Raw genomic sequence first — 70,509 nt, 5'->3', positions numbered from 1 at the left:
CCTGAAAGGCGAAAGCATTGGCCTCGAACGCAGGCCTCAGGAACGCTTTCCCCCATGGAGACCTGGGACCCCTTCTCCTTCTGAAGGGACCTCCGAGGTGGAAGCCAGGGTGGATCAGTCCCTGGACCTTGGAGGCGATTCCAAGTGCTACGTTCCACAAACTTCCCCTCAATAATGAGTGGCTGAATATTCAATTTACATTTCCTAAGTCCACAATAATCTCTTTTGTTTTCCTGCACCACTTCCCCAGCTGCTCAACATCCTTCCTATAGGCCGCCTCCCCCTCTCCAGCCGTGATTAAACCAACCACCGTTTTATCATGTTGTTTAGTTGTTTAGTCGTGTCCGCCTCTTTGTGACCCCCTGGACCAGAGCATGCCAGGTCCTTCTGTCTTCCACAGCCTCCCGCAGTTTGGTCAAACTCATGCTGGTAGCTTTGAGAACACTATCCAACAATCTCCTCTGTCGTCCCCTTCTCCTTGTGCCCTCCATCTTTCCCAACATGAGGGTTTTTTCCAGGGAGTCTTCTCTTCTCATGAGGTGGCTAAAGTCTTGGAGCCTCAGCTTCAGGATCTGTCCTTCCAGTGAGCACTCAGGGCTGATTTCCTTCAGAATGGAGAGGTTTGATCTTCTTGCAGTCCATGGGACTCTCAAGTGTCTCCTCCAGCACCAGAATTCAAAAGCATCAATTCTTTGGCGATCAGCCTTCTTTATGGTCTAGCTCTCACTCCCATACATCACTACTGGGAACTATACAGACCTTTGTTGGCAAGGTGATGTCTCTGCTTTTTAAGATGCTGTCTAGGTTTGTCATTGCTTTTCTCCCAAGAAACAGGCGTCTTTTAATTTCGTGGCTGCCGTCACCATCTGCAGTGATCGTGGAGTTCAAGAAAGTCAAATCTCTCACTGCCTCCATTTCTTCCGTTTCCATTTGCCAGGTGATGGGACCAGTGGCCATGTATCATATGCAAACTTAATGATCTTATTACTAGAGTTTTGGGGGGCACAGTCAGCTGTATAGACTGTATATAAAAGTGGTCTCAACATCCACTCCTGTGGAATCCCCATATTCATGATGAGATCCGCAGAGACACGGGAACCCATCTTGACCCGTTGGGAACGGTTTGATAGAAAATTTAATATCCACCTGCACAAACACGGTGGAAGTCCCAGGTCTAATAGTTTGGGCACCAATCTATGCAGAAGAATAGTATTAAATGCAGAAAGTCTACAAATAACAATCTCACGTAGTTCCCTTTCTTCTCCAAATGAGTCAGGACAGGATGTAAAGCCATTGCCACAGCATCCTCCGTGGATCTCTTTGCCTTGTACGCAAACTGGTAAGGGTCAAGTCCTACTGGCAGACAAGGTATGATATGGTTCTTTACCCACTTTTGCTTTCCTGATACCCCTCTTCAAGTTCGCTCTTTCTATACCATATGGTACCCGGTCCCCAGTTCTAAAAGCAGAGTTTCTGGCCTTCAAGAATCTCCTAACCTCTCCCGTCATCCAGGGCTTCCTATTCGGATACAACTTAACATACCTTTCCCTGGTGCATTTCTTGTGCCGAATCTAATATAATCCAGGACCATTGATGTAGAAGTTTCTAGATCTTGATGGTCGAACATATTCCAATCGGTCTCCTGGAAACAGTCCTGCAACTGCTGAGAGGCTCCCTCAGGCCACAGAGTAACCATCCGTGTTTATAGCTGGCCTTGTTTCCCGAGGGGTGTGTACACTGGTGTCAGAAGCAGGGACACATGATCTGAACCACCGAGGTGCGCCTCATATTCCCGGCTGATGTTCGTATACACCTTGTCAAGAGTATTTTCTCCCCTTATTGCACACTCTATGTGCTGATGGGATTTTGGGAGTACTGCCCTCACATCTGTGTGAGTCAATCAATAGATTTTATTGCATTAGCCGTGTGGCCATAGCATGATATACATAGAAGTAACAACATAAAATGGGGGTGGGGAGGTAAAGGTAGATATCGTCCTGGGCAAATACTTACAGGGAGGAGAAAAAAAAAGAGAGATAACAGAAGCGACAAGGGATTTAAAACATCGAGTGACCGATAATACAAAAACAAAAAGACAAAAAACTGCTGAGGGTGGAGGAGGATCGTTAAAGGGGTCCTTCAGCTCCTCAGATTTGTCCTAGCTCCATTGACCTTGTACAATAAAGCTACTTGGAACTTCGTTCGATTGTGCAGCGTAACGACTGCAGCTGTGGTGTTAAAAAGAAGTTAGTGCCGCTTTCCTCTTCATCACACTGAGCAGGAAGTTAGCTGTCATCTCGGTAATCCAACAATCAGAATCCTGCAAAAAAAGGGACACTATCCAAGGCTGGATTGGGAGATGAAGCTTGTTCATGAGAGGAGTTAAAAACCGAGATCTTTCATCTGTCCAGTTGGGACAGAAGAACATTACATGTTCCATAGTCTCCAGAGCCGTGTCATTACAGGTGCATGTTCTGTTTGCGATGGGGACTCTGGAATAACGACCCGACAGAATTGCTGTAGGAAAACAGTTGAGACGGGCACAGGTAAAGGCCCTTCGCTTAGCCTCCGAAGAAATTGTGAAGCAGTATAGAGGGATCCCTTCAGGGGGAGGAATAGCTAGGGCTAGGCCTGAACACGGCCCTCTTGCATCGGCAGCTGTGTTAGAGAAGTCAAGTTGCTGTAGCTTCTTTTTAATTGAAGGTAGGGCCGCCGGACTGATACACTCTAATTTAAGAACAGTTTTGCAATTCAGATTGAAAAGAGAGCGGAGTTTGAGGTTAATTGTAGTTTTCCAAGGGGAATTATGAATATCTCTTAGGATCAGATTGGAAAAACCACCTCTAATTCGAGCATCCGATGCTAGTAGATGGGAGCTATAGGAAATGGCTCGACTCCATGCTCGTTTTACAATTGAGGGCTGGGCGAACTCAAGTCGTAGGGCTGCACCTGAGACGCATCTCGGGACACCGGAAAGAGATCTCAGGAACATATGAAGTGGGCGATCCAAGTTACCTGATATTGCTGTAGTCCATACTTCACAGCCATATAATAATTTAGGAACAACTTTGGCATTGAATATTTGAATTGCTGCTGGAAGGTGTTTGCCGCCCTTCTGGTGGTAAAATCGGACAATGGCATTGGAGGTCGTGGTTGCGGCGAGAAAGGCAGATTGTAGATGGGTGGTCCAGGAGAGATTATAAGTGAATATTAAGCCTAGATATTTAAAGGCTTTTACCTTTTCTAAGTAGCCATCTGTGATCTTAAGCGGCTCCAGCTTGAGTTTGCGGGAACGAGTGAAGTGAAGGACTTTTGATTTTTTATAATTAATATTAAGAGCTTCCGCCTTACAATAGGCGATAAATGCATTAACTGCATTTGCCAGGTCCGCAGCTGTTCTGGATAAGATGACGGCATCATCTGCATAGAAAAGGGAGGCAACGGGGTGACCTGCTAAGTGAGGAGGATACTTAGTTGCTAGCTTCAAAGGGGAAATTGCATCATGAAGATAGAGATTAAACAGTAAAGGGGCCAAGAGACAACCTTGTCGGACGCCCTTGGCCGTTGGGAATGGAGTGGTAAGGGAGCCGTTGGGACCACTTCGGACGCAAGCTGTGGTGTTTGAATAAAGGGAAATAATTAGGGAGAGGAGGTGCGGATCAATTCCCAGATGGGCAAGTTTGGACCATAATCTCTGCCTAGGAATGGAATCAAAGGCGGCCTCCAGGTCCATGAAAGCGGCGAATAGGTGGCCTTGCCTTGGTGCGGAGTATTTACTGGCAAGGTGATAAGGAGTTAGACAGTGGTCCATGGTTGATGCTGACTTTCGGAAGCCATTCTAGCGGTAGAATGTTCCTCTCCTGGACCCATGAAAGAAGTTCTTCCAGTAAAACAGCGGCAAATATTTTCCCCGGGATAGATAATAAACTGATGGGGCGATAGTTCCTAGGGATGTTTGGCTGGCCGCCTTTGAAGATCGGAACTATTATAGCTTCTCTCCAGGAGTCGGGGATGTCTAGGGCGGAGGAGATAGCGGTGAATACAGGAGTCAGCTGTTCGCTCCACCAAAGAGGATCAGTCAGGAAAAGGTCCAACGGGACCATGTCTGGGCCGGGGGCCTTATTCCTTCGCATGGACATTATGATGTTGAAGATGCGAGTTGGGGTAAAGTTTATTGAAGAAGTGGGACTAAGAGAACAGGAACAGAAGTCCGACGGGGGGTGAAGGAGATCCGTAAGATGATTTGGAGAAGCGAAACTGGTTGAATAGTAGGCAATCCATTCATCAGCGGAAATCTGGGTAGCTGAATTGAGTGGTGCCGAAGGTCTAACTAAGCGCCAGAAGGAGCGGGAGTCATGCCTCTCTACAGCCGAACGAAGAGTGGACCAAGCCTCAAGGATGTGCTGCTGTTTCTTACAATGAATCATGTTTCTGTATGTCCTTTTAATATCTATGAGCTTTGCACGGGTTTGGGGGTCGTTGGAAAATTTGATGATTCTGACCATTTTCCTAATTCGCCTTCTTAGGGCTTTACATTCCTTGTCAAACCAAGGTGATTCAGAGAAGAGGCGTTGGTGGGTAGGCGAGGTGGTGGTTGTGTAAGTTGTTGAGAAAGCATCAATTAATTTCCGATATTGGTCAGCGGGCAGAATTGGGTCAGAAGGAACTACAGACATATCACATGATTTTTGTATGTCCAGGGCAAGAGAGGAACTGAGGCTTGTCCATTTCTTTGTTTTGTATACAGGGTGGCTTTGTGCCGTGAAACTATGGTTTGAGGGGGCTGAAAATGGCTCTATTAGGTTTAACAATAGAGTCAATGGAAGGTGGTCACCACCAAAATATTCAGCCACTTCCATTTTTGTAGAAATTGAGAATAGCTCCGGCGTCAATAAAATGTAGTCAACAACACTGGTTCCCTGGGAAGTGATGCATGTTAACTGCTGCGAGGACACGGGAGTGATGTTACCATTCGCGATGCACAGATCGTTTTCCATGGCCAATTGGGCCATCAGCCTCCCCGACGCATTTGTTATAGGATCAAGAGAGCATCTGTTTCCCCAGGGGGGCTGCAGGGGATTGTCCAAGAGTGCTGCGAGAGATAATATATCATCGTCGTTGGGACCTATTCTTGCATTAAAGTCGCCTAAGAGGATTTGGGGAAGTCCTGGGTTAGTTGTTTGAAGATCATGGAGCCAAGACGAAAGTTCAGACCACCTTTCATTGCGGTCGAAATCATTGATTACTGGGGGCAGATATACTGTAGTTATCAACCATGGGCTTTTGGTCTTTGGAAGATGGATCTTTATAGTGAGAAAGTAAGGGGAAGATTTAATTTCCTTGCAAATAGTGAGGGATAAGTTGGTTGAAATAAGACAGGTGAGGCCAACTTGGGGGCGACCCCTGTTGGTTAGTTTACGAGCACAGGAGCTAAAGGAGCAATAATTAGGGAGAGCGATACTTTGTTGGGACCAGGTCTCTTGAAGGCACACAATATCAAAAGAAGAGATGAAGTTTATTGCCTCAGGATCCATTTGCTTTGTCGCCCAGCCGTTAACATTCCAGGAGACAATTTTAAGGCTCTGGGATGGATTGGATGCGTCTTTCAAGGAAAGAGCTGCTTTTGCTTGATTTGTGAGTGAAGATTGAGTCTGTTTATACCTAATGATGTCGAATTTCCGCGGAGATAGGGAGCCGGCTGGTGTTTGCCTCTGGTCTGATCTTTGTCAATTATTTCCCAAGGTGCTTTTAGGGATTACTCTTTTATGAGCCGGCCCATTGCTCTCCATACATGGCAAACTAGCCAAGTGTTCTATAGTTTCGGCTGTTAAGTGTTGAATACTAACATTAGTGGTCACCGGGCCTTTGAAGTGAGTTATCTCTTTCTGTAGGTATTCTTCCGGTACCTGATTATGGCCTAATTCTGCCTCGTCTAGGTACCTCAGCTTGTCCCAAGAGCCTGGTGAGTTCACCTTAGGGGTGGTTCTCCTTGTTGGAGGTGGTGTAGTGTTCTCTTCAGTGTGCTGGGCTTCCATGATTGGAGGTAGGTTAATCTCAGCCATTGTCTGAAAGTAACGTGGCCGACAGGCCGCTGGGTTTTGTTCTTGTATAGGGTTCGAATTATAGGAAGTCTGGTCCTTATTGTGGGCGTCCACATTAATTTCCTTATTTATATCTCTCCCAGCCAGCTTAACTCTTAGCAAATCTAGTCTTTCTAATATTTCAGTTTGTATTGGAGATGGAAAATGGCAAAATTGCCTAATTAAGGTGTTTTCTTCCACGGAGAAAAGGTCCTCATCTTCATTCTCTTGAAATTGCAGGTCTTGCAGGTGAGCATCTTCCCTTTTTAGTTTTTGAGGCTCTTGTTTCTGGAGACCAGGCCAGATTCTGGGAGGTTTTTTCTCCTTACTAGGGTTTGCATGCTTAACTTCCAGAAGGGGATTCGGTGGAGCCTTGTTTTCAAAAAATCTGAGAATTTTTATCTGGGCCTTAAAGAATATATATCTTGATCTGTAGATAAACTTGGCCAGTTTCTGATCTCTAAATGTGATCATTGCTCTCATTGAACAACCATCGTGATGCAAATACTCTACAGAAGTAATGTCATATGGCTTTACTGCTCCTGGCAATATATCATTCAGAATGTTCAAGGAGCTCATTCTTCGATCTGTCCCTGAGAGGAAGCCCTTTGATTTTGGGAAGTTTGTAAATACCAATTTTTGGGGATTTAAAATCAAGTTCCAACATCTTGCCTGAGTAAAGGCTTGCCCATCTTGTATAATGTTGTCATCACGATTGGGCATTACATCGTCCCCATTTCCCGGTTTGCTAAGCGGTTTGCTGCCTTCATTGTTAGGCACCACTTCTCCCCCAGATTCTAGCTCACTGAGTGAACTGTTACCAGAACTCTGGGACATTGCTTCCATCCTCCCATTTAGTTCTGAACTATGGTTCGGAGATGCCACCTTAGCCATTAGCTGTGGCGATGACTTCTTTTTCCCCTTCCTGCCTTTCTCTTTTTTATCTCGTGCAGCAGATTTATTTGAGTCCGATGGGAGTAGATTAAATAATTTCTGCCATTGTTTATGTCGGCTTATCTTTATTTTCCTTGTTGTTTTAATGTTCTTAGTTTTCTTTTCCCTGGCTTTTGGTCTATTTTTTTTGCAATTTCTTAGTTGTTACTGCTTGTCTCATCTTCACAGGTTCATCTGGGTTATGCACTAGTTCATCTGGTTTATGCACTTGGGGTGCATCAGTTGTTGTTGTCTCCTTTGGTCGGGGAATAAAATTTTCCACAAGGGTCAGCAATAACCCATTTGTTATTGTCAAGTAACTTTTTATGTTGGAAAGGTCTGTATTTATATCTTGGAGGTGGGCCTGAAAATGGCCATCACTCGGTTCAGTTTGAGTGTATTTAGAAGTGGGCGCCTGGTCTTGGTGGCATGTTGTTAATTCTGCCAGGGGCCGCTGATTATAGGTGACAGGAATATTTTCCTCAAATTTCTCCACTAGAACTAGCTCTTGCGGCAAGCTTCTTGGGGAATTTGTATTTCCAGAGTTTTGTTGAAGCTCTTTGAAGTAATGTGACCGTTCAAGATAAGTAAGGGGGGGAGGAGTGACTTCGTCAATAATTAGTTCAATTTGTTCGCTCATGCATTCCTCCCTCTTAGGGAAATAATTTATAATTTTACTTTGTCTCTTTCCGGGTCCCGGAGGGCTAAGTGGCGTATCTGGCAAGATACCCAACTCCTTACATATCTTTCTGGTGAGGACCATGTTGGGTGGTTGTCTTCCAATTAGAAAGCCAGTTGTCCCCAAGTGTTTCTACCTAGTTTGCAGGACCGATGGATGAATGTGGGTGTATCTGCAGCTTTCTCCTGCTTAGCTCATCAGCAAGCACTGATTCTCAATATGTTTCTTTGGTGGAGCTGGAAAAGGGAGGAAGGGAGGAAGGTTTGAGAGCTCTTCCGTCAGCTCCCAGTGTCCTTTTGCTGATAAAAGCTGTTAGAAGCTGGGGGTTAATTGATATGAGGTGAAGGATGGTAATTATTTTCCAAACCGAGCCTCTTTATCAGCCTGCTTTGCTGAAGACGGTCTTACTCACACAGGCGGGACTCGAAGGGGACTTACTTCAACCCTTTTTCGGTGTTTCCGATCACCCACCTTGAGTTTTTTCCTTTCCAGTGACGGGGGATCCCTTCACGGCAGGGGAGTCAGGCCAGACCTCTTCTCTTCACCACTCACTCGTTTCAGGGGATTACTCAGCTCCACAGCACCAAATGCACAGCGGGGGGTGCGGCAAGGCAACAAGGCTGAAGCTCGAATCGGGTGGTAAAGCAATAAAGCAATAAAAGCCCAGAGGGGTTTAAAAAACTACTTAAAACTGCTTGAAGCTTAATCTAAAACAATAAAACAATAAAAAGCCCAGCGGGGGTTAAAGAAAAAACTAATTAAAACTACTTAAAACTTAATCTAAAAGCGGACAAAGTTAACTAGGCTACAGCCTTCGTCGCCATACCAGCCCATCTGTGTGAGTGAAGTCCCCCACAATAATCCGCTCTGCCTCAGGGTATCTGCTCAATGTAGCATTGATGTTTTCATGCATACTACTCATGGCCCTGCAGGCATTTGCAGTTGGTGCTACATAAAAAAAGCTGCAGAGATAGTGCAGGGTAGTGCGCACCCCGGAAATGATCTCTTTCAGCTTCTGCCTTCTGGAAGAAGGTACAGGGTTATAAAGACTAGGACTAGCCACCTGAGAAACAGTTTCTATCCAAATGTGATTTTGGTTTTAGATGCAGTGTAAGGTAGTCTCTGGGACGCGGGTGGCGCTGTGGGTAAAAGCCTCAGCGCCAAGGGCTTGCCGATCGAAAGGTCGGCAGTTCGAATCCCCGCGGCGGGGTGCGCTTCCGCTGCTCGGTCCCAGCGCCTGCCAACCTAGCAGTTCGAAAGCACCCCCGGTGCAAGTAGATAAATAGGGACCGCTTACCAGCGGGAAGGTAAACGGCGTTCCGTGTGCTGCGCTGGCTCGCCAGATGCAGCTTGTCACGCTGGCCACGTGACCCGGAAGTGTCTGTGGACAGCGCTGGCTCCCGGCCTATAGAGTGAGATGGGCGCACAACCCCAGAGTCTGGCAAGACTGGCCCGTACGGGCAGGGGTACCTTTACCTTTACCTTTAAGGTAGTCTCTATGAGAGTATATTGTATTTAATTATGGGGTATCAGAGTTTTTAGGGGGCTGACCAGGTTGGGATAGGAGGCTTGTTGGTTTTTGAATGTCTGGTGTACATTTTTTCAATTTCATTGTTCTGTATGGGGCAATGACAATAAAGATTATCGTATTGTATTGAGACTCATCAGGAAAGTGCCATATCATGTTCCTTTCCCCACTTGCCAGGAGTCTGAGCTCCATTTGGGGTTCCTCCTTCCGCACCCCAAGGTTCCCCCAAAGCCTTGGGGAAGGAAACTGAGGCAGGCTCTGCTTGCTCCCCAGGGCCCTGCAGGGGAATCCGGGTGGGGGCCCTGTCTCTTCCTCTGGCCATGGCACCCCGCAGGAAGCCTTGGAAGAAAGGCAGGAGACCCTCAGCAGAGAACAGCCAAGTTTCCCGCCCTTTTCCGAAATAAGCGGGAACGCCATTTTGTTTGTTCCAGAGGCCCCAGCCGCTCCCAGAGACGCCATGGCTCTCTGCAATGGCTTCCTCTTCTGAGAGCTCCCTCTCTTTCTTGTCTGGGCTGGACTGGGAGGACCCCAGTTCAGCCAGTTCCCTAGAGCCCCCCCACTGCCTCCTGAGACCTGCAGGGATCAGGAGTGAGAGCGACTTCTCCTGTTCAACTACTGCCTGAGGGGGAGGAACAGATGTCTTGGCCCATTTGGGGGGCAGGTGAGGGCCATCCAGAAAGGGCTCCTGGGACCCCAAGGGGCCAGAAGGGGAGTCTCCAGCCTCGTCTAGGCAAGAGCCCCCTTTCCCCTAGGCCTGCAGGCCCTTCTCCTAGCGCTGACTCTTGGGGTGACCAAGGATGCTGCTCCGGGGTCAAACTCCCCTGAGGGGAACCCTCCACCTTTGAGGGGGATAAAGCTCTTACTACTACTACTACTGTTATTCTCCTCCTCCTTGGGCCTCCGAGACAGAGAGGGGCTTTCCCTCCTGGCCCCCTTTGCAGAACCTGGTGGATCCCCCAAGGCCGCTTGCCTGGCGTCTCCCAACGGAGAGGCCTCCTCCGTGGTGCCAACATGGCGAGGAGAGAGGCTGCCCTGTGGAGGCCAAGCCATCATGGCAGGAAGGCGGCTGAGGACCAAAGCTGCCGCCCTCCTTGAACCGGAAGGAGAGACCCCGAGAGCGTGGGACCCCCGAGGCCCACAGGGGAGCCATGGCGTCTCTGGGAGCGCTTGGGGCCTCTGGAACAAACAAAATGGCGTTCCCGCTTATTTCGGAAAAGGGCGGGAAACGCCTTCTGGCCCTGCCGCATCCCTGGGCTCCTCCTGGGCCTGGGGGGGGGGGATCCAGCTGCCCCCAAACAATGAGGGGAAAGAGGAACAGGAAGAGAAGGAAGGAGAAATGAAGGATAACCTGGGAGGGGGAGCAGCCATGAGGGAAACTCAAGGGGAAAACTCCCTCAGGAAAGCGGGCGAAGGAGAGGAGGAGGCCCAGGGGAATCTGAAAGGGGATTGGCCAGCTGTCCACTGGAGAGGCTTCTGATTGGTCCAGCCCTGCTCTGGGGTGGGAAATGGGGTCTCCTGCCTCCATGTGGTTCTGGGAGCCCAGTAGAAACTGGTTTTCTGGCAGGAAACGGAGGGAAAGGATGGCAGGGGTCCCTCTTTTTCTTTGAACTGGGAAGAGTCCCAGAGGGAGGGGCCACCCCCCTGAGCAACATGCGCCCCCCACCTGCCCCCCCCCCAAGATCGCAGGTGCGTTTCATTCCTCGCCTGGGACACTTCCTCCTCCGTCTCTTTTCCTGGAATGAAAAGCGGCTGCAGAAGCAGAAAAATCCACTTGAGGGCGGGGATTATTTTCGGGAGGGGAGGGGTCTCCCGGCTGGGAAGCCCCCCCTCCATCTACCCCCCGCTGAGCTGGAGGGTGTTTTTTGGAGGGGGGTCTTGAGGGAGCCATTTCTGAGCCCAAGGCTCCTCCCGCCACTAGGCAGCCCTTCGCCTCTTCTCCCTCCCAGCCTTTCCTTGGCATCCAGGAGCCTCTATGTTGGGGGAGAGCCAAGGTAACCCCCCATGGACCCCCCCCGTCTCCCTTGCAGTTAGTCTGCTTGGATGTGGGCTCCGTGGGGCAGAGTCCTTGACCCGGAGGGAGAAAGGGAGGGAAGGGGGGGCAGCCCTTAGAGCGCATGTGCAGAAGCAGGAAAACTGAAGGGAGGGAGAGGGAGGGGCGCGCTAGGCTTTGTAAGGGTTAAATGGAGCTGAGCTGGATTCCTAGAGAGGACGGGAAGTGAAGGGGGAGGGGGCAAGGTCCTCCAGAGCAGAAGCCCCTCCCCCCCCGCTTTCTTCCCTCTCCTTCGCAAAAGCTTCCTTGGTGCCCCTCCTGGAATCCGGTGAGTCTCCTCTCTCTTCCCCCTGAGGGTGCAGTGGGGAGAAGGGGGTCCCAGGGGTGCAGGGAGGGGGCATGGAGGTCCCTTTTCAGATCATGCATGGTGAGGAGAGACCCCCAAGTCAGGGAGCAGAGGGTCCTCCCTTGTCCTCTGCCAAGCCAGGGAGGGGCTACCTCGCACGAGGTCTGCTGCCCTGTTCTTCCTTGGGATCCAGATGCTGCCTTCCTTTTGGGGGAGGGGACTTTGGGTCAAGAAGATAAACCCCCTTCAGATGGAGGGAAAAGTCACATTTGTGAACAGAGGCTGCAGCCAGACGGGAACATTTGCACATGGGGGGAGCACAGGGAGAAGAAAAGCCCTTCTGCATCTGCAGCAGCACAACCGGACCACTTCCTCTGTCCCAGATGCAACAACACATGTCTCTCCCCCAGATCTCACTCCCAAAGACACACTCTTCCATGGTCTCCTAAGACAGACGGATGCCAACCAACCAACATTCCCTCCCCTCCCCCTCCTGGTGCCCCTTGAAGTTGGCTTGAGGGCATTGGGAGGGTCCACCCCACCAGATGAAGAGAGAGGAGGTCTTTCCATCTGGAAAATGGGAATGCTTGCAAAGATTTACTTGAAAATGAGTGCCATATAGATAATAAAATTATTATTTTATGGAATTGCCCCACTTACACAAAGATTAATACCCATCATTTAAATACACAAGAAAATTGTTGCAGAAATGAACAGAGCAATGTGTAGATGATCACGCTCCCTTTTTCTCTTAGGGTCCAGTGTGCTTTGAAGAGGTAGCTGTTCCTTTCACAGAGGAGGACTGGGCTTTGCTGGATCCTGACCAGAGAGCTCTGCAGAAGGAATTCAAGGAGGAGAATCGTGGGATCGTGGCCTCTCTGGTAAGGCTCCCTGCTGGATCATAAGATCAGTTTTGAAATTCCATACAGATCTCTGAAGGACAAACCTCCTCTATTTTGAGGGAGCCCAATAGCGCCACCTACAGCATCTGAGATGGTAACACACCCACAACTCTCCTGGAATGGAAAACTCTCAATAGGAGATGTATTTCCTGTTCTTTCTGGGAATATTTTTCCACCAGTCCTGCCTTTTCAAACCATGATGAGGCTGTTCTGAGCTGCCCAGGCCTTCTTCAATGTAGGCTTCAGAGATCTTAGGGACGTGGAGGTACATCCTGTCAATTTTCTCTTTCCCTTTCTGCATCTCTCTGTTTTTGGTTGAGCAAAGAAATGACTGAGCTTGTAGTTGGAGTGGATTCCATGACTGAGCCAAATTAAATCCATCCCTGGAAAGAGCCAGGCTTTTTGAATCTCCAGTTCCCATAAATAAGTTAGCTAATACCAGCCAAAAAAGGCAGTAACTCCCTTCCCTTCTTCCTCTGTCACAAGTATTTATTTTCATTGTTCAGTCATTTCAGGCTCAATTTCTTCCTCAGGCTAGGATTATTATTATTATTAATGATAATACTGCCATATGACAGCAGATTGTAGGTAGTGAATTGGAAAGGAAGAAGAAAGGAGACAACAAGATAATCCACACAATGGAGAACCCATATAAATATTCAGAGTGGGGAGAGAACTTTAGTTAGAGCTCCCAGTACACTTCCCATCAAGGAAAGCTCTTCATTCAGAAGGAGAGCCTCACTTCACAAGAAAGAACTAAGGGAGGAAAGAAATTAGTGCTTGAAATGTGGAAAGCTTCCTTCGCAGCTCCACCCACAATTCCCATGAGATACTTCATACAGGGGAGTGTTTGGAAAAAGCTTCATACAGGTCAGAAACCATATCAGTGCTTGGAATGTAGAAAGAGCTTCATTCAGTTGGTGAATCTAATTTTCCATGAAATATTTCCTGCAGGGGACTGTTTAGAATGTGGAAAAAGCTTCACCTAGGAAACCAGTCTCAATTTCCATTAAATAAAACACAGCAGGGATAATCATAGAATTTTAGAAAATGGTATAAGGCATATGGTATAACTGGTTTTAGGAAACTTCATGAAGAATTAAGGGGAAAGATAGCGTTGACCTGGAGTAGTTACAAAATTTATGGTCTCTCCCCGAGTGCCAGGGACCCTCCTCCAAAAAGAGCTTTTTTTTGTTGGAATTATTTCTTTTTTTCCAATTTTTGGCAATTAATTGGCAATTAATGTTCTCACTGCCACTGTGGCGTAAAGAAATGCTTCCTTATGTTCTTTTGGTATATCTGCATCCAATATTCCCAATAAAAAGGCTTCTGTTTTGGGGGCAAAATTTTGTTCAAATGTTTTCTTTAGTTCTTCATACACCGTATCCCAGAAGCCCTTGATTTTATCACATAGCCACCACATATGCAGAAGTGTCCCCTCTACTTGGTTACACCTCCAACATAATTTTGATTTTCTTTTATACATTTTACATATCTTGGTTGGTGTTAAATACCATCTATAAAACATCTTTATCAAATTTTCTATTATTGCCTCACAAGCCGTAAAATTCCAACTTTCCTTCCATAATTTTTCCCATGATGTTAATTGAATAGGTTTACCTAAATCCATATCCCATTTGATCATTACCGCCTTTACCTGTTCATTCACATCCTCCCACTCCAATAAGGTTCCATACATTTTAGAAACTACTTTTGTTTTGCATTGTAATAATTCTTTATCCAATACTGAAATTGCAAAACCCTTTTTCTTGTCAGCTTTGAAGACCTCATTTATTTGGTGATACTGGACCCACCCTGTTAGGTGGTGTTTATTTCCACCCTCAGTTTGGTCAGACTCATGCTGGTAGCTTCGAGAACACTGTCCCACAATCTCGTCCTCTGTCGCCCCTTCTCCTTGTGCCCTCCATCTTTCCCAACATCAGGGTCTTCTCCAGGGAATCTTCTCTTCTCCTGAGGTGGCCAAAGTCTTGGAGCCTCAGCTTCAGGAGCTGTCCTTCCAGTGAGCACTCAGGGCTGATTTCCTTCAGAATGGAGAGGTTTGATCTTCTTGCAGTCCATGGGACTCTCAAGAGTCTCCTCCAGCACCAGAATTCAAAAGCATCAATTCTTCGGCGATCAGCCTTCTTTATGGTCCAGCTCTCACTTCCATACATCACTACTGGGAAAACCATAGCTTTAACTATACGGACCTTTGTTGGCAAGGTGATGTCTGCTTTTTAAGATGCTGTCTAGGTTTGTCATTGCCTTTCTCCCAAGGAGCAGGCGTCTTTTAATTCCGTGACTGCTGTCACCATCTGCAGTGATCAGGGAGCCCAAGAAAGTAAATTGTCTCACTGCCTCCATTTCTTCCCCTTCTATTTGCCAGGAGGTGATGGGCCCAGTGGCCATGATCTTCGTTTTTTTGATGTTGAGCTTCAGACCATATTTTGCGCTCTCCTCTTTCACCCTCATTAAAAGGTTCTTTAATTCCTCCTCACTTTCTGCCATCAAGGTTGTGATATTTCTTCCGGCAATCTTAATTCTGGCTTGGGATTCATCCAGCCCAGCCTTTCGCATGATGAATTCTGCATATAAGTTAAATAAACAGGGAGACAATATACAGCCTTGTCGTACTCCTTTCCCAATTTTAAACTAATCAATACTTCCATATCCAGTTCTAACTGTAGCTTCTTGTCCCACATAGAGATTTCTCAGGGGACAGATGAGGTGATCAGGCACTCCCATTTCTTTAAGAACTTGCCATAGTTTGCTGTGGTCGACACAATCAAATGCTTTTGCAAAGTCAATGAAGCAGAAGTAGATGTTTTTCTGGAACTCTCTAGCTTTCTCCACAATCCAGCGCATGTTTGCAATTTGGTCTCTGGTTCCTCTGCCCCTTCAAAATCCGGCTTGCACTTCTGGGAGTTTTCAGTCTACATACTACTCAAGCCTGCCTTGTAGAATTTTAAGCATAACCTTGCTAGCGTGTGAAATGAGCGCAATTGTGCGGTAGTTGGAGTATTCTTTGGCACTGCACTTCTTTGGGATTCGGATGTAGACTGATTTTCTCCAATCCTCTGGCCACTGCTGAGTTTTCCAAACTTCCTGGCATATTGAGTGTAGCACCTTAACAGCATCATCTTTTAAAAGTTTAAATAGTTCAGCTGGAATACCATCACTTTCACTGGCCTTGTTATTTGCAGTGCTTTCTAAGGCCCATTTGACTTCACTCTCCAGGATGTCTGGCTCAAGGTCAGCAACCACACTACCTGGGGTGTACGAGACATCCATATCTTTCTGGTATAATTCCTCTGTATTCTTGTCACCTCTTCTTGATGTCTTCTGCTTCTGTTAGGTCCTTTCCACTTTTGGCCTTTATTATGGTAATCTTTGTACGATCTTTCGTGTCTCCAATTTTATTGAACAGATCTTGGTTTTTCCCATTCTATTGTTTTCCTCTATTTCTTTTCATTGCTCATTTAAGAAGGCTATTCTTTGGAAATCTGTATTCAATTTCTTGTAGGTCTGCCTTGGATTCATATCAAGATCATTCTATCATTTTTGAGATTGCATCCTAGTACAGCTTTTGCCACTCTTTTCTTGACTATGAGGGCCACTCCGTTTCTTTTACGGGATTCTTGCCCGCAGTAGTAGTTATGATGGTCATCTGAACTGATTTTGCCCATCCCTGTCCAGTTTAGTTCACTGATGCCCAGGATGTCAATATTTATTCTTGCCATCTCATTTTTGACCACATGCAGCTTACCTTTCAGCTTTGGCCCAGCCGCTTCATCAGCTCTGAATCTACTTGGGTGTAATCCTTGACGCCTCCCTTTCCATGGAGGCGCAAGTTACAGTAACAGCCAAGGCGACATTTTTCCACCTTCGCCGCATCAAGCAGTTGGTCCCTTACCTTTCCTGCCCCAATCTGGCAACAGTGATCCATGCGATGGTCACCTCCAGGCTTGACTACTGTAATTTGCTCTACGCGAGGCTGCCTTTGAAGCTGTCCCAGAAACTCCAGCGGGTGCGGAATGCTGCAGTGAGGCTCCTCAAGGGGTCTCTGCCATGGGAGCATATTCACCCTGTGCTTTTCAAGCTGCACTGGCTCCCGGTGGAGTACAGGGTCAGATTTAAGGTGCTGCTTTTGACCTTTAAAGCCCTTCACGGCCTAGGACCCTCGTACCTATGGGACCGCCTCTCCCGGTATGCCCCTCGGAGAGCCTCAAGGTCCATAAATAGCAACACACTAGAGGTCCTGGGCCCTAAGGAAGTTAGATTAGCTTCAACCAGAGCCAGGGCCTTTTCAACTCTGGCTCCGGCCTGGTGGAATGCTCTGCCTCATGAGACCAGGGCCCTGCGGGATCTGATTTCTTTCCGCAGGGCCTGTAAGACAGAGTTGTTCCGCCTGGCCTTTGGCTTGGAGCCAATTTGATTCCCTCCCTCTCTTTCTTTTTTCTTTTCCTTCTCCTCCTGCGATGAGGCTACATTTTAATATTTTAATGTTTCAATATTTTAATGTTGTATTTTAATTTTGTTTTTAAGTTGTAATCATTCAACTTGTTTTTTATTATTGCTTGTAAGCCGCCCTGAGCCCGGCCTTGGCTGGGGAGGGCGGGGTATAAATAAAAATTATTATTATTATTATTATTACTTGTACTTGTCCTCCGCTCTTCTTCAGTAGCATGTTGGACGCCTTCCGACCTGAGGGGCTCATCTTCCAGCGTCATAACTTTTATATGCCTGTTGTCTTTGTCCATGGAGTTTTCTTGGCAGGGATACTGGAGTGGCTTGCCGGTTCCTGTTCCAGGTGGATCACGTTTAGTCAAAACTCTCCACTATGACCTGTCCGTCTTGGGTGGCCCTGCACAGCTTAGCTCATAGCGTCTCTGAGTTATTCAAGCCCCTTCGTCACAACAAGGCAGTGAAAGTGGCCCAATTCAATTCCATATTTTTCTTTTCCCCAGTTATTGCTTCCTGAGGTGAAATCCACCAGGGGGTTTTGAGTTCTAACACCACTTTTATGTTTTTCCCATACTCTATATATCAATTTTCTTATTATATGATTAAAAATTGATTTCTTTCCATGTTTTAATATAATTGTCTTTAAATAGGTTGGTGTTTTCATTTGTCAGCCAGATTCCCAAATACTTGGTTTTATTTACTATTTCCAATCCTGATATTTTCTTTAGTCCTTCTTTTTCCTGTGTTGACATATTTTTTGCTAGCATACTAGTCTTATTTTTATTTAATTTAAATCCTGCCACTTCCAAATTCAAGGATTTTCCTTATTACTTTTGGTATGCTTTCCTCCAGATTTTCAGTAGTTAGAATTAAATTGTCTGCAAAGGCCTTCATCTTGTGCGACGTCTTCCCCATTCTTAGACCTTTTATGCCTTGGTCACTCCTTGTTGTCATTGCTAAGAATTCTAGTACCGTAATAAAAAGTAGAGGCGAAAGGCGGCAGCCTTGCCTGGTCCCCTTACTTATTTTAAATTCTTTTCTTATTTCACTATTTAGTATCAATTTGGCTCTCTGATTTCAATATATTGCCTCAACACCACTAATAATATTTTCTCCAAGTCCTGTTTTTTCTGTAGTTTTTTTCATGGAGCTCCAAGAGATGTCAAAGACCTTTTCCGTGTCTATTAGCTTCAAAATGGCTTTTTTATCTGATCTTGCTTCTAAATATTCTAAAATATCAATTATGTTTCTCATTTTATTGTGCATGTGTCTGCCTGGTAAGAAGCCAGCCTGATCTCTGTGTATTATTTCATTCAATACTTTTTTTTTAATCTCTTGGCTAGGATGTTGGCAAATATTTTATAATCATTATTGAACAATGATATAGGTCTATAATTTTTGATTAGTGTCGGAACTGCTCTTTGTTTGGGTATCAGTGTGATAAATGCTTCTTCCCATGATTTTGGTATTCTTCCTTCTTTTAAAATTCCGTTCAGTACTGTTTCATTGGTTCTGATAGTATATCTTCTAACTTCTTATAAAATGCCGCCGATAATCCATCCGTACCTGGGGACTTTCCTATCTTTGCTTTTGAGATTGATTGCTGCACCTCCATCATCGCTGTTGGTACATTTAGTTGTTCTATTTTCCAATCTGCTATTGTCGGGAGTCTATTTTGTGCTATGTATCATTCCATTTCCTCTTGGTCTTCTTCTTCTGCATGGTAAAATTTCCTATAGTAATTTAATTTTTCTTTGCATATTTCTTTAGGATCTTCAGTTATTTTTCATTTCTCTATTACTCTCTCTTTTTTTCTTTTTCTTCAATTGCCATGCAAGTAGCCTACCTGATTTATTGGAACCACTGGAGAGGTATAGAAATGGGGCTTTTGTTCGGAAGGGGCCGCCCCATTTGTGCTTCTCCAGGGGCAGGATAATATCTAGGGCAGGAGAATCCCTGCAGGGCCTCTGAGGCTTCCTTTCCTTCTTCCTCTCTCCCAGGACCCTGCAGCTTCTTTTGGCTCCTTGACTCCTCAGGAAGGATGAAAGACACAGATCCTGCAAACCTAGTGAGGATGGAAGGGGGAAGATGGACGGTTGACCTGGTCAGGTTGTCTCCTGCATCGCTCCCCACAACTTCTGAGCGTTCCCTCCCAGGGACCTCCGAGAAATCTGGTGAGTTCCAAGAGAGTGGAGATGGGGACCTGGATGGATGGAGCCAGAGAGGTATAGGGGCTTGCTCAGCTAGGGGGTGGGGGAAGGCAGGCAGGCGAATGGAGATGGAGAAGGGGAGCACCTTTTCGGGCTCCCCCATCTGCCTGCCTGCCTGCCTGCCTGCCTGCTCCTTGGTCATCTGCAGGCAATTTGAGCTAGGAATAGGTCACAGCTCCCCGGCCACCACCGCTCAAAAGGTCTAAAACCAGTTCTGTGATCTGAATGCCCTGCCAATGTCAGACAACTCACTGATCCCGCTTTGCAGTTTGAATGCAGATGGGGCCTCTGTGTGTTGTCTTTTTCCTTTTGGAATAACTTTTTATTTGCTTTTAAAAACAAGGAACATAGGACTAATAAATGATACAAATACGTAGACTAAGTCTTCGCATGCCATTTGCATATCAAAAATAGCGGAATAATTTTGCTGGAATATCTATAGCATATGGTTCATCATTAGTGGTCGGTGTATTAGTTCTGGGTTCATGAATTGGTTTGAACTGAGTTATAGGCACTTTTCCTCTTCTGTTGCTAATGAAACAATACAGAGTTGGTCTCCTCATGGACATGGGAGGGGGCTTCAAAGAGAAGAAAGCGATTTACGTATAAATTTAAATTTAGATCAACCAGATTGAGGCAACAGCTGACGGGGAGTGTTCAGGTGAAGATGTTGCTGTTTGTTTCACAGACAAGGTGTCGATGTTCCATACATACCTGTATGTAATGAACTTCAACTCTTTGGCTGGAGACCAACAGCATCTGGGATTCTAACATCCCCCACCGTGAACCCAGAATGGAGGGATATCAACTGTTTCCTCTGTGAATGTTCTTCGTCTAGTCATACCTTTTAAAACAGTGACCAGGATTCTCTGAACCACCCAGGCCTTCTTAAATGCCGGCTTCAGAGTTTTTAGGGAAGTTGATGTAAATTCTGTCAGGCTTGTTGTTTTTGCTTCTGTTTGCATTTGATTGACCAAAGAGATGACTGACTTTGGAGATGGAGTGGATTCCAGGATTGAGCCAGAACAAGATCCATTCCAGATAAAGCCAAGCAATATGTCAGTAAATACCAGCCAACAAAGGCAGTGAAAACTATAGAAAGGCCCCACATCTAACTATTTTTAGTTCTTCCTCTATCACAAGCATTCATTAACTTTGTTCAATGATCTGGAGGTCCATTTCTTCTTGAGGCTCTAATTCACTTCTCTCTTCATTGCAGATGGTGATGAATTGGAAGGGAAGAACAAGGGGGAGCACAACAGAATCCACATAGTGGAGAAGTCATATAAATATTCAGAGTGTGGAGAGAACATCCGTCAGAGCTCCCAGTCCACCTCCTGTCAAAGAAAGAGCTTCGTTCAGAGGGATGGCCTTACTTCACATGAAAGAGCACAGAGTAAGGAGAAACCCTATCAGTGCTTAGAATGTAGGAAGAGCTTTAATCAAAGCGCACATCTCACTTCCCATCAAAGAATTCATACCGGGGAGAAACCCTATCAGTGCTTGGAATGTGGGAAGAGCTTTTGTCAGAAAGGTGATCTTGCTTTGCATAGAAGAATTCATACAGGGGAGAAACCCTATCAGTGCTTGGAATGTGGAAAGAGCTTTAGTCGAAGTGCACATCTCACTTCCCATCGAAGAATCCATACAGGAGAGAAACCCTATCAGTGCTTTGAATGTGGAAAGTACTTCCGGGAGCGGACGCAGCTCACTTTGCATCAAAGAATTCATACAGGGGAGAAACCCTATCACTGCTTGGAATGTGGAAAGAGCTTTCGTCTGAGTGGTGAACTCACTTCCCATCGCAGAATTCATACAGGAGAGAAACCCTATCACTGCTTGGAATGTGGAAAGAGCTTTCGTCTGAGTTGTGAACTCACTTCCCATCAAAGAACTCATACAGGAGAGAAACCCTATCAGTGCTTGCAGTGTGGGAAGAGCTTCAGTCAGAGCCACAGTCTCACTTCCCATCAAAGAATACATACAGGAGAGAAACCCTATCAGTGCTTCGAATGTGGAAAGAACTTCCGGGACCGGACGCAGCTCACTTTGCATCAAAGAATTCATACCGGGAAGAAACCCTATCACTGCTTGGAATGTGGAAAGAGGTACACTAAGAACTCCCATCTCACTTCCCATCGCAGAATTCATACAGGGGAGAAACCCTATCAGTGCTTAGAATGTAGGAAGAGCTTTAATCAAAGCGCACATCTCACTTCCCATCAAAGAATTCATACCGGGGAGAAACCCTATCAGTGCTTGGAATGTGGGAAGAGCTTTCGTCAGAAAGGTGGTCTTGCTTTGCATAGAAGAATGCATACAGGGGAGAAACCCTATCAGTGCTTGGAATGTGGAAAGAGCTTTAGTCAAAGTACACAACTCACTTCCCATCGAAGAATCCATATAGGAGAGAAATCCTACCAGTGCTTGCAGTGTGGGAAGAGCTTCAGTCAGAGGCAAAGTCTCACTTCCCATCAAAGAATCCATACAGGAGAGAAACCCTATCAGTGCTTCGAATGTGGAAAGTACTTCCGGGAGCGGACGCAGCTCACTTTGCATCAAAAAACTCATACAGGGGAGAAACCCTATCAGTGCTTGGAATGTGGAAAGAGCTTTCGTCTGAGTGGTGAACTCACTTCCCATCGCAGAATTCATACAGGAGAGAAACCCTATCACTGCTTGGAATGTGGAAAGAGCTTTCGTCTGAGTGGTGAACTCACTTCCCATCAAAGAATTCATACAGGAGAGAAACCCTATCAGTGCTTGCAGTGTGGGAAGAGCTTCAGTCAGAGCCACAGTCTCACTTCCCATCAAAGAATACATACAGGAGAGAAACCCTATCAGTGCTTCGAATGTGGAAAGAACTTCCGGGCGCGGGCGCAGCTCACTTTGCATCAAAAAACTCATACAGGGGAGAAACCCTATCACTGCTTGGAATGTGGAAAGAGGTTCACTAATAGCTCTCATCTCACTTCCCATCGCAGAATTCATACAGGGGAGAGACCCTATCAGTGCTTGGAATGTGGAAAGAGCTTCAGTAAGATGGTGAACTTCACTTCCCATCGCAAAATTCATACAGGGGAGAAACCCAATCAGTGCTTGGAATGTGGAAAGAGCTTCACTGATAGCTCCAATCTCACTTGCCATCGCAGAATTCATACAGGGGAGAAACCCTATCAGTGCTTGGAATGTGGAAAGAGCTTCACTAATAGCTCCGATCTCACTTGCCATCACAGAATTCATACAGGGGAGAAACCCTATCAGTGCTTGAAATGTGGAAAGACCTTCAGAAGGAGCTCCGATCTCACTTGCCATCAAAGAATTCATACAGTGGGGAAACCAAAAAAGAGAAATAAAAGAAAAAATATTAAACAACCCTTACAAAATACAATTGTATAGAAAAGAGAAAGGGGGGGATATAAACTAAAAATACTGTTTATGACATTTGTATGATATATATCATATCATTCGTCAGCACATAGATAGGCAGGCTCCCCCACTTCTCCCCTGCGTGACCCCCTCTTCTCGCCGTATCCCACCCAGAGAGATCCTTCCCTGCGTTCCTTGCACGTCCCTCGGACCTCCAACTGTCCTCTTCCTATGTGTGTCCTCCTAAATTCAAAATAAAGGAATCTTAATATAAAATATTAAAAATACTAAAAAATAGATGATGATGATCATTTATTGATACCCTTCCCACCTGGCTGGGTTTCCCCAGTCACTCTGGGCAGCTTCCAACAAAATATTAAAATACAGTAATCCATCAAATATTAAAAGCTTCCCTAAACAAGGCTGCCTTCAGATGTCTTCTTAAAAGTCTGGTAGTTGTTTCTTCCTTTGACATCTACTGGGAGGGTGTTCCACAGGGCAGGCACCGAAAAGGAAACACCCATCTCCGTCTGAAAATCATTTGTAGCAACAATTATTCATAATTTGCAATCCAGAATAAACCCAGCTGTATTTCGTATACAGTGGTGTAGTGCTTAAGAGCGATAGATTCGTAATCTGGAGAACCGGGTTCGCGTCTCTGCTCCTCCACATGCAGCTGCTGGGTGACCTTGGGCTAGTCACACTGCTTTGAAGTCTCTCAGCCCCACTCACCTCACAGAGTGTCTGTTGTGGGGGAGGAAGGGAAAGGAGAATGTTAGCCGCTTTGAGACTCCTTCGGGTAGTGATAAAGCGGGATATCAAATCCAAACTCTTCTTATCCTCTTCACCAAGATGACACTTTCCCTTCATTTCCCCCCCACCAGCCCAGCTTTCAAATCTTAATCAACTCAGACAGTGCAATATGACTCTTATAAGGATCGTCTAATAATCCAAATTAGTATTTCTCCAGTTTTCAGGTCCAGTTTCTATAAAGCCTTTTAAAAACTGTTCCAACAAATCTCAGCCAAGTCACAATGGAAAATTTTGGTCTCTTATAATGTTCATCCAATCCTGCTTCCTCTTCTTTCTTCTTTCCCTAATCTTTGGACATTTCAATCCACTGGGGATGGGGAAGAAGGCATCTTAATTCCTTTTCCCCAAATGAGATCATAGCTTGCCTTGTTCACCGTTTCAGGAGTTGCTTTGCATCCTCTTTTGTTGGCTGTACATTTTCCTCTGCCACTCATTCCCACACCAGCTCAGCCCAAATTCGTCTTTCCCTTGGGCTCTTTCTGTCCCCTCCTGCTCTTCCCTCGCCTGCTCAACACAACCTTCTGCCTCTCCCAGCGACTCCTTTCCAACGACTCCCAGTTTATGACCCACACATTCCCCTCCATCTCTTTTTCTGCGTCTTCAGTCCCAAGGTGCTCCATGTCTGCATGGAGAGCAGAGCTGCAGAAGCTTCTTTGGAGTGGATGCATCTGGTTCTCCTTAAATCACGCAGAGGCAAAGTTCATTGGCAAAAGAAGAACTTTCGACTAAAGGTTTCTCAGCTTTTTCAAGGGATCCTTATTAAACTTGGGAATGTCTGCATGTGATCCCATCTCTACAGCTCACAAAAACACCAGAGAGAAGGTGGGCTGGAGCCTGAAAGGCGAAAGCATTGGCCTCGAACGCAGGCCTCAGGAACGCTTTCCCCCATGGAGACCTGGGACCCCTTCTCCTTCTGAAGGGACCTCCGAGGTGGAAGCCAGGGTGGATCAGTCCCTGGACCTTGGAGGCGATTCCAAGTGCTACGTTCCACAAACTTCCCCTCAATAATGAGTGGCTGAATATTCAATTTACATTTCCTAAGTCCACAATAATCTCTTTTGTTTTCCTGCACCACTTCCCCAGCTGCTCAACATCCTTCCTATAGGCCGCCTCCCCCTCTCCAGCCGTGATTAAACCAACCACCGTTTTATCATGTTGTTTAGTTGTTTAGTCGTGTCCGCCTCTTTGTGACCCCCTGGACCAGAGCATGCCAGGTCCTTCTGTCTTCCACAGCCTCCCGCAGTTTGGTCAAACTCATGCTGGTAGCTTTGAGAACACTATCCAACAATCTCCTCTGTCGTCCCCTTCTCCTTGTGCCCTCCATCTTTCCCAACATGAGGGTTTTTTCCAGGGAGTCTTCTCTTCTCATGAGGTGGCTAAAGTCTTGGAGCCTCAGCTTCAGGATCTGTCCTTCCAGTGAGCACTCAGGGCTGATTTCCTTCAGAATGGAGAGGTTTGATCTTCTTGCAGTCCATGGGACTCTCAAGTGTCTCCTCCAGCACCAGAATTCAAAAGCATCAATTCTTTGGCGATCAGCCTTCTTTATGGTCTAGCTCTCACTCCCATACATCACTACTGGGAACTATACAGACCTTTGTTGGCAAGGTGATGTCTCTGCTTTTTAAGATGCTGTCTAGGTTTGTCATTGCTTTTCTCCCAAGAAACAGGCGTCTTTTAATTTCGTGGCTGCCGTCACCATCTGCAGTGATCGTGGAGTTCAAGAAAGTCAAATCTCTCACTGCCTCCATTTCTTCCGTTTCCATTTGCCAGGTGATGGGACCAGTGGCCATGTATCATATGCAAACTTAATGATCTTATTACTAGAGTTTTGGGGGGCACAGTCAGCTGTATAGACTGTATATAAAAGTGGTCTCAACATCCACTCCTGTGGAATCCCCATATTCATGATGAGATCCGCAGAGACACGGGAACCCATCTTGACCCGTTGGGAACGGTTTGATAGAAAATTTAATATCCACCTGCACAAACACGGTGGAAGTCCCAGGTCTAATAGTTTGGGCACCAATCTATGCAGAAGAATAGTATTAAATGCAGAAAGTCTACAAATAACAATCTCACGTAGTTCCCTTTCTTCTCCAAATGAGTCAGGACAGGATGTAAAGCCATTGCCACAGCATCCTCCGTGGATCTCTTTGCCTTGTACGCAAACTGGTAAGGGTCAAGTCCTACTGGCAGACAAGGTATGATATGGTTCTTTACCCACTTTTGCTTTCCTGATACCCCTCTTCAAGTTCGCTCTTTCTATACCATATGGTACCCGGTCCCCAGTTCTAAAAGCAGAGTTTCTGGCCTTCAAGAATCTCCTAACCTCTCCCGTCATCCAGGGCTTCCTATTCGGATACAACTTAACATACCTTTCCCTGGTGCATTTCTTGTGCCGAATCTAATATAATCCAGGACCATTGATGTAGAAGTTTCTAGATCTTGATGGTCGAACATATTCCAATCGGTCTCCTGGAAACAGTCCTGCAACTGCTGAGAGGCTCCCTCAGGCCACAGAGTAACCATCCGTGTTTATAGCTGGCCTTGTTTCCCGAGGGGTGTGTACACTGGTGTCAGAAGCAGGGACACATGATCTGAACCACCGAGGTGCGCCTCATATTCCCGGCTGATGTTCGTATACACCTTGTCAAGAGTATTTTCTCCCCTTATTGCACACTCTATGTGCTGATGGGATTTTGGGAGTACTGCCCTCACATCTGTGTGAGTCAATCAATAGATTTTATTGCATTAGCCGTGTGGCCATAGCATGATATACATAGAAGTAACAACATAAAATGGGGGTGGGGAGGTAAAGGTAGATATCGTCCTGGGCAAATACTTACAGGGAGGAGAAAAAAAAAGAGAGATAACAGAAGCGACAAGGGATTTAAAACATCGAGTGACCGATAATACAAAAACAAAAAGACAAAAAACTGCTGAGGGTGGAGGAGGATCGTTAAAGGGGTCCTTCAGCTCCTCAGATTTGTCCTAGCTCCATTGACCTTGTACAATAAAGCTACTTGGAACTTCGTTCGATTGTGCAGCGTAACGACTGCAGCTGTGGTGTTAAAAAGAAGTTAGTGCCGCTTTCCTCTTCATCACACTGAGCAGGAAGTTAGCTGTCATCTCGGTAATCCAACAATCAGAATCCTGCAAAAAAAGGGACACTATCCAAGGCTGGATTGGGAGATGAAGCTTGTTCATGAGAGGAGTTAAAAACCGAGATCTTTCATCTGTCCAGTTGGGACAGAAGAACATTACATGTTCCATAGTCTCCAGAGCCGTGTCATTACAGGTGCATGTTCTGTTTGCGATGGGGACTCTGGAATAACGACCCGACAGAATTGCTGTAGGAAAACAGTTGAGACGGGCACAGGTAAAGGCCCTTCGCTTAGCCTCCGAAGAAATTGTGAAGCAGTATAGAGGGATCCCTTCAGGGGGAGGAATAGCTAGGGCTAGGCCTGAACACGGCCCTCTTGCATCGGCAGCTGTGTTAGAGAAGTCAAGTTGCTGTAGCTTCTTTTTAATTGAAGGTAGGGCCGCCGGACTGATACACTCTAATTTAAGAACAGTTTTGCAATTCAGATTGAAAAGAGAGCGGAGTTTGAGGTTAATTGTAGTTTTCCAAGGGGAATTATGAATATCTCTTAGGATCAGATTGGAAAAACCACCTCTAATTCGAGCATCCGATGCTAGTAGATGGGAGCTATAGGAAATGGCTCGACTCCATGCTCGTTTTACAATTGAGGGCTGGGCGAACTCAAGTCGTAGGGCTGCACCTGAGACGCATCTCGGGACACCGGAAAGAGATCTCAGGAACATATGAAGTGGGCGATCCAAGTTACCTGATATTGCTGTAGTCCATACTTCACAGCCATATAATAATTTAGGAACAACTTTGGCATTGAATATTTGAATTGCTGCTGGAAGGTGTTTGCCGCCCTTCTGGTGGTAAAATCGGACAATGGCATTGGAGGTCGTGGTTGCGGCGAGAAAGGCAGATTGTAGATGGGTGGTCCAGGAGAGATTATAAGTGAATATTAAGCCTAGATATTTAAAGGCTTTTACCTTTTCTAAGTAGCCATCTGTGATCTTAAGCGGCTCCAGCTTGAGTTTGCGGGAACGAGTGAAGTGAAGGACTTTTGATTTTTTATAATTAATATTAAGAGCTTCCGCCTTACAATAGGCGATAAATGCATTAACTGCATTTGCCAGGTCCGCAGCTGTTCTGGATAAGATGACGGCATCATCTGCATAGAAAAGGGAGGCAACGGGGTGACCTGCTAAGTGAGGAGGATACTTAGTTGCTAGCTTCAAAGGGGAAATTGCATCATGAAGATAGAGATTAAACAGTAAAGGGGCCAAGAGACAACCTTGTCGGACGCCCTTGGCCGTTGGGAATGGAGTGGTAAGGGAGCCGTTGGGACCACTTCGGACGCAAGCTGTGGTGTTTGAATAAAGGGAAATAATTAGGGAGAGGAGGTGCGGATCAATTCCCAGATGGGCAAGTTTGGACCATAATCTCTGCCTAGGAATGGAATCAAAGGCGGCCTCCAGGTCCATGAAAGCGGCGAATAGGTGGCCTTGCCTTGGTGCGGAGTATTTACTGGCAAGGTGATAAGGAGTTAGACAGTGGTCCATGGTTGATGCTGACTTTCGGAAGCCATTCTAGCGGTAGAATGTTCCTCTCCTGGACCCATGAAAGAAGTTCTTCCAGTAAAACAGCGGCAAATATTTTCCCCGGGATAGATAATAAACTGATGGGGCGATAGTTCCTAGGGATGTTTGGCTGGCCGCCTTTGAAGATCGGAACTATTATAGCTTCTCTCCAGGAGTCGGGGATGTCTAGGGCGGAGGAGATAGCGGTGAATACAGGAGTCAGCTGTTCGCTCCACCAAAGAGGATCAGTCAGGAAAAGGTCCAACGGGACCATGTCTGGGCCGGGGGCCTTATTCCTTCGCATGGACATTATGATGTTGAAGATGCGAGTTGGGGTAAAGTTTATTGAAGAAGTGGGACTAAGAGAACAGGAACAGAAGTCCGACGGGGGGTGAAGGAGATCCGTAAGATGATTTGGAGAAGCGAAACTGGTTGAATAGTAGGCAATCCATTCATCAGCGGAAATCTGGGTAGCTGAATTGAGTGGTGCCGAAGGTCTAACTAAGCGCCAGAAGGAGCGGGAGTCATGCCTCTCTACAGCCGAACGAAGAGTGGACCAAGCCTCAAGGATGTGCTGCTGTTTCTTACAATGAATCATGTTTCTGTATGTCCTTTTAATATCTATGAGCTTTGCACGGGTTTGGGGGTCGTTGGAAAATTTGATGATTCTGACCATTTTCCTAATTCGCCTTCTTAGGGCTTTACATTCCTTGTCAAACCAAGGTGATTCAGAGAAGAGGCGTTGGTGGGTAGGCGAGGTGGTGGTTGTGTAAGTTGTTGAGAAAGCATCAATTAATTTCCGATATTGGTCAGCGGGCAGAATTGGGTCAGAAGGAACTACAGACATATCACATGATTTTTGTATGTCCAGGGCAAGAGAGGAACTGAGGCTTGTCCATTTCTTTGTTTTGTATACAGGGTGGCTTTGTGCCGTGAAACTATGGTTTGAGGGGGCTGAAAATGGCTCTATTAGGTTTAACAATAGAGTCAATGGAAGGTGGTCACCACCAAAATATTCAGCCACTTCCATTTTTGTAGAAATTGAGAATAGCTCCGGCGTCAATAAAATGTAGTCAACAACACTGGTTCCCTGGGAAGTGATGCATGTTAACTGCTGCGAGGACACGGGAGTGATGTTACCATTCGCGATGCACAGATCGTTTTCCATGGCCAATTGGGCCATCAGCCTCCCCGACGCATTTGTTATAGGATCAAGAGAGCATCTGTTTCCCCAGGGGGGCTGCAGGGGATTGTCCAAGAGTGCTGCGAGAGATAATATATCATCGTCGTTGGGACCTATTCTTGCATTAAAGTCGCCTAAGAGGATTTGGGGAAGTCCTGGGTTAGTTGTTTGAAGATCATGGAGCCAAGACGAAAGTTCAGACCACCTTTCATTGCGGTCGAAATCATTGATTACTGGGGGCAGATATACTGTAGTTATCAACCATGGGCTTTTGGTCTTTGGAAGATGGATCTTTATAGTGAGAAAGTAAGGGGAAGATTTAATTTCCTTGCAAATAGTGAGGGATAAGTTGGTTGAAATAAGACAGGTGAGGCCAACTTGGGGGCGACCCCTGTTGGTTAGTTTACGAGCACAGGAGCTAAAGGAGCAATAATTAGGGAGAGCGATACTTTGTTGGGACCAGGTCTCTTGAAGGCACACAATATCAAAAGAAGAGATGAAGTTTATTGCCTCAGGATCCATTTGCTTTGTCGCCCAGCCGTTAACATTCCAGGAGACAATTTTAAGGCTCTGGGATGGATTGGATGCGTCTTTCAAGGAAAGAGCTGCTTTTGCTTGATTTGTGAGTGAAGATTGAGTCTGTTTATACCTAATGATGTCGAATTTCCGCGGAGATAGGGAGCCGGCTGGTGTTTGCCTCTGGTCTGATCTTTGTCAATTATTTCCCAAGGTGCTTTTAGGGATTACTCTTTTATGAGCCGGCCCATTGCTCTCCATACATGGCAAACTAGCCAAGTGTTCTATAGTTTCGGCTGTTAAGTGTTGAATACTAACATTAGTGGTCACCGGGCCTTTGAAGTGAGTTATCTCTTTCTGTAGGTATTCTTCCGGTACCTGATTATGGCCTAATTCTGCCTCGTCTAGGTACCTCAGCTTGTCCCAAGAGCCTGGTGAGTTCACCTTAGGGGTGGTTCTCCTTGTTGGAGGTGGTGTAGTGTTCTCTTCAGTGTGCTGGGCTTCCATGATTGGAGGTAGGTTAATCTCAGCCATTGTCTGAAAGTAACGTGGCCGACAGGCCGCTGGGTTTTGTTCTTGTATAGGGTTCGAATTATAGGAAGTCTGGTCCTTATTGTGGGCGTCCACATTAATTTCCTTATTTATATCTCTCCCAGCCAGCTTAACTCTTAGCAAATCTAGTCTTTCTAATATTTCAGTTTGTATTGGAGATGGAAAATGGCAAAATTGCCTAATTAAGGTGTTTTCTTCCACGGAGAAAAGGTCCTCATCTTCATTCTCTTGAAATTGCAGGTCTTGCAGGTGAGCATCTTCCCTTTTTAGTTTTTGAGGCTCTTGTTTCTGGAGACCAGGCCAGATTCTGGGAGGTTTTTTCTCCTTACTAGGGTTTGCATGCTTAACTTCCAGAAGGGGATTCGGTGGAGCCTTGTTTTCAAAAAATCTGAGAATTTTTATCTGGGCCTTAAAGAATATATATCTTGATCTGTAGATAAACTTGGCCAGTTTCTGATCTCTAAATGTGATCATTGCTCTCATTGAACAACCATCGTGATGCAAATACTCTACAGAAGTAATGTCATATGGCTTTACTGCTCCTGGCAATATATCATTCAGAATGTTCAAGGAGCTCATTCTTCGATCTGTCCCTGAGAGGAAGCCCTTTGATTTTGGGAAGTTTGTAAATACCAATTTTTGGGGATTTAAAATCAAGTTCCAACATCTTGCCTGAGTAAAGGCTTGCCCATCTTGTATAATGTTGTCATCACGATTGGGCATTACATCGTCCCCATTTCCCGGTTTGCTAAGCGGTTTGCTGCCTTCATTGTTAGGCACCACTTCTCCCCCAGATTCTAGCTCACTGAGTGAACTGTTACCAGAACTCTGGGACATTGCTTCCATCCTCCCATTTAGTTCTGAACTATGGTTCGGAGATGCCACCTTAGCCATTAGCTGTGGCGATGACTTCTTTTTCCCCTTCCTGCCTTTCTCTTTTTTATCTCGTGCAGCAGATTTATTTGAGTCCGATGGGAGTAGATTAAATAATTTCTGCCATTGTTTATGTCGGCTTATCTTTATTTTCCTTGTTGTTTTAATGTTCTTAGTTTTCTTTTCCCTGGCTTTTGGTCTATTTTTTTTGCAATTTCTTAGTTGTTACTGCTTGTCTCATCTTCACAGGTTCATCTGGGTTATGCACTAGTTCATCTGGTTTATGCACTTGGGGTGCATCAGTTGTTGTTGTCTCCTTTGGTCGGGGAATAAAATTTTCCACAAGGGTCAGCAATAACCCATTTGTTATTGTCAAGTAACTTTTTATGTTGGAAAGGTCTGTATTTATATCTTGGAGGTGGGCCTGAAAATGGCCATCACTCGGTTCAGTTTGAGTGTATTTAGAAGTGGGCGCCTGGTCTTGGTGGCATGTTGTTAATTCTGCCAGGGGCCGCTGATTATAGGTGACAGGAATATTTTCCTCAAATTTCTCCACTAGAACTAGCTCTTGCGGCAAGCTTCTTGGGGAATTTGTATTTCCAGAGTTTTGTTGAAGCTCTTTGAAGTAATGTGACCGTTCAAGATAAGTAAGGGGGGGAGGAGTGACTTCGTCAATAATTAGTTCAATTTGTTCGCTCATGCATTCCTCCCTCTTAGGGAAATAATTTATAATTTTACTTTGTCTCTTTCCGGGTCCCGGAGGGCTAAGTGGCGTATCTGGCAAGATACCCAACTCCTTACATATCTTTCTGGTGAGGACCATGTTGGGTGGTTGTCTTCCAATTAGAAAGCCAGTTGTCCCCAAGTGTTTCTACCTAGTTTGCAGGACCGATGGATGAATGTGGGTGTATCTGCAGCTTTCTCCTGCTTAGCTCATCAGCAAGCACTGATTCTCAATATGTTTCTTTGGTGGAGCTGGAAAAGGGAGGAAGGGAGGAAGGTTTGAGAGCTCTTCCGTCAGCTCCCAGTGTCCTTTTGCTGATAAAAGCTGTTAGAAGCTGGGGGTTAATTGATATGAGGTGAAGGATGGTAATTATTTTCCAAACCGAGCCTCTTTATCAGCCTGCTTTGCTGAAGACGGTCTTACTCACACAGGCGGGACTCGAAGGGGACTTACTTCAACCCTTTTTCGGTGTTTCCGATCACCCACCTTGAGTTTTTTCCTTTCCAGTGACGGGGGATCCCTTCACGGCAGGGGAGTCAGGCCAGACCTCTTCTCTTCACCACTCACTCGTTTCAGGGGATTACTCAGCTCCACAGCACCAAATGCACAGCGGGGGGTGCGGCAAGGCAACAAGGCTGAAGCTCGAATCGGGTGGTAAAGCAATAAAGCAATAAAAGCCCAGAGGGGTTTAAAAAACTACTTAAAACTGCTTGAAGCTTAATCTAAAACAATAAAACAATAAAAAGCCCAGCGGGGGTTAAAGAAAAAACTAATTAAAACTACTTAAAACTTAATCTAAAAGCGGACAAAGTTAACTAGGCTACAGCCTTCGTCGCCATACCAGCCCATCTGTGTGAGTGAAGTCCCCCACAATAATCCGCTCTGCCTCAGGGTATCTGCTCAATGTAGCATTGATGTTTTCATGCATACTACTCATGGCCCTGCAGGCATTTGCAGTTGGTGCTACATAAAAAAAGCTGCAGAGATAGTGCAGGGTAGTGCGCACCCCGGAAATGATCTCTTTCAGCTTCTGCCTTCTGGAAGAAGGTACAGGGTTATAAAGACTAGGACTAGCCACCTGAGAAACAGTTTCTATCCAAATGTGATTTTGGTTTTAGATGCAGTGTAAGGTAGTCTCTGGGACGCGGGTGGCGCTGTGGGTAAAAGCCTCAGCGCCAAGGGCTTGCCGATCGAAAGGTCGGCAGTTCGAATCCCCGCGGCGGGGTGCGCTTCCGCTGCTCGGTCCCAGCGCCTGCCAACCTAGCAGTTCGAAAGCACCCCCGGTGCAAGTAGATAAATAGGGACCGCTTACCAGCGGGAAGGTAAACGGCGTTCCGTGTGCTGCGCTGGCTCGCCAGATGCAGCTTGTCACGCTGGCCACGTGACCCGGAAGTGTCTGTGGACAGCGCTGGCTCCCGGCCTATAGAGTGAGATGGGCGCACAACCCCAGAGTCTGGCAAGACTGGCCCGTACGGGCAGGGGTACCTTTACCTTTACCTTTAAGGTAGTCTCTATGAGAGTATATTGTATTTAATTATGGGGTATCAGAGTTTTTAGGGGGCTGACCAGGTTGGGATAGGAGGCTTGTTGGTTTTTGAATGTCTGGTGTACATTTTTTCAATTTCATTGTTCTGTATGGGGCAATGACAATAAAGATTATCGTATTGTATTGAGACTCATCAGGAAAGTGCCATATCATGTTCCTTTCCCCACTTGCCAGGAGTCTGAGCTCCATTTGGGGTTCCTCCTTCCGCACCCCAAGGTTCCCCCAAAGCCTTGGGGAAGGAAACTGAGGCAGGCTCTGCTTGCTCCCCAGGGCCCTGCAGGGGAATCCGGGTGGGGGCCCTGTCTCTTCCTCTGGCCATGGCACCCCGCAGGAAGCCTTGGAAGAAAGGCAGGAGACCCTCAGCAGAGAACAGCCAAGTTTCCCGCCCTTTTCCGAAATAAGCGGGAACGCCATTTTGTTTGTTCCAGAGGCCCCAGCCGCTCCCAGAGACGCCATGGCTCTCTGCAATGGCTTCCTCTTCTGAGAGCTCCCTCTCTTTCTTGTCTGGGCTGGACTGGGAGGACCCCAGTTCAGCCAGTTCCCTAGAGCCCCCCCACTGCCTCCTGAGACCTGCAGGGATCAGGAGTGAGAGCGACTTCTCCTGTTCAACTACTGCCTGAGGGGGAGGAACAGATGTCTTGGCCCATTTGGGGGGCAGGTGAGGGCCATCCAGAAAGGGCTCCTGGGACCCCAAGGGGCCAGAAGGGGAGTCTCCAGCCTCGTCTAGGCAAGAGCCCCCTTTCCCCTAGGCCTGCAGGCCCTTCTCCTAGCGCTGACTCTTGGGGTGACCAAGGATGCTGCTCCGGGGTCAAACTCCCCTGAGGGGAACCCTCCACCTTTGAGGGGGATAAAGCTCTTACTACTACTACTACTGTTATTCTCCTCCTCCTTGGGCCTCCGAGACAGAGAGGGGCTTTCCCTCCTGGCCCCCTTTGCAGAACCTGGTGGATCCCCCAAGGCCGCTTGCCTGGCGTCTCCCAACGGAGAGGCCTCCTCCGTGGTGCCAACATGGCGAGGAGAGAGGCTGCCCTGTGGAGGCCAAGCCATCATGGCAGGAAGGCGGCTGAGGACCAAAGCTGCCGCCCTCCTTGAACCGGAAGGAGAGACCCCGAGAGCGTGGGACCCCCGAGGCCCACAGGGGAGCCATGGCGTCTCTGGGAGCGCTTGGGGCCTCTGGAACAAACAAAATGGCGTTCCCGCTTATTTCGGAAAAGGGCGGGAAACGCCTTCTGGCCCTGCCGCATCCCTGGGCTCCTCCTGGGCCTGGGGGGGGGGGATCCAGCTGCCCCCAAACAATGAGGGGAAAGAGGAACAGGAAGAGAAGGAAGGAGAAATGAAGGATAACCTGGGAGGGGGAGCAGCCATGAGGGAAACTCAAGGGGAAAACTCCCTCAGGAAAGCGGGCGAAGGAGAGGAGGAGGCCCAGGGGAATCTGAAAGGGGATTGGCCAGCTGTCCACTGGAGAGGCTTCTGATTGGTCCAGCCCTGCTCTGGGGTGGGAAATGGGGTCTCCTGCCTCCATGTGGTTCTGGGAGCCCAGTAGAAACTGGTTTTCTGGCAGGAAACGGAGGGAAAGGATGGCAGGGGTCCCTCTTTTTCTTTGAACTGGGAAGAGTCCCAGAGGGAGGGGCCACCCCCCTGAGCAACATGCGCCCCCCACCTGCCCCCCCCCCAAGATCGCAGGTGCGTTTCATTCCTCGCCTGGGACACTTCCTCCTCCGTCTCTTTTCCTGGAATGAAAAGCGGCTGCAGAAGCAGAAAAATCCACTTGAGGGCGGGGATTATTTTCGGGAGGGGAGGGGTCTCCCGGCTGGGAAGCCCCCCCTCCATCTACCCCCCGCTGAGCTGGAGGGTGTTTTTTGGAGGGGGGTCTTGAGGGAGCCATTTCTGAGCCCAAGGCTCCTCCCGCCACTAGGCAGCCCTTCGCCTCTTCTCCCTCCCAGCCTTTCCTTGGCATCCAGGAGCCTCTATGTTGGGGGAGAGCCAAGGTAACCCCCCATGGACCCCCCCCGTCTCCCTTGCAGTTAGTCTGCTTGGATGTGGGCTCCGTGGGGCAGAGTCCTTGACCCGGAGGGAGAAAGGGAGGGAAGGGGGGGCAGCCCTTAGAGCGCATGTGCAGAAGCAGGAAAACTGAAGGGAGGGAGAGGGAGGGGCGCGCTAGGCTTTGTAAGGGTTAAATGGAGCTGAGCTGGATTCCTAGAGAGGACGGGAAGTGAAGGGGGAGGGGGCAAGGTCCTCCAGAGCAGAAGCCCCTCCCCCCCCCGCTTTCTTCCCTCTCCTTCGCAAAAGCTTCCTTGGTGCCCCTCCTGGAATCCGGTGAGTCTCCTCTCTCTTCCCCCTGAGGGTGCAGTGGGGAGAAGGGGGTCCCAGGGGTGCAGGGAGGGGGCATGGAGGTCCCTTTTCAGATCATGCATGGTGAGGAGAGACCCCCAAGTCAGGGAGCAGAGGGTCCTCCCTTGTCCTCTGCCAAGCCAGGGAGGGGCTACCTCGCACGAGGTCTGCTGCCCTGTTCTTCCTTGGGATCCAGATGCTGCCTTCCTTTTGGGGGAGGGGACTTTGGATCAAGAAGATAAACCCCCTTCAGATGGAGGGAAAAGTCACATTTGTGAACAGAGGCTGCAGCCAGACGGGAACATTTGCACATGGGGGGAGCACAGGGAGAAGAAAAGCCCTTCTGCATCTGCAGCAGCACAACCGGACCACTTCCTCTGTCCCAGATGCAACAACACATGTCTCTCCCCCAGATCTCACTCCCAAAGACACACTCTTCCATGGTCTCCTAAGACAGACGGATGCCAACCAACCAACATTCCCTCCCCTCCCCCTCCTGGTGCCCCTTGAAGTTGGCTTGAGGGCATTGGGAGGGTCCACCCCACCAGATGAAGAGAGAGGAGGTCTTTCCATCTGGAAAATGGGAATGCTTGCAAAGATTTACTTGAAAATGAGTGCCATATAGATAATAAAATTATTATTTTATGGAATTGCCCCACTTACACAAAGATTAATACCCATCATTTAAATACACAAGAAAATTGTTGCAGAAATGAACAGAGCAATGTGTAGACGATCACGCTCCCTTTTTCTCTTAGGGTCCAGTGTGCTTTGAAGACGTAGCTGTTCCTTTCACAGAGGAGGACTGGGCTTTGCTGGATCCTGACCAGAGAGCTCTGCAGAAGGAATTCAAGGAGGAGAATCGTGGGATCGTGGCCTCTCTGGTAAGGCTCCCTGCTGGATCATAAGATCAGTTTTGAAATTCCATACAGATCTCTGAAGGACAAACCTCCTCTATTTTGAGGGAGCCCAATAGCGCCACCTACAGCATCTGAGATGGTAACACACCCACAACTCTCCTGGAATGGAAAACTCTCAATAGGAGATGTATTTCCTGTTCTTTCTGGGAATATTTTTCCACCAGTCCTGCCTTTTCAAACCATGATGAGGCTGTTCTGAGCTGCCCAGGCCTTCTTCAATGTAGGCTTCAGAGATCTTAGGGACGTGGAGGTACATCCTGTCAATTTTCTCTTTCCCTTTCTGCATCTCTCTGTTTTTGGTTGAGCAAAGAAATGACTGAGCTTGTAGTTGGAGCAGATTCCATGACTGAGCCAAATTAAATCCATCCCTGGAAAGAGCCAGGCTTTTTGAATCTCCAGTTCCCATAAATAAGTTAGCTAATACCAGCCAAAAAAGGCAGTAACTCCCTTCCCTTCTTCCTCTGTCACAAGTATTTATTTTCATTGTTCAGTCATTTCAGGCTCAATTTCTTCCTCAGGCTAGGATTGTTATTATTATTAATGATAATACTGCCATATGACAGCAGATTGTAGGTAGTGAATTGGAAAGGAAGAAGAAAGGAGACAACAAGATAATCCACACAATGGAGAACCCATATAAATATTCACAGTGTGGAGAGAACTTTAGTTAGAGCTCCCAGTATGCTTCAGTAAAGGGAATTGGGGTTGCTTGTGCGTAAAGGGTGCTGCAGCTCTAGGCAGCGTTGCCTGGATAAACCTTTCCCTGGCTGGACAGCCCTTTCTCCATGACTGTCTCAGTCACTGGCAGAATCAGTCAGTGGGCGTTTTCCAAACTTCTTCCAACATAAAAATTCCTTCACTCCAAGTCTCCGCCTAGCCTCTCTGCGCGGAAGTCTCCTGCGCAGAGTGGGCGTGCCCAATGGAGGTCCTGGGCTCTCCCTGCTGCTCTCTGTGGAAGAGTCTCGGAGCCCTCCCTCCGCATCCTCCTCTTTCTTCCTGGTGTCCCTCCTATTTTCTTCCTCCAAGGAAGCTCTCTCTCTCTCCCTGCTGGTTCCTTCTCCTGCATCGTCAGGGAGCCTTCCCTCCACCCTAGGCTCCAATGGCAGTTCCCTGACATCCACCTCCCCTCCAGGACCCCCCTCACCTCCGTTCCGTTCCTTTGGCCTAAATTCCTCCCTTTCCGCTGACGGTGATGCGGGAAATCCCCGAAAGGAGCTCTCTCCCTCTTCCGAAGATTCAAACATTTCTCTCCACCTGCTGCTATCTCTTCGCACCAGGTACTCTTCCCCATCCGATTCCTCTCCCCCGGATACCTCTCCTCCCTCCTCTTCGGAGGCCGGAAACCCCATAAAATCTTCTTCCTCATCTGTGGTGCCAAATTGCTCCTCCCAGAACCTCGATGTGGGTTTGGGCTTCCTAGGGAACCTGCCGTGAAACTCTCCCCGAAGATACTCATCCCTGATGTTTTCCGCCGGAACCCACGTGTTTTCTGATTCTGGTTCCCCCTCCCAAGCCACCAAATACTCCACTTTCCCCCCCTCGCCATCTTGAATCGAGTATTTCCATGACTTGACTACTGAATTCCCTCTCCTCCACATGTGGGTGAATGGGAACCCCTCTCTTTTGCCCCGGCAATTCCAGTCCCTCCCTGTATGGAGAGAGTAGGGATCTATGGAACACCGGGTATAGTTTCATGCTGGTCGGCAACTTGAGTCTAAAGGCCACGGGATTAACCTGCTGTGTCACCTCGAAAGGTCCCAGCCGCCTTGGCCGCAACTTCTTGCAACCTCCCTTGAACGGTAACCCCTGAGTCGACAACCACACCCGGTCCCCTACCCGTATGGTTTCTCCTTCCCTACGGTGTTTGTCCGCCTGCCTCTTATACACTTCCTTGGCCCGTTCCAAGTTCATCTTAAGTTGTTGGTGTAAGGCCTCCATTTCTTGCACAAACTGCTCCGCTGCCGGCACATTCCACCTCTCCTCCCCTCCCCCTGGGAAGGCCCTGGGGTGACACCCATGATTGGCCATGAACGGGCTCATTCCTGTGGACACATGTTCCGCATTATTGCACGCAAATTCGGCCAACGCTAGTTTCTCTACCCAATCGTTCTGTCTCTCGCTCACATAGCAGCGTAGGTATTGTTGGCGTATACTGTTCGCTCTTTCCGCTTGCCCGTTGGTCTCCGGGTGTCTGGCCGTGGAGAAGCTTACCTCGACTTCCAGCAAGCTCATGAGCTTCCTCCAGAACCTGGAAGTAAATTGCTTCCCTCGGTCTGACAAAACCCTTAAGGGGGCGCCGTGCAGCCTGAAGATGTGCTCCACAAACAGCCTAGCCGTTTCCTCTGCTGTCACCGCATGTGAGCAAGCGATAAAGTGGCACATTTTTGTTAACAGGTCGACAACTACCATGACGGCTGTTTTCCCCCTTGACTTGGGCAAATCGGTCATAAAATCTATGGAAACCACCTCCCATGGTCTTCCCGGTGTGGGTAAGGGTTCTAGTAACCCCGCTGGCGCCGCCCTCTCCCCCTTTGCTCGCTGGCAGCAGTCACACCCTCGTACGTACTCCCGTACATCTTCCCTCACCCTTGGCCACCAGAACTGCCTGGTGACCAGCAACATGGTTTTGTGTTGACCAAAATGCCCCGCCGTCGGGTTATCATGGAGCTGTTTGAGCACCCTTCTCTTCAAGTCATCCCCTGGTACGTACAGTGCTCCCCTGTAATACAGTACCTCTTCTTTCTCCTCAAAACCCCCATGGTTTTCCCCCGTGCTCCTGAGTTCCCTGATCTTGGTTTGTGCGAACTCGTCGTCCTTCGTCAGCCCGGCTAGTTCTCGTCTCTCTACTAATACCCCCCCCCACACCCATCGGTTCTCGGGGATCACATGTCGGGCTTCTGGTGGTCCTTCCCCTTCCATATACTCCGGCTTCCGGGAGAGGGCGTCTGCTCTGACGTTTTCCTCTCCCGGTACGTACCGAATCTCGAAGAAAAACTTGGAGAACTCCTGGGCCCATCGCACCTGCCGCTGGTTGAGTACTCCTGCCGTCCTCCAGTATTTCATGTTCTTATGGTCCGTGCACACCTGGATCTTGTGCTGCGCCCCTATTAACAAATGTCTCCATCGACGAAAGGCTTCATAAATTGCAAGCAGTTCCCGGTCATAGACCGTGTAGTTTTGCTCCGACTTGCTCAGCTTCCTCGAGAAGAACGCGCATGGTCTCCAGCTGGACTGGTCTCCCGGCTGGAGTAGCACCGCCCCTACCACTCGGTCTGACGCGTCTGTCTCCAGCCTCATTGGCTTCTGCAGATCCACGTGCAAGAGCTGCTCTTCCGAAGCGAAGGCCTTCTTCAGCCTTTCAAAGGCCTGCTGTGCATCTTCCGTCCAGACGAATTTCCTTTTGCTACTGAGACAATCTGTGATGGGCGCTGTCAAGTGGGCGAAATTCTTGATGAACTTCCGGTAGAAGTTCCCAAACCCCAGGAACCTCTGTACGTCCTTCCGGGTCTTGGGGGTTTTCCATTCCAGCACCGCCTGCACCTTTCCTGGGTCCATAGCTAGGCCCTTGTCCGACAGCCTGTATCCCAGGAACTCGACCTCTCGGGTGTGGAACTGGCACTTCTCCAGTTTGACCCACAACTGATGTTCCTGTAGCCTCTTTAGCACTTCCCGGACGTCTCTGACATGCTGCTCCTCGTTGTCCGAATAGATTAACACGTCATCTAAAAAGGCCACACAATTCTTGTACAGCAGGGATCCCAACACGTGGTGCATGAAAGATTGAAAGCATACGGAGCCCGACTGTAATCCAAATGGCATAACTAAGTACTCAAAGGCCCCCAGGGGGGTGAACATGGTGGTTTTCCATTCGTCCCCCTCCCTCATCCTAATCAAATTGTACGCACCCCGAAGGTCCAGCTTAGTAAAAATTTTCCCCTTCCTCACCCTGGTTAAAATATCGTCAATCCTGGGCATTGGGAAGGTCACTGGTTCCGACACCAGGTTCAAGGACCCAAAGTCTACGACCAATCTGGGCTGTTTAGTGTCTTTTTTGTCCACAAAGAACACCGGACTGCCCCCCACCGCCCTTGATTCTCTTATGAAACCTCTTTTCAGGTTCTTGTCAATAAACTCCCGCAACTCCTGCATCTCCCTGTCCGACATGGCATACAGTTTACCCACTGGCAGCTGAGCCCCTGGGAGTAGGTTGATTTGACAGTCGAAGGGTCTATGGGGGGTAGTTTGTCAGCTTCCTTCTCCCTGAAGACATCCTTCAGGTCAGCGTATTGTGGCGGTACCTTCCCCTTCTCCCCTACCGCCGTCCCTGCCACCCTGGTTACAGCCATCCTCGGGGTTTCCCCCCCGTGACAGTGTTCCAAGCAGTGAGCTGACCCAAAAGAAACTGTTCGCTGGTGCCATGCCACTACTGGATCATGTAGTGCCAACCAGCTCATTCCCAGTATGATAGGTGGTCCTGCTAGTGTGGCTACGTGAAAGGCAATAGTCTCTGTGTCGGGAAACCCTCATTCTCATGGGGGGAGTCTGGTGCATCACCTCCCCTCCCAAGAGTTCTCTCCCATCAATGGTCGTTACTTGCAAGGGACAGTCTAGAGGCAGGAGGTATAGCTGGTGCTCCAGGGCGAAATCCTTGCTGAAAAAATTACAGGAGCTACCTGAATCCAGCAGTGCCTTAACCTTGATTGGGTGCCCATTTGGGAGTTCTAGCACCACCTCTAAGGCTAAGGCTGCTTGGGGGGGGTCTGGCTTGGGCACTTTTACTGGTTGCTGGCCTGGCTGCTGTGCCCGGTGATCGGCAGCCAAGCGTTGGCTTTTCCCTGCTCCTCCTCGCCCCCCTCCTCACAGCCAGCAGCCCCCACCATTCCTTGCCATGCTTTCCTTTGAGGGCAGACCCTGGCAAAATGTCCTGGCTGCAGGCAGAGGAAACACTTCTTGGCTGTTTTTCCCTCCTTTCCTTCCTTCTTTCGAACTTCACTGGAGTTAGAAGCCCCGCGCGCGCGTGCTCCCCCAATCTCCATTGGTTCCACTGGCTGGGAAGGTTGGTCCGGTATTTCAGGAATGCGGTTGTTATGCCAACGTTCTCCTCTCCCCTCCCACTTCTCTAAAGCGCGGGCTTCTTGGCGCGCTCCAATCGCAAGTACAGCCTTGGTCAGCTGATCCATCGATTGAGGGCGGGGCGCCCGGGAGAGTTCGTCCTTCACTGAGGGGGATAAGCCTTCCTCGAATAACATTCACACTGGTTCCGAGCCCAGTTCCCACCCCAGTCTATGGATAAGCATAGCAAAACGCGACCAGTACTTTCTAACTGACCGGCTCCCTTGCTTGCAACTCATCAGTTGCCGGCGAACCACACTCTCCTCCACCCCACTGGAGAACATGGCGTCCATGGCGCCAAAAAACTTCCTAATGTCCTTTAGGGCAGCATTCTGGGTTGCCATTAATGGCCGGATCCATTCCCTGGCAGCGTCTTGAAGATGCCCGATGACATAAGCGACCCTCTCCCCATCATCTGCAAAGGAGTCAAACTGCAGTTCCAGCGCGTACTGTACCTCAGTCCTGAATGCATTATAATCCCTGGGGTCTCCCCCAAACTTGTGCACCAGTCCCGGTACCTTCCTTCCGATGGGGGTGTGCTTCCCCTGGGCACCCTGACTCCTCCTTTCATCTAGCCGCGCCGCTAACAGAGCCACCTGCCGTTCCAAATCCTGGTTTCTCTCCTCCAGATTTGGCACTGGCGCTCCCGCCTCTCCGGCACCCGCTCCCCTGGTTTGACTCATGATGCTGCCTGTCTTGTCTTTGTGCACAAGCAACGTCAGAGACTGACTGATTGCTGTAAAGGGAATTGGGGTTGCTCGTGCGTAAAGGGTGCTGCAGCTCTAGGCAGCGTTGCCTGGATAAACCTTTCCCTGGCTGGACAGCCCTTTCTCCATGACTGTCTCAGTCACTGGCAGAATCAGTCAGTGGGCGTTTTCTAAACTTCTTCCAACATAAAAATTCCTTCACTCCAAGTCTCCGCCTAGCCTCTCTGCGCGGAAGTCTCCTGCGCAGAGTGGGCGTGCCCAATGGAGGTCCTGGGCTCTCCCTGCTGCTCTCTGTGGAAGAGTCTCGGAGCCCTCCCTCCGCATCCTCCTCTTTCTTCCTGGTGTCCCTCCTATTTCCTTCCTCCAAGGAAGCTCTCTCTCTCTCCCTGCTGGTTCCTTCTCCTGCATCGTCAGGGAGCCTTACCTCCACCCTAGGCTCCGATGGCAGTTCCCTGACAGCTTCCCATCAAGGAAAGCTCTTCATTCAGAAGGAGAGCCTCACTTCACAAGAAAGAACTAAGGGGGGAAAGAAATTAGTGCTTGAAATGTGGAAAGCTTCCTTCGCAGCTCCACCCACAATTCCCATGAGATACTTCATACAGGGGAGTGTTTGGAAAAAGCTTCATACAGGTCAGAAACCATATCAGTGCTTGGGAAGAGCTTCATTCAGTTGGTGAATCTAATTTTCCATGAAATATTGCCTGCAGGGGACTGTTTAGAATGTGGAAAAAGCTTCACCTAGGAAACCAGTCTCAATTTCCATTAAATAAAACACAGCAGGGATAATCATAGAATTTTAGAAAATGGTATAAGGCATATGGTATAACTAGTTTTAGGAAACTTCATGAAGAATTAAGGGGAAAGATAGCGTTGACCTGGAGTAGTTACAAAATTTATGGTCTCTCCCTGAGTGCCAGGGACCCTCCTCCAAAAAGAGCTTTTTTTTGTTGGAATTATTTCTTTTTTTCCAATTTTTGGCAATTAATTGGCAATTAATGTTCTCACTGCCACTGTGGCGTAAAGAAATGCTTCCTTATGTTCTTTTGGTATATCTGCATCCAATATTCCCAATAAAAAGGCTTCTGTTTTGGGGGCAAAATTTTGTTCAAATGTTTTCTTTAGTTCTTCATACACCGTATCCCAGAAGCCCTTGATTTTATCACATAGCCACCACATATGCAGAAGTGTCCCCTCTACTTGGTTACACCTCCAACATAATTTTGATTTTCTTTTATACATTTTACATATCTTGGTTGGTGTTAAATACCATCTATAAAACATCTTTATCAAATTTTCTATTATTGCCTCACGAGCCGTAAAATTCCAACTCTCCTTCCATAATTTTTCCCATGATGTTAATTGAATAGGTTTACCTAAATCCATATCCCATTTGATCATTACCGCCTTTACCTGTTCATTCACATCCTCCCACTCCAATAAGGTTCCATACATTTTAGAAACTACTTTTGTTTTGTTTTGCTTTGTAATAATTCTTTATCCAATACTGAAATTGCAAAACCCTTTTTCTTGTCAGTTTTGAAGACCTCATTTATTTGGTGGTACTGGACCCACCCTGTTAGGTGGTGTTTATTTCCACCCTCAGTTTGGTCAGACTCATGCTGGTAGCTTCGAGAACACTGTCCCACCATCTCGTCCCCTGTCGCCCCTTCTCCTTGTGCCCTCCATCTTTCCCAACATCAGGGTCTTCTCCAGGGAGTCTTCTCTTCTCCTGAGGTGGCCAAAGTCTTGGAGCCTCAGCTTCAGGAGCTGTCCTTCCAGTGAGCACTTAGGGCTGATTTCCTTCAGAATGGAGAGGTTTGATCTTCTTGCAGTCCATGGGACTCTCAAGAGTCTCCTCCAGCACCAGAATTCAAAAGCATCAATTCTTCGGCGATCAGCCTTCTTTATGGTCCAGCTCGCACTTCCATACATCACTACTGGGAAAACCACAGCTTTAACTATACGGACCTTTGTTGGCAAGGTGATGTCTGCTTTTTAAGATGCTGTCTAGGTTTGTCATTACTTTTCTCCCAAGAAGCTGGCGTCTTTTAATTTTGTGACTGCTGTCACCATCTGCAGTGATCAGGGAGCCCAAGAAAGTAAACTGTCTCACTGCCTCCATTTCTTCCCCTTCTATTTGCCAGGAGGTGATGGGCCCAGTGGCCATGATCTTCGTTTTTTGATGTTGAGCTTCAGACCATATTTTCACCATCTTTCACCCTCATTAAAAGGTTCTTTAATTCCTCCTCACTTTCTGCCATCAAGGTTGTGATATTTCTTCCGGCAATGTTAATTCCGGCTTGGGATTCATCCAGCCCAGCCTTTCGCATGATGAATTCTGCATATAAGTTAAATAAACAGGGAGACAATATACAGCCTTGTCGTACTCCTTTCCCAATTTTAAACTAATCAATACTTCCATATCCAGTTCTAACTGTAGCTTCCTGTCCCACATAGAGATTTCTCAGGAGACAGATGAGATGATCAGGCACTCCCATCTCTTTAAGAACTTGCCATAGTTTGCTGTGGTCGACACAATCAAATGCTTTTGCGAAGTCAATGAAGCAGAAGTAGATGTTTTTCTGGAACTCTCTAGCTTTCTCCATAATCCAGCGCATGTTTGCAATTTGGTCTCTGGTTCCTCTGCCCCTTCAAAATCCGGCTTGCACTTCTGGGAGTTTTCAGTCTACATACTACTCAAGCCTGCCTTGTAGAATTTTAAGCATAACCTTGCTAGCGTGTGAAATGAGCGCAATTGTGCGGTAGTTGGAGCATTCTTTGGCACTGCACTTCTTTGGGATTCAGATGTAGACTGATTTTCTCCAATCCTCTGGCCACTGCTGAGTTTTCCAAACTTGCTGGCATATTGAGTGTAGCACCTTAACAGCACCATCTTTTAAAAGTTTAAATAGTTCAGCTGGAATACCATCACTTCCACAGGACTTGTTATTTGCAGTGCTTTCTAAGGCCCATTTGACTTCATTCTCCAGGATGTCTGGCTCAAGGTCAGCAACCACACTACCTGGGGTGTATGAGACATCTTTCTGGTATAATTCCTCTGTGTATTCTTGCCACCTCTTATTGATGTCTACCGCTTCTGTTAGGTACTTTCCACTTTTGTCCTTTATTATGGTAATCTTTGTACGATCTTTCATATCTCCAATTTTATTGAACAGATCTCTGGTTTTTCCCATTCTATTGTTTTCCTCTATTTCTTTTCATTGCTTGTTTAAGAAGGCCTTCTTGTCTCTCCTTGCTATTCTTTGGAAATCTGTATTCAATTTCTTGTAGGTCTGCCTTGGATTCATATCAAGATCATTCTATCATTTTTGAGATTGCATCCTAGTACAGCTTTTGCCACTCTTTTCTTGACTATGAGGGCCACTCCATTTCTTTTATGGGATTCTTGCCCACAGTAGTAGTTATGATGGTCATCTGAACTGATTTTGCCCATCCCTGTCCAATTTAGTTCACTGATGCCCAGGATGTCAATATTTATTCTTGCCATCTCATTTTTGACCACATCCAGCTTACCTTTCAGCTTTGGCCCAGCCGCTTCATCAGCTCTGAATCTACTTGGGTGTAATCCTTGACGCCTCCCTTTCCATGGAGGCGCAAGTTACAGCAACAGCCAAGGCGACATTTTTCCACCTTCGCCGCATCAAGCAGTTGGTCCCTTACCTTTCCTGCCCCGACCTGGCCACAGTGATCCATGCGATGGTCACCTCCAGGCTTGACTACTGTAATTCGCTCTATGTGGCTCTGCCTTTGAAGCTGTCCCAGAAACTCCAGTGGGTGCGGAATGCTGCAGTGAGGCTCCTCACGGGGTCTATGCCATGGGAGCATATTCACCCTGTGCTTTTCAAGCTGCACTGGCTCCCGGTGGAGTACAGGGTCAGATTTAAGGTGCTGCTTTTGACCTTTAAAGCCCTTCACGGCCTAGGACCCTCGTACCTATGGGACCGCCTCTCCCGGTATGCCCCACGGAGAGCCTCAAGGTCCATAAATAGCAACACCCTAGTGGTCCCGGGCCCTAAGGAAGTTAGATTAGCTTCAACCAGAGCCAGGGCCTTTTCAACACTGGCTCTGACCTGGTGGCAAGCTCTGCCTCATGAGACCAGGGCCCTGCGGGATCTGATTCCTTTCCGCAGGGCCTGTAAGACAAGAGTTGATCCACCTGGCCTTTGGCTTAGAATCAGTTTGATTCCCTCCCCCTCTTTCTCTTTCCTTTCTCCTCCTATGAAGAGACTGCATCCTAATGTTTTAATGTTGTATCTGAATCTTTTAAATTGTATTTTATCAACTTTTTATTATTGGTTGTTAGCCTCCCTGAGCCCGGTCTTGGCTGGGGAGGGGGGTATAAATAAAAATTTATTACTATTATTATTATATGTTAACGTCACAGGAAGATATGGACGGTTGACCTGGTCAGGTTGTCTCCTGCATCGCTCCCCACAACTTCTGAGCGTTCCCTCCCAGGGACCTCCGAGAAATCTGGTGAGTTCCAGGAGAGTGGAGCTGGGGACATGGATGGATGGAGGGTGAAGAGGGAAAGCTCTCTGGCCAGGAATGAGATAAAGCAGGGATTTTGCTGTGGGTGGGGTCCCCAACATATTGGGAGGCTTCCCCTCCAGCCAGAAAATCCCTGCAGGGCCTCTGAGGCTGCCTTTGCTTCTTCCTCTCTCCCAGGACCCTGCAGCTTCTTTTGGCTCCTTGACTCCTCAGGAAGGATAAAAGACACAGATCCTGCAAACCTAGTGAGGATGGAAGGGGGAAGATGGATGGTTGACCTGGTCAGTTTGTCTCCTGCATCCCTCCTCTCAACAACTGAGCGTTCCCTCCCAGGGACCTCCGAGAAATCTGGTGAGTTCCAGGAGAGTGGAGATGGGGACCTGGATGGATGGAGCCAGAGAGGTATAGGGGCTTGCTCAGCTAGGGGGTGGGGGAAGGCAGGCAGGCGAATGGAGATGGAGAAGGGGAGCACCTTTTCGGGCTCCCCCACCTGCCTGCCTGCTCCTTGGTCATCTGCAGGCAATTTGAGCTAGGAATAGGTCACAGCTCCCCGGCCACCGCAGCTCAAAAGGTCTAAAACCAGTTCTGTGATCTGAATGCCCTGCCAATGTCAGACAACTCACTGATCCCGCTTTGCAGTTTGAATGCAGATGGGGCCTCTGTGTGTTGTTTTTTTCCTTTTGGAATAACTTTTTATTTGCTTTTAAAAACAAGGAACATAGGACTAATAAATGATACAAATACGTAGACTAAGTCTTCGCATGCCATTTGCATATCAAAAATAGCAGAATAATTTTGCAGGATTATCTTTAACATACGGTTCATCATTAGTGGTTGGTGTATTAGTTCTGGGTTCATGAATTGATTTGAACTGAGTTATAGTCACTTTTCCTCTTCTGTTGCTAATGAAACAATACAGAGTTGGTTTCCTCATGGACATGGGAGGGGGGTTCAAAGAGAAGAAAGCGATTTACTTATAAATTTAAATTTAGACCAACCAGATTGAGGCAACAGCTGACGGGGAGTGTTCAGGTGAAGATGTTGCTGTTTGTTTCACAGACAAGGTGTGGACGTTCCATACATACCAGTATGTGATGAACTTCAACTCTTTGGCTGGAGACCAACAGCATCTGGGATTCTAACATCTCCCACCGTGAACCCAGAATGGAGGGATATCAACTGTTTCCTCTGTGAATGTTCTTCATCTAGTCATGCCTTTTAAAACAGTGACCAGGATTCTCTGGAGAGACTTCCGGGTTAGCGCCATCGGCGAATGGCGGAGTTCCTCCGACCGGAGAAATGGGCTCTGTGGAAATTGGGTCTTCCCGCCGCGGTGAAGGCGGGGGCCCGCTAGAAATCCCAGGCGGAGAAGCCTGGGAACGTGGGGTTCGGCAGAGCACCAAGAGCACCTCCCCTACTCACGAGGAAACCCATTTTCGGGGCTCCGGAGTGAAGTGGGGTGAGCAGCGCGGTGCTGCGAACCGATCGCTATTTCCATGAAGGGAAGCCGCGCAGCCATCGCCGGAGAGCACTACTTTTTCCTGATGACATTTGGACTCTAAATCAAGTACCCGTGAGTAAAAACGGAGAATCGGATTAAGAAATCTGCAAAATTTATGAATTAGGCACGAAGCGGGAAGGTGTGAACAGGAAGTCCGCCTCCCATTCTTGTATATAGATTGAAGCAAAGATCTTGCAACCTAATAGCCTGAAAAGTTCTTTTAAAGTTGGAAATTTCCTGCATCCATAACCAACAAAACCCCCTTGGAAGCAGGAGAAAAGGGGGGGGGGATTTGACTGTTTAATCCTGCAGGAAGAGAGAAAAGGAATTTAAGTTTCCACCGTCCCAAACCTGGGGACGGGGTGTCGGGACAGAAACTGTTTGAGACGTCCATTGATTGAAAGTGGAGTACTTTGACAGATAGCCAAAAAAAAAAAGAAAAAAAAGAAAAGAGAAACAAATTAACTTCAACGCTACTTTCTGCATTTTTGCTCTTTAAAGAAACAAAATATTTGAAACTGAAAGGACTCGAAATCGAAAGTAATTTCCTTTGTTGGATATATTTTAAAAATGGATACAAATAGAAATTGTGTCCCCTAGAGGGAGCCTGTCAGTTTGCTGTCGCAGCTTACTTGGAGACTCAACAGATGTGAGATTTGGATTGTGGGACCAGCCGTTTGACCTTGTCCTTGAACAGAAATGTGTTGGCAGGAAGGTTTGGTGTCTGCCCTTGGCATGACTAATGCTTTGCTGGAGCAGCTGCACAAGAAAATGAGCTTGATGAATGAAAAATTGGACTTTATGAATGCTGTGGCCAGTGAATATGATTTAATAGGGAATAAGGATAAAGAAGCTATACAGCGATCAACTCAGGAATCTGGTTTGACAAGGCAAGTCCAAGGGCAGATGGAGAAGGAAGAGGCAGTAGCTATTTCTCAAACAACACAAATGGAAAGTCCTGCAGGAACAAAAGTTACTGCATTGGAAGATTGAACTTGGAGAGTGCTGGGAAGTATTTGAAGTCAAGGAAGCTTTTAACTCTAGTGGGACTATGAAACAGGTGAACAATTATCTTCTGGATAAATACTTTTTGGACTACAAAGATGAAGACGGGGAGTGGGACTGGGGGGAAGGGGACAATCTGATGAAGGAAAATGGAAACCATCACTGGATGGAACCCTCCGGAGACCCACTCCCCCAGAAACCAACAATAGACAAAGAAGTACGTAAGCACAAACAAGAACAAAATTTTTTGCAGAAGGGGCCTAGAAGAGATTTAAGGGCCTCGGACATTAGAACACCAGATTGATGGACTCTGTAATGGACAGAAAGGACTGACATGACCCGAAACCAGGAAGAAGGGACGTTGGATGAAAATTAGAGATATGAAGGGAAATTCTTTTGTTAATTTTGGAATTAGTGTAATATTAATGAAATTGGAGGGACTATGCTGGAAAGGAACTAAATTGGCTTTAATAGAAATGATTTTAAGGAGAAATGTATGAATGTGATGTGATTTTGAAATTTTGATATTTTTAAGATAAAATAAGGTTAAAGAGATTAAGGTAAATTGAATAACAGATTATATTAAAAGATGGAAAGGTTATGTTGATTAACAAATAAGATAGATTGTGAAGATTAATTATTTAAATTAAAATTGAGAAATATGGGAAGAATTTGCTGAAATAATGACTTAAACTAGAATACAAAAAGAGAGGTGTGAGGAGGTTTAAGAATTAAGCAAATGAAAAGCTGTAATCTGAGATTTGTATTTTTTCTTCCCCCCCCCTCTTTTTCTTTTTTCTTTTTCGGGTTAGGATTGGGGTTTTTCTATGTATTGATGAAACTTTGAATAAATATCATTTAAAAATAAATAAATAAAACAGTGACCAGGATTCTCTGAACCGCCCAGGCCTTCTTAAATGCCGGCTTCAGAGTTTTTAGGGAAGTTGATGCAAATTCTGTCAGGCTTGTTGTTTTTGCTTCTGTTTGCATTTGATTGACCAAAGAGATGACTGACTTTGGAGATGGAGTGGATTCCAGGATTGAGCCAGAACAAGATCCATTCCAGATAAAGCCAAACAATATGTCAGTAAATACCAGCCAACAAAGGCAGTGAAAACTATAGAAAGGCCCCACATCTAACTATTTTTAGTTCTTCCTCTATCACAAGCATTCATTAACTTTGTTCAATGATCTGGAGCTCCATTTCTTCTTGAGGCTCTAATTCACTTCTCTCTTCATTGCAGATGGTGATGAATTGGAAGGGAAGAACAAGGGGGAGCACAACAGAATCCACATAGTGGAGAAGTCATATAAATATTCAGAGTGTGGAGAGAACATCCGTCAGAGCTCCCAGTCCACCTCCCGTCAAAGAAAGAGCTTCGTTCAGAGGGACAGCCTTACTTCACATGAAAGATCACAGAGTAGGGAGAAACCCTATCAGTGCTTGGAATGTGGGAAGAGCTTTAATCAAAGCACAAATCTCACTTCCCATCAAAGAATTCATACAGGGGAGAAACCCTATTACTGCTTGGAATGTGGAAAGAGTTTCACTAATAGCTCCCATCTCACTTCCCATCGCAGAATTCATACAGGGGAGAAACCCTATCAGTGCTTGGAATGTGGAATGAACTTCAGTCAAAGGGCCAAGCTCACTTTGCATCACAGAATTCATACTGGGGAGAAACCCTATCAGTGCTTGGAATGTGGAAAGAGCTTTAGTCAAAGTGCACATCTCACATCCCATCGAAGAATTCATACAGGGGAGAAACCCTATCATTGCCTGGAATGTGGGAAGAGCTTTATTCGCAGGTACAGTCTCACTTGCCATCAAAGAATTCATACAGGAGAAAAACCCTATCAGTGCTTCGAATGCGGGAAGAGCTTCGGGGAGGGGGCCAAACTCACTTTGCATGAAAGAACTCATACAGCGGAGAAACCCTATCAGTGCTTCGAATGCGGGAAGAGCTTCAGGCGGAAGGACACTCTCATTTCCCATCAAAGAGTTCATAGAGGGCAGAAACCGTATCACTGCTTGGAATGTGGAAAGAGCTTCAGTCAGAAGGTGAATCTCACTTTCCATCAAAGAATTCATACAGGGGAGAAACCCTATCACTGCTTGGAATGTGGAAAGAGCTTCAGTCAGAAGGTGAATCTCACTTCCCATCAAAGAATCCATACAGGAGAGAAACCCTATCAGTGCTTGCAGTGTGGAAAGAGCTTCAGTCAGAGGCATAGCCTCACTTCGCATCAAAGAATACATACAGGAGAGAAACCCTATCAGTGCTTTGAATGTGGAAAGAACTTCCGGGAGTGGACGAAGCTCACTTTGCATCAAAAAACTCACACAGGGGAGAAACCCTATCACTGCTTGGAATGTGGAAAGAGCTTCAGTAAGATGGTGAATTTCACTTCCCATCGCAGAATTCATACAGGGGAGAAACCCTATCAGTGCTTGGAATGTGGAAAGAACTTCAGTCAGAGGGCCGATCTCACTTTGCATCGCAGAATTCATACAGGGGAGAAACCCTATCAGGGCTTGGAATGTGGAAAGAGCTTCAGAAGGAGCTCCCATCTCACTTGCCATCAAAGAATTCATACAGTGGGGAAACCAAAAAAGAGAAATAAAAGAAAAAATATTAAACAACCCTTACAAAATACAATTGTATAGAAAAGAGAAAGGGGGGGATATAAACTAAAAATACTGTTTATGACATTTGTATCATATCATTCGTCAGCACATAGAAAGGCAGGCTCCCCCACTTCTCCCCTGTGTGACCCCCTCTTCTCCCCGTATCCCACCCAGAGAGATCCTTCCTTCCCTGCGTTCCTTGCACGTCCCTCGGACCTCCAACTGTCCTATTCGTATTTGTGTCCTCCTAAATTCAAAATAAAGGAATCTTAATATAAAATATTAAAAATATTAAAAATACTAAAAAATAGATGATGATGATGATCATTTATTGATACCCTTCCCATCTGGCTGGGTTTCCCCAGTCACTCCGGGCAGCTTCCAACAAAATATTAAAATACAGTAATCCATCAAATATTAAAAGCTTCCCTAAACAAGGCTGCCTTCAGATGTCTTCTTAAAGACTGGTAGTTGTTTTTTCCTTTGACATCTACTGGGAGGGTGTTCCACAGGGCAGGCACCGAAAAGGAAACTCCCATCTCCGTCTGAAAATCATCTGTAGCAACAATTATTCATAATTTGCAATCCAGAATAAACCCAGCTGTATTTCGTATACAGTGGTGTAGTGCTTAAGAGCGATAGATTCGTAATCTGGAGAACCGTATTCGCATCTCCGCTCCTCCACATGCAGCTGCTGGGTGACCTTGGGCTAGTCACACTGCTTTGAAGTCTCTCGGCCCCACTCACCTCACAGAGTGTCTGTTGTTGGGGGGGAAGGGAAAGGAGAATATTAGCCGCTTTGAGACTCCTGAAGGGGAAGTGAAAGGCGGGATAACAAATCCAAACTCTTCTTATCCTCTTCACCAAGATGACACTTTCCCTTCATTCCCCCCCCCAGCCCAGCTTTCAAATCTTAATCAACTCAGACAGTGCAATATGACTCTTATAAGGATCGTCTAATAATCCAAATTAGTATTTCTCCAGTTTCTATAAAGCCTTTTAAAAACTGTTCCAACAAATCTCAGCCAAGTCACAATGGAAAATTATGGTCTCTTATAATGTTCATCCAATCCTGATTCCTCTTCTTTCTTCTTTTCCTAATCTTTGGACATTTCAATCCACTGGGGATGGGGAAGAAGGCATCTTAATTCCTTTCCCTCAAACGAAATCATAGCTTGCCTTGTTCACGGTTTCAGGAGTTGCTTTGCATCCTCTTTTGTTGGCTGTACATTTTTCTCTGCCGCTCATTCCCACACCAGCTCAGCCCAAATTCGTCTTTCCCTTGGGCTCTTTCTGTCCCCTCCTGCTCTTCCCTCGCCTGCTCAACACAACCTTCTGCCTCTCCCAGCGACTCCTTTCCAACGACTCCCAGTTTATGACCCACACATTCCCCTCCATCTCTTTTTCTGCGTCTTCAGTCCCAAGGTGCTCCATGTCTGCATGGAGAGCAGAGCTGCAGAAGCTTCTTTGGAGTGGATGCATCTGGTTCTCCTTAAATCACGCAGAGGCAAAGTTCATTGGCAAAAGAAGAACTTTCGACTAAAGGTTTCTCAGCTTTTTCAAGGGATCCTTATTAAACTTGGGAATGTCTGCATGTGATCCCATCTCTACAGCTCACAAAAACACCAGAGAGAAGGTGGGCTGGAGCCTGAAAGGCGAAAGCATTGGCCTCGAACGCAGGCCTCAGGAACGCTTTCCCCCATGGAGACCTGGGACCCCTTCTCCTTCTGAAGGGACCTTCGAGGTGGAAGCCAGGGTGGATCAGTCCCTGGACCTTGGAGGCGATTCCAAGTGCTACGGTCCACACACTTCCCCTCAATAATGAGTGGCTGAATATTCAATTTACATTTCCTAAAGCCCACAATAATCTCTTTCGTTTTCTTTAAGCTAAGGAGTAAGTTGTTTTTCCTGCACCACTTCCCCAGCTGCTCAACATCCTTCCTATAGGGCTGACTTCCGGTCCGCGCCAGCGATTAATGGCGGGTTCCCTGTGAGCTCCGGAGGGAACCGGCTCCGCGAAGCGTGGGTCTGGCCGCTGCGGCAAAGCGGAGACCCGAAGAAATCACAGGCGGTGAAGCCTGCGAACTTGGAGACTCGGCGGGCTCCATTTGCGCCCCCCCGACTGCAAGGGAGCCTTTTTAAAGGCTTCTGAACGGAGCGGGGGTGAGCGGCGCGGAGCTGAGAGTCGTCTACCCTCTTCGCGGGGTGAAGCCGCAAGCCATTGTCGGAGAGCGCCGATTCCTTTCTGGAAATTTGGAACTGAAAGCAACTACCCGTGAGTAGGGGCAAGAAGCAAAAAATTTTAACAAAAAAAAATTGAATTAAATTTGGCACCGAAACGGGAGAAGTATAAACAGGAAGTCTGCTTCTCCCGACTTGTAGATAGAGTAAAGCAAAGAGATCGCAAAGCAGTAACTTTGGAAGACGCTCTTTAAAGACCTTAAATCCACCACCGAAAAAGAAGGATCCCCCTCCTCTTAGCAGGGGTGGAGGGGTGAATTTAGAGCATTAATTTCCTGCAAAGACAGTGAGAAGTATAGTTTTATCTGCTGCCTCTAAAATCTGGGAACGGACTGCGTTTGACAGCTGTCAAAGTGCTAAGGGCAAAGAATACTGATACTTTGTGGAAGGATACAATTGCTTTTAAAATGGACTTGGATATAAAAGTAACTTTTGATTGAAATTGTGTATATCTAAAGAACAAGGGGAGTTACTAGGACTATATTTGTTGCAACTGAAATTGGAAGTGTGTCCCCCTAGAGGAGATTATGTTGTAGCAAGTACCAAGCTACTAAACAACTGAGCCTGGAAAATTCCTTTCCAAAACAAAGTAACTAGGCGTGAGACTGACCTTGGACTGTGTATGGGAGTGCTATGGCAGATGAGAAGGGCAAGATAGAACAGACGGAAGAAAAGACGCTCAGGTCTGGGAAACAATACAAAATAGATATTGCTCAGCAGAGAAGGGCCTCAACATCCGGAGTAGTTAGTTCAGCAGGAGCTACGGTTTCACAACAAAGGCTAAAGGCTATGTCATCACAAGATCCATTGGCTCAGGCACTTAGCAAAATTAATGCATCACTGGAAAATCTAGCTAAACAGGTTGCAGAGACAAATAAACAAGTAGCTGAGGCCTCAGCAAAAATTGATTTGAACACTACAAGCATAAATGAATTGGGAAAGAAGGTGAACTCTAACACACAGTCTATTGAGAAGTTATTAGAGGAATCGGCCTTGACTCGGAAATTAGCTGAGGAAGCAAAGGAGATTGCAACTGCTGTTCAGGAGAAGATACCACCGGTATACAAGAAACTTGAGGACCATGATTTGACCTTGTCTATGATCGAACTCCAAGGGAAAGAGAGGAACTTAAGACTCAGGGCAGTACCGGAAAAAGAGCAGGACAATTTGGTGCACTATCTTACAAAGGAATTTACAGAATTTTGGCAAAAAGACCTGGGGAAGGAAGAATTCAAGATAGTGAGTGCATTCAGGATTGGCAGAAAACAAAGAAAGAATAGAGCAAGGGATTGTCTGATTACTTTAAGAACAAAAGAAGAAAGAGATAAAATTTTGAATCTACAGTACCAAAGAACTCTGGAGATTGAAGACTCTTTTGTGGAAATTTTCAGGGATATACCTAAACTTATACTGGATGTCAGGGCCCACTACAGAGATCTGGTGGACCTATTGAAAAGAAATAGAACTCCCTTCAGATGGGAATTTCCCCAAGGCCTATCTTTCAAATTTAAAGGAAGGAAAACAAGAATAAGGACTGTGGATGATAAAGACAAATTTTTGAATGATCACGAGGAGAATCTACAGAAGGGGGCGGAAGCTGGAGAGGAGCCAACCGCTTCAGAAGGAATTCGAGACATAGCAAACTTATCATTTGGACTTCCTGAACCGGGGAAAGATACATTACCGACAGAAGAAGAAGAACAACTTGGTGCAGTTGGCGGGAGGAGTAAGTAATTCACTATGGCTCTGCAACTTCTAAGTTGGAATTGTAATGGACTCAATTCCCCTCGAAAGAGGAAAAGTGTTTTTCATATATTAAGAAAAGAACAATTGGATTTGATTTGTCTACAGGAAACACATGTAATGAGGCTACACAGGAAGCTGCTTATTAATAAGAGATTGGGACAAGAATTTATTTCATCTGACAAGGTTAAAAAAAGAGGAGTTGTGATATATGCAAAGGAGAAACTCACACCGAAACAAATTTTTAAGGATGAACAAGGAAGATAATTGGCTATTGAAATTCAACTTCAAGGAGAGAAATTTCTGATCGTAGGGGTTTATGCACCAAATGAGGGGAAATCTGAATTTTTTAAGAAGTTGCATGAGGTTCTCTTGGATTACATGGACTATAATATATTCTTAATGGGAGATATGAATGGAGTGGTTTCTACAAATATGGATAAGGCACAAAGACAGGTAATCACCAAAGATGGGAGATTACCAAAGACTTTTTTTGAACTGACTGACAATATGGACCTGATTGACATTTGGAGAACTAAGAACCCCCTGGGGAGAGAGGGAACTTTATTCTCTGAAGCCAAGATGACATGGACTAGAATTGACCAAATTTGGATTACTAGAGGAATGGCACCAAAGATAAAGAAAGTGGAAATCTGCCCTAAAACTTGCTCAGACCATAATGCTGTAAAGATGGAGTTGAAGCAAACAACACCCGGCTCCTTTAGATGGAGGATGAATGACACCCTATTTAGAGATGAAGTATACAAAAAGGCCCAAAAAACTTTGAGAGACTATTTTGAAATAAATATGACTACTAATGTCGAAAAAAGAGTAATTTGGGATGCCAGTAAAGCCGTGATGAGAGGGTTTCTGATTCAACAGAATGCAATAAAGAAGAGAAGTCAAAATGAGAAAAAGGATAAAATTCTGGAGAAAATAAAAGAAGGAGAGAAAAAATTGAGAGTAAAGCCAAAGTCACAGGAGATCCTGAAAGAAATAAAGTTACTTCAGGTACAATACATGGAATTGATGAACCAGGAAATAGAATGGAAAATTAAACAAATGAGACAGAAGACATTTGAATCAGCAAACAAATGTGGGAAATTACTAGCATGGCAGCTGAAAAAAAGACAAAAATTAAATACAATTACAAATCTGGAAGTGGAAGGAAAAGATATACATAACCCAATTGAGATTAGAAACTGCTTCCAGAAGTATTTTAAACAACTATATGCACAAGGGCCACAGAACGAAATGGACATAGATCGATTCTTGAAGATAAATGGATTACAAAAAATCTCACAAGAAAGTAAACTTATGTTGAACTGTAAAATATCTGACCAGGAGATAGAAGGTGCCATTCAGAATATGCAAGTAGGCAAGTCTCCAGGACCGGATGGGTTGTCTTCCTGCTACTACAGACTTTTGAAAGAGTGGCTATTGCAACCATTGAAGGAAGTTTGTAATGAAATTTTGGAGGGGAAAAGGGCACCAGAATCGTGGAAAGAGGCCTACATTACACTAATACCAAAAACAGAGACTGAAAAGACTCAACTTAGGAACTACCGTCCCATATCCCTATTAAATGTGGATTACAAAATCTTTGCTGACATTTTAGCTAAGAGACTGAAAAAAGTACTGATTGAGGAGATTCATAAGGACCAAGCGGGCTTTCTTCCGGGTAGACATCTCTCTGATAATCTAAGGAATATAATTGACATTTTGGAAAAGCTAGAAGTGAACATAAATACTAAGGCAGTTTTGATATTTGTGGACGCGGAGAAAGCCTTTGACAATATTTCTTGGAGCTTTATGAAAAAGAACCTACAGGGTATGGGGGTAGGCCATGGTTTTGAGAATGGTATTGGTGCAATATATTCAGAACAAACGGCCAAACTAATTGTAAATAATGTGGTTACAGAACAGTTCAAGATAGAAAAAGGGACACGACAGGGATGCCCAATTTCCCCTCTGCTCTTTATATCGGTCCTGGAGGTTTTGCTGAATATGATTAGAAGGGACCAGATGGTTAAAGGGATAAAGGTCGGAGCCAAACAGTTCAAATTAAGAGCATTTGCAGATGATCTAGTTTTGACACTACAGGAGCCAGAATCTAGTACTAAAAGAGTTTTAGAATTAATTCAAGAATTTGGTCAGGTTGCAGGATTTAAATTGAATAAGTTAAAAACCAAGGTTCTTGAGAAAAACTTAACACCGATTGAGAGAGAAAAGTTTCAGAATGAAACAGGTCTGACTGTGGTTAAGAAAGTGAAATATTTGGGGATTAATATGACAGCTAAAAATGGGAATTTGTTTAAAGATAATTATGAAAAATGTTGGGCTGAAGTGAAAAAAGATTTAGAGATTTGGTCGAATTTGAAGCTTTCCTTGTTGGGTCGAATTGCAGCTATAAAGATGAATGTATTGCCTAGAATGTTGTTTTTGTTTCAAACTTTGCAAATTTTGGACAAAATGGACTGTTTCAAGAAGTGGCAAAAAGACATTTCTAAATTTGTCTGGCAGGGCAAGAAGCCTAGAATAAAATTTAAGATATTAACTGATGTAAAGGAAAGAGGTGGATTTGCCCTGCCAGACTTCAAACTTTATTATGAATCAGCAGCATTCTGCTGGTTGAAAGACTGGCTGCTTCTTGAGAATACAGACATTTTGGATCTTGAAGGTTTTAACAATGTATTTGGGTGGCATGCATATTTGTGGTACGACAAGGTTAAAGCACACAAAGCTTTCAAAAACCATATTGTCAGGAGAGCACTGTTTAATGTTTGGATTAGATATAAGGATTTATTGGAAAATAAAACTCCAAGGTGGTTGTCACCAATGGAGGCTAAGGCTCAGAGAAAACTTAACATGGAGGCCAAATGGCCAAAATACTGGGAAATTTTGGAACAAGAAGGGGACAGACTGAGATTGCAGAGTTTTGAGAAACTGAAAGATAAAGTACGAGATTGGCTTCATTATTATCAGATAATGGAGGTTTACAATACAGACAAGAAAGTTGGTTTCCAGGTGGAAAAATCTAAATTGGAAACAGAATTGTTAGAATCCAAAACTAAGACTTTGTCAAAAATGTATAACTTGCTGTTGAAATGGAATACTCAGGATGAAACGGTTAAATCTGTAATGATTAAATGGGCACAAGACGTTGGACATAATATTATGTTTGCTGACTGGGAACAGTTGTGGACCACCGGGATTAAATTTACGGCATGTAATGCCTTAAGAGAGAATATTATGAAAATGATATACAGGTGGTACATGTCCCCAGTCAAGCTTGGAAAAATCTATCATTTGCCCGATAATAAATGTTGGAAATGTAAGGAAAATGAAGGCACATTCTTTCACCTTTGGTGGACGTGCCCCAGGATTAAGGCTTTCTGGGAAATGATATATAACGAATTGAAAAAGGTATTTAAATATACCTTCTTGAAGAAACCAGAGGCCTTTCTCTTGGGCATGGCCGGCCAAGTGGTGCTAAAGAAGGACAGAACTTTTTTCATGTATGCTACAACAGCAGCAAGAATACTCATTGCAAAGTATTGGAAGACGCAAGATCTACCCACTCTGGAAGAATGGCAGATGAAACTGATTGACTGTATGGGATTGGCAGAGATGACGAGCAGAATCCGTGAACAGGGAGAAGAGTCGGCAGAAGAAGATTGGAAAAAATTTAAGGACTATTTACAGAAATATTGCAAAATTAAGGAAAGTTGAATGGTGTTGGATTGAAATTGAGTGGTTTCTAGCTGTAATGATATAAAGGAACATAGATGGGAAAAAAAGGGTTTGGAAAATAAGGTGATATTATAAGCTGTAATGCTTTAAGTTAAGGATTTGCTGAACAAATAATTTTAAATGGAATACAAGAAGGGGAGGTATGAGGAGGTCTGAGAAATTTGTTATTGAAAAGTATGTTTTATGAACTATATGTTTTTTTGTTTTTGTTTGTTTGTTTTTGTTTGTTTAAAAAATTGGAAAATTTAATATCTTTTTTTAAAAAAAATCCTTCCTATAGGCCGCCTCCCCCTCTCCAGCCGTGATTAAACCAACCACCGTTGTATCATGTTGTTTAGTTGTTTAGTCGTGTCCGCCTCTTTGTGACCCCCTGGAGCAGAGCATGCCAGGTCCTTCTGTCTTCCACTGCCTCCTGCAGTTTGGTCAAACTCATGCTAGTAGCTTTGAGAACACTATCCAACAATCTCCTCTGTCGTCCCCTTCTTCTTGTGCCCTCCATCTTTCCCAACATCAGGGTTTTTTCCAGGGAGTCTTCTCTCTTGGAGCCTCAGCTTCAGGATCTGTCCTTCCAGTGAGCACTCAGGGCTGATTTCCTTCAGAATGGAGAGGTTTGATCTTCTTACAGTCCATGGGACTCTCAAGTGTCTCCTCCAGCACCAGAATTCAAAAGCATCAATTCTTTGGCGATCAGCATTCTTTATGGTCCAGCTCTCACTTCCATACATCACTACTGGGAACTATACAGACCTTTGTTGGCAAGGTGATGTCTCTGCTTTTTAAGATGCTGTCTAGGTTTGTCATTGCTTTTCTCCCAAGAAACAGGCGTCTTTTAATTTCGTGGCTGCCGTCACCATCTGCAGTGATCGTGGAGCCCAAGAAAGTCAAATCTCTCACTGCCTCCATTTCTTCCCTTTCTATTTGCCAGGTGATGGGACCAGTGGCCATGTATCATATGCAAACTTAATGATCTTATTACTGGAGTTTTGGGGGGCACAGTCAGCTGTATAGACCGTATATGAAAGTGGTCTCAACATCCACCCCTGTGGAATCCCCATATTCATGATGAGATCCGCAGAGACACGGGAACCCATCTTGACCTGTTGGGAACGGTTTGATAGAAAATTTAATATCCACCTGCACAAACACGGTGGAAGTCCCAGGTCTAATTGTTTGGGCACCAATCTATGCGGAAGAATAGTATTAAATGCAGAACTGAAGTCTACAAATAACAATCTCACGTAGTTCCCTTTCTTCTCCAAATGAGTCAGGACAGGATGTAAAGCCATTGCCACAGCATCCTCCGTGGATCTCTTTGCCTTGTACGCAAACTGGTAAAGGTCAAGTCCTACTGTCACACAAGATATGATATGGTTCTTTACCCACTTTTGCTTTCCTGATACCCCTCTTCAAGTTCGCTCTTTCTATACCATACGGTACCCGGTCCCCAGTTCTAAAAGCAGAGTTTCTGGCCTTCAAGAATCTCCTAACCTCTCCTGTCATCCAGGGCTTCCTATTCGGATACAACTTAACATACTTTTCCCTGGTGCATTTCCTGTGTCGAATCTAATATAATCCAGGACCGTTGATGTAGAAGTTTCTAGATCTTGATGGTCGAACATATTCCAATCGGTCTCCTGGAAACAGTCCTGCAACTGCTGAGAGGCTCCCTCAGGCCACAGAGTAACCATCCGTGTTTATAGCTGGCCTTGTTTCCCGAGGGGTGTGTACACTGGTGTCAGAAGCAGGGACACATGATCTGAACCACCGAGGTGCGCCTCATATTCCCGGCTGATGTTCGTATACACCTTGTCAAGAGTATTTTCTCCCCTTATTGCACACTCAATGTGCTGATGGGATTTTGGGAGTACTGCCCTCACATCTGTGTGAGTGAAGTCCCCCACGATAATCCGCACTGCCTCAGGGTATCTGCTCAATTTAGCATTGATGTTTTCATGCATACTACTCATGGCCCTGCAGGCATTTGCAGTTGGTGCTACATAAAAAAACTGCAGTTATAGTGCGCACCCCGGAAATGATCTCTTTCAGCTTCTGCCTTCTGGAAGAAGGTACAGGGTTATAAAGACTAGGACTAGCCACCTGAGAAACAGTTTCTATCCAAATGTGATTTTGGTTTTAGATGCAGTGTATTTAATTATGGGGTATCAGAGTATTTAGGGGGCTGACCAGGTTGGGATAGCAGGCTTGTTGGTTTTTGAATGTCTGATGTACATTTTTTCAATTTCATTGTTCTGTATGGGACAATGACAATAAAGATTATCGTATTGTATTGAGACTCATCTGGAAAGCGCCATTTCATGTTCCTTTCTCCACTTGCCAGGAGTCTGAGCTCCATTTGGGGTTTCTCCTTCCGCACCCCAAGGTTCCCCCAAAGCCTTGGGGAAGGAAATTGAGGCAGGCTCTGCTTGCTCCCCAGGGCCCTGCAGGGGATTCAGGGTGGGGGCCCTGTCTCTTCCTCTGGCCATGGCACCCGCAGGAAGCCTTGGAAGAAAGGCAGGAGACCCTCAGCAGAGAACAGCCAAGTCCGGTTCTTCTCCGCAATGGCTTCCTCTTCTGAGAGCTCCCTCTCTTTCTTGTCTGGGCTGGACTGGGAGGACCCCAGTTCAGCCAGTTCCCTAGAGTTCCCCCACTGCCTTCTGAGACCCTTTTCCCCATGGCCTGCAGGTGGAGCCCTGCTGCTTGCGCTGACTCTTGGGGTGACCAAGGATGCTGCTCCGGGGGTCAAACTCCCCTGAGGGGAGCCATGGCGTCTCTGGGAGCGGCTGGGGCCTCAGGAAAAAAGAAAATGGTGTTCCCGCCTATTTTTGGAAAAGGGCGGGAAATGCCTTCTCCTGGCCCTGCCGCCTCCGTGGGCTCCTAAACGGCCTGCCTGGGCCTGCGAATCCAGCTGCCCCCAAACAATGAGGGGAAAGAGGAACAGGAAGAGAAGGAAGGAGAAATGAAGGATAAGCTGGGAGGGGGAGCAGCCATGAGGGAAACTCAGGGGGAAAACTCCCTCAGGAAACCAGCGAAGGAGAGGAGGAGGCCCAGGGGAATCTGAAAGGGGATTGGCCAGCTGTCCAATGGAGAGGTTTCTGATTGGTCCAGCCCTGCTCTGGGGTGGGAAATGGGGTCTCCTGCCTCCATGTGGTTCTGGGAGCCCAGTAGAAACTGGTTTTCTGGCAGGAAACGGAGGGAAAGGATGGCAGGGGTCCCTCTTTTTCTTTGAACTGGGAAGAGTCCCAGAGGGAGGGGCCACCCCCCTGAGCAACATGTGCCCCCCACCTGGCCCCCCCCCGGATCGCAGGTGCGTTTCATTCCTCGCCTGGGACACTTCCTCCTCCGTCTCTTTTCCTGTGATGAAAAGCGGCTGCAGAAGCAGAAAAATCCACTTGACGTGGGGGGGGGATGATTTTCGGGAGGGGTCTCCTGAGCCGGAGGATGTTTTTTGAGGGGTGTCTCAATATTCCTCAATGTGATGCATTTTTGTAGGTCATGTTCATGAATACTTTATATGCGTTTTCTTTTGATACATCTCATGGTTGGAGAACCAAATCACCAGATTTGAAGCAGCACTGATTTTGAAGGGAGGGTGTGCTTTGCCTCGCATCTTGCTTCAGAAAGTGAGAATTTGGTAGGTTTACTTTTAAATGTGAACTGAATCGAATCTCCTCTCTCTGCCTCTCATTCCTTCTTTCCCATTTTTACTCATTCTTCCTTCCTCGTCTCAGTCCTTATTGTATTGTTTTGGTGGGCCCTCTCATTTTCTAGGCTTCTTTTCTAAACACATTTTGCGCTTCTGCACAACCATGCATGCTGGCACCTCCTTCTCATGAATATAAGGTACTGTCCTGGTTTCATAAGCAATGACACTCAAGCCTGAAAATCAGAAACAGATGGAATGGGGATTTTTAATTTGCTTTTATTCCAAGAGACAAGCTCATATAATCACTGAAAATGTTAGAAGGACTTGTTTTGATGTGGTTGAAGAAGAAGGAGACTCTAGCTGGACATCAAACAGGATCCAGTGACTCTCATAGTGAGGGAACACCTCTGATTTTTCAAGGGATCCAGGGTAATCAAGCAGTGATCAGTTCTTGAGTTTGCCTAAAGATCAAGCGAAAATTACAAGAGTTACTTCTGTTTCAGCAGCACTCAGAAAACTATGAAATTGAAGGGGAAAGGGGGTGGGGGTGGGAAACCTTGTAGATGAGAATAAATATCCTGTCATGGTTTTACATCTTTATTTAGGATTTAGCTCAGCTTGGCACTGAACAAGAGCAACAAATGAAAACTCACTTAATGGAAAAAAGGAATATAATATAATATTATATGTCCATAATATAAGCAGGTAAAATATAACTAGCATTATAGATCTAAAAGAAAAGGAAGAAGGAAGAATTTAGGTGATTCTTCAGAACATTCATTTCCCATAATGAACTCAGGCCAGATTGCTTCACATACTTGGAACTAAGTCCTATTAAACTCAGTGAGGCTTACTTCTGAGTAGATATGCCTAGGGCTGTTCTGTCACATTCTAATGAACAAATCATGACATATTCCAATAACGAGGTCAGCTTTAAGAATGTACAAAAGAAGAAACACTCTAGAGATATTAACATGAGTTTTTTTTAGAATTCATCATCAAATGAATTAGTGATGGGAGGAATATGCAGAAACCCAGGGATGAAAATTGAATTGCACCTTCCCGCAAACAGTTCTGTTGTTATGGAAACACAGAGAATGACATCTTTCTTTTTTTATTAATGGATATGCTAATGAGCTGAGGACTTCAATGTATATAGGAGTTTCCTTTAAAACTAAATGTTACATATATGCATTGTTTCTATTTATGGAATTGTCGTTGGTTTCACAAAAGCACTAAATAAATGGAAATACACTAGGTATAGAATTGCAGCTACAGGTTGCACTGTTACCCATGTGGGCTTGTACAGGATTACACTACAAGTCATTTCACCCTCTTATCGTATTATGGACGCTGTCCCATGGAAAGCCTTCGATATCTGCAAGCAATGAATCTTACAAGAATGCACACAAATAGACATACTGTATGAAATGTTGTAAGCCTGTAAAGAAACGTATGGTTAAGTCTAGCAAGCATCTTACAAACTGTCTTAAGTGATTCTCCCCTGCACAAAATGTGACCTGAGTTATATGTGATATAAAGTGCTTTCTGTGTTCAGCAGGTCCCTCAGCCGAAATCCAAGGTGGTCAATTACTGCTCAAGTAAGTTATTAACTTATAAAGGCCAGGAAGGGCAGAAGGAGGTCAACATGAATACTCATACTTCCAGAATTCAGAGTAATGGAAAGAAGAAATGTGTTTCCTTAGGAATATGTAAGCCCCATTTTGTTTCATGGGAGACAAATCATTAGTCAAGGATGAATTATTGGCAAAGGAGGGCAGTCTGAAGTCCCCCATATCAGAGGATCCTTGACATACTAAGTCTAGGGGCTTTGGGAGTGAAACAGGCTGTGTGTGAGATGATGTTTGGGGTTTTTTTTTGGGGGGGGAGCCGACATTACCTTTTGCAACATCCCTTCACATTTCCACAACTTCCAATCTTAACCATTGTGGGTGCAACTCCTTTTATCGCAACCCTTGCTGCCCTCTGGTCTTTCCTTGGCAAATCCTGTAGAAAGGGAGGGGGGGAGAGAGAATCATTGTCCACAGGGAAGCGGAGAGTAAATTCGGAATAGGAGGAAAGGGAGGCAAAGGTTCACAGAATGTAGAACAGGAGCAGGGAGTCTACCTTTTTGTTGTAATTTAAGCAAACTAGATCTAGGAGTAAAGACAGCAAAAACCAATCTGTTTGAGAACTGAACCTGATCCCCGATAATCTTCTTTATTTCAGTGAAAAACTTTAGGCAAAATGGCAGCCCCAGTGGGCACTCCAACCACACATGGAAATAAGTACCCTTGTTCCTGTATCTCCTCCAGCACAAAGCAGAGGAGCTGGAAGTGACACAGAAACCTTGATAGAAGCACGATACCTTGTCAAACGCATTTTTTAAGCCAATTCATGTGTCTGAACAAATACCGTCTTAAAAGGAGGCACTCTCCATAGCCCCACTCCCATTTTCCTTCATCAATTTTCTCCTTCTTCCATGTAGATTTCAAACTGGTCAAATCTCCTAACTTAATATTGACTAAGGCTTTTTACATAGCTGCTTTAAATTCTTTCCCGGAGGAGCCTATTTTAAAAAATTGCATCCTCTCCCGGAGTAAAGGTGTGCTTGGCATGCGTATGGACCATAAAATCATAGAGAATATCCACAATCTGATGAAATTGGAACCACTCAATCGGTATTTCTTGAGTCAACATTTATAGTTATTTTTTGGGGGGGTGGGGGATTTGAAATAAAAAATCCCTCATTGTTGGGTTGGGTTTTTGTGTGTGCAAACCAATTAGAGGAGATGTTTTCAACCTTTATGGCTCCACAGCTCCCTTGACCAACTGCATTCTTTCTGTGGCACCCCTGTGGGGCTCAGGAGCCCGGTTATGTCACCCCTTGCCTGCAGAGCTGGCAGCCCCACACCCCTTTTCAAAGCCTCCCTTGTGGAGTGTTCCCTCTGTCCCCTCTCTTCTCCCCTCTCCTTGGGAGTGTTCTAGGCAGCCCCAGCTGCTGCCCATGCCCCCAAGAAAAGTACGTCCTCCCACTGCCCCACAGGGGCCTGGGAAGCAACCCCTGGTCAGCCCCAGAGGCACCATTCACCTGGGGAGCTTGTAGCCAGGGCTGCTGCAACAAACAGCCTTTGGGAGGCAGAGACACGAGAGGGCATCAGAGGAGGGAGGGAAGGAAAGAGGGACAGATGCCAGTGTTGCCTGCAGCACTCCTGACCATCATTCAAGGCACCCCCGGTGCTATGGCACACTGGTTGAAAACCACTGAATTACAGGATTTACAGTAGCATATGAGCATTGCAAAGGGAAATGAAAGAAATAAAAGGAAACTCCTCTCTAGGAGCTGGTGTGTATGTATAGTCTCAGGAAGCCAAAATCTGGTTTTCCGTGAAGTGTGAAGCAGGGCTAGATGCCACAGATTTCCCTTGCTACTTAGATGTGCACATCTCCAATATTGCAAACTTTGCTGTGAGTTTGCAAAATTCCAGACTGCCTCTTCTTAAACAGTCTCCCAGTGCTGCTGGGTTAAAAATTTTGAGCTTCTCTTAAAACATTTGAATATACAGTCATACCTAGGGTTACAGATGCTTCGGGTTGCGCAATTTCGGGTTGCACACTGCGCCGAACCCAGAAGTACTGGAATGGGTCACTTCTGGGTTTTGGTGCTTGCGCATGCACAGAAGCGCTAAATCGTGCTTTGCACATGCGCAGAAGTGCCAAATCACAACCCACGCATGCGCAGACACAACGCTACGGGTAGCGAATGCTGCGGGTTGCAAATGTGCTTCCCGCACAGATCACGTTCACAACCCGAGCGTCCACTGTATATACTAGGTAGAACCCGAGCAGAACAGAAGTCTCCTTCTCCCTTCTTCATCCCTTACCTGAAAAAGCCAGCAGCAGCACACACAGGGCAGCCCAGAACAGGTGAAGTATCTTCATGACTTAGGGAGGATGAGAGGATGCAGAGAGGCTCAACACACGGCTACAAGGCAGAATGTTGTCAGGATTAGGAGGGATGAACTTTCCGTATTTGTAGCCCCTTGGGAAGCTGTTTCCTCCCACTACTCTGCAATCTCCAGCAGGACATCACCATGCCCTAAAGGAACGTGGGGCTTCTAGCCAAGTCATAAGCACAGTGTGCCCCCTAGAATGAGATGGAGAGATGATGAAGTTCAGGCCTGTGGCAAGACCTGGAGGATGCAGAACCAGGAAAAAGCACCCACCTGAGACACTGAGTACCTATTGGTAGATTCATGGATGATTTGCAATAGTTTGAGCTGTCTCCCAATTGTTTAGCAGGACAACAAAAAGTCTCTATGCTCCCTGCTCTGCTGCTCTTTTCATTCTAGATGATAGATGACGAAAGCTTGGAGGGTAACCAGGAGTGAGGCTTTGTGTGGAAGGACAATGAGCTCCATTCACAGTTCTGGCACTGAAAAGAAATCCCTGGGCTTGGGCTATGCACACATTAGTGGCCTGAAATGCAGTGAGGTCATCAATGCCCCTCCCACCTGTGTGAAGAACATCGAAAGAGCCTGCTGGATCAGGCCAGGGCCCATCCAGTCCAGCATTCAGTCCTCAAAATGGCCAACCCTTTGGGACACTAGCAATCAGGATTTGAGCACAAGAGCCGTCTGTGGATTCCAGCCACTGGTATCCAGTGTTGGGGTGTGTGTGTGTTTATCATCCATACTTATTAATCTTGCTCTCTGTTTGCATGCCAGGGAAGCTTAAGCAAAGCTGTCTAGCGCACCAACGCAAAACAGTTGTTGTTTCAAGCAAAGTGGTTTTACTCGGCACACAGAGAGCAAGAACTCAGTAGAGCACAAGTCTCTTAGAGAGCCAGCGTGGTGTAGTGCTTAAGAGTGGTAGATTTGTAATCTGGTGAACCGGGTTTGCTTTCCTGCTCCACATGCAGCTGCTGGGTGACCTTTGGCCAGTCACACTTCTTTGAAGTCTCTCAGCCTCACTCACCTCACAGAGTGTTTATTGTGTGGGAGGAAGGGAAAAGGAGAATGTTACCCACTTTGAGACTCCTTAGGGTAGTGATAAAGCGGGATATCAAATCCAAACAACTCCTCCTCCTCCTCCTCCTCCTCCTCCTCCTCCTCCTCCTCTTCTTCTTTCTTCTTCTTCTTCCTTCTTCTTCTTCCTTCTTCTTCTTCTTCTTCTTCTTCCTTCTTCTTCTTCTTCTTCTTCTTCCTTCTTCTTCTTCTTCTTCTTCCTTCTTCTTCTTCTTCTTCTTCCTTCTTCTTCTTCTTCTTCTTCCTCCTTCTTCTTCTTCTTCCTCCTCCTTCTTCTTCTTCCTCCTCCTCCTCCTTCTTCTTCTTCCTCCTCCTCCTCCTTCTTCTTCTTCTTCCTCCTTCTTCTTCTTCTTCTTCTTCCTCCTTCTTCCTCCTTCTTCTTCTTCTTCTTCCTCCTTCTTCTTCTTCTTCTTCCTCCTTCTTCTTCTTCTTCTTCCTCCTTCTTCTTCTTCTTCTTCCTCCTTCTTCTTCTTCTTCTTCCTCCTTCTTCTTCTTCTTCTTCCTTCTTCTTCTTCTTCTTCTTCCTTCTTCTTCTTCTTCTTCTTCCTTCTTCTTCTTCTTCTTCTTCCTTCTTCTTCTTCTTCTTCTTCCTTCTTCTTCTTCTTCTTCTTCCTTCTTCTTCTTCTTCTTCCTTCTTCTTCTTCTTCTTCTTCTTCTTCCTTCTTCTTCTTCTTCTTCTTCTTCTTCCTTCTTCTTCCTTCTTCTTCTTCTTCTTCTTCTTCTTCTTCTTCTTCTTCTTCTTCTTCTCACTGCATGAGATGCATCGCAGAAAATTTCAAAACCTTTGTCAATGCATGTTGTAAACTGCAACCTATAATGTTTGGTGTGTTTAAGGTACATTACCACTCTCTTAAGAGCAGAGAAACATTGTGTAGTAGGCTTTTCCACAAATTTTGCCAGAAAGTGAAAAGCATAAGTTATATCTGGTCTTGAGATTCTTTGAATGAAATTTAGCTTGCCTATAGCAGAACGATACAAAGTTTTGTTAGGAAATGGCTTATCTTCACCTGTAAAGGTGAAACCACACACCATAGGCGTTTCCTTCCCATTTGCATTTTCTAAACATAGCATTTCAGCAAGATCATCAATTTTTGCAGTTTGATGAACCAGAAAAGATCCATTTTTGCCTTTCTCAATTTGCATGGATAAGTAATTTTTAGCTATGCCTAATTCCACCACATCAAATTTCTTCTGTAACTGTGATACTACCAGTTCATATTCCTGTTTAGTTTTTGTAGAAATTAACACGTCATCTACATACACACATATTTTTGTTACAGAGTTTGCCCTTTCCTTTATAAACACACAGTTGTCTGCCTTTCCTTGTGAAAAACCAATATCCAGCAATTCTTTTGCTAAAGTTTGGTGCCAATTCCTTCCACTTTGGTGCAGACCATAAAGGGATTTATTTAATTTGCATACCAAACCTTCAGCGGCGTCTATGCCTTCAGGAACACGCATAAAAATTTGTTCTTTTAAATCTGCAAACAAATATGCAGTTTTTATATCTAGGTGATAAACAGAATGTCCACGTTGTGATGCATCTTTTAACAAAAGCTTAACTGTTTCATATTTTACGCTTGGTGAATAACACAAATCATAATCTTCGCCTGGAATTTGTTGAAAACCCCTAGCAACTAGTCTTGCTTTGTACCTTACAACTTCATTTTTGTCATTCATTTTAACTCTATAAACCCATTTTGAATCAATAAGTCTCATATCTGGGGTTTGTGGTACAAGAGACCAAGTGTTATGCTCTTTTAAAGAAGCTATCTCAGAGTTCATAGCTTTATACCAATTTGCAGCTTGTTGCTTAGGTAATTTCTGAACATCATTGTAGCTTTTTGGTTCAAAAACTGCCTTATTGGCATACACAGTATTAAAATGTTCATCTGCAAAACGTTGTGGCTTCTGCCTCTTTCTATCTGAACGTCTTAGTCCAGAAGGAGAGTCAGACTCCTCAGACTTAATGGGACTAAGTGAACCACTAGTTTCAGGTTGTAAATCATTGTCAG

At 46.1% G+C, this 70,509-nt stretch overlaps 2 protein-coding genes and 1 long non-coding RNA gene across 3 annotated transcripts; 2 read left to right on the top strand and 1 right to left on the bottom strand.

The window, feature by feature from the left end:
• Positions 1–11,424: 11,424 nt before the first annotated feature.
• LOC128411436 (zinc finger protein 850-like) lies at positions 11,425–22,939 on the top strand. The gene is made up of 3 exons (XM_053383743.1): positions 11,425–11,538; positions 18,923–19,096; positions 20,352–22,939. The coding sequence occupies exons 2-3, from the start codon at positions 18,964–18,966 to the stop codon at positions 22,529–22,531; spliced, it is 2,313 nt and encodes a 770-aa protein (XP_053239718.1). The 5' UTR covers positions 11,425–11,538; positions 18,923–18,963; the 3' UTR covers positions 22,532–22,939.
• Positions 22,940–35,601: 12,662 nt separating this feature from the next.
• LOC128411439 (zinc finger protein OZF-like) lies at positions 35,602–52,171 on the top strand. The gene is made up of 3 exons (XM_053383748.1): positions 35,602–35,686; positions 47,130–47,303; positions 50,703–52,171. Exons 2-3 carry the CDS (start codon positions 47,204–47,206, stop codon positions 52,124–52,126), a joined length of 1,524 nt encoding a protein of 507 aa, XP_053239723.1. The 5' UTR covers positions 35,602–35,686; positions 47,130–47,203; the 3' UTR covers positions 52,127–52,171.
• Positions 52,172–63,730: 11,559 nt separating this feature from the next.
• On the bottom strand, positions 63,731–67,787 carry LOC128411430 (uncharacterized). Its single transcript, XR_008329810.1, has 3 exons — positions 67,352–67,787; positions 65,368–65,474; positions 63,731–63,928 (listed from the first exon to the last, which is right to left on the bottom strand). It is a non-coding gene; the product is annotated as an uncharacterized LOC128411430 (long non-coding RNA).
• Between the last annotated feature and the right edge of the window lie 2,722 nt (positions 67,788–70,509).

This window comes from Podarcis raffonei, chromosome 3, assembly GCF_027172205.1.
Source record: "Podarcis raffonei isolate rPodRaf1 chromosome 3, rPodRaf1.pri, whole genome shotgun sequence".
NCBI classification, from domain to species: domain Eukaryota; kingdom Metazoa; phylum Chordata; class Lepidosauria; order Squamata; family Lacertidae; genus Podarcis; species Podarcis raffonei.
Note: the sequence above shows the minus strand (reverse complement) of the source record. Positions and strands in the feature narration are given on the sequence as shown.

Excerpts from the sequence above, each read along its gene's own strand:
- LOC128411436 (XM_053383743.1), top strand. The coding sequence starts at position 18,964 with ATGAAAGACACAGATCCTGCAAACCTAGTGAGGATGGAAGGGGGAAGA. Across the intron at positions 19,097-20,351 it reads AGGGACCTCCGAGAAATCTG|ATGGTGATGAATTGGAAGGG; the intron begins GTGAGTTCCAAG and ends TCTTCATTGCAG.
- LOC128411439 (XM_053383748.1), top strand. The coding sequence starts at position 47,204 with ATGGAAGGGGGAAGATGGATGGTTGACCTGGTCAGTTTGTCTCCTGCA. Across the intron at positions 47,304-50,702 it reads AGGGACCTCCGAGAAATCTG|ATGGTGATGAATTGGAAGGG; the intron begins GTGAGTTCCAGG and ends TCTTCATTGCAG.